General features: G+C 48.2%; 2 protein-coding genes and 2 pseudogenes across 8 annotated transcripts; 3 read left to right on the top strand and 1 right to left on the bottom strand.

Annotated features, from left to right (window-relative positions):
- Positions 1–18,517: 18,517 nt before the first annotated feature.
- LOC129460199 (cytochrome P450 4F3-like) lies at positions 18,518–34,975 on the bottom strand (annotated as a pseudogene).
- Positions 34,976–36,031: 1,056 nt separating this feature from the next.
- Positions 36,032–44,827, top strand: LOC129460117 (uncharacterized). 6 transcript variants are annotated; one of them, XR_008650169.2, is made up of 9 exons: positions 36,032–37,043; positions 37,802–37,896; positions 38,289–38,477; positions 40,475–40,514; positions 40,982–41,061; positions 41,811–42,019; positions 42,188–42,962; positions 43,546–43,575; positions 44,145–44,827. XR_008650169.2 is itself a non-coding variant. In XM_063615019.1 (5 exons), exon 4 carries the CDS (start codon positions 39,228–39,230, stop codon positions 40,269–40,271), a length of 1,044 nt encoding a protein of 347 aa, XP_063471089.1. In that variant the 5' UTR covers positions 36,032–37,043; positions 37,776–37,896; positions 38,289–38,477; positions 38,607–39,227; the 3' UTR covers positions 40,272–40,304; positions 40,475–40,503. The 6 variants fall into 6 exon arrangements, 3 of the variants coding, with proteins under 3 accessions (XP_063471089.1, XP_063471088.1, XP_055093711.2); XR_008650167.2 differs by having other exon boundaries at positions 42,188–43,575; XR_008650168.2 differs by having other exon boundaries at positions 43,546–44,827.
- A 571-nt stretch (positions 44,828–45,398) lies between these two features.
- On the top strand, positions 45,399–48,926 carry LOC129460118 (uncharacterized). 2 transcript variants are annotated; one of them, XM_055237738.1, is made up of 3 exons: positions 45,399–45,662; positions 46,582–46,806; positions 47,252–48,926. In XM_055237738.1, the coding sequence occupies exons 1-3, from the start codon at positions 45,602–45,604 to the stop codon at positions 47,431–47,433; spliced, it is 468 nt and encodes a 155-aa protein (XP_055093713.1). In that variant the 5' UTR covers positions 45,399–45,601; the 3' UTR covers positions 47,434–48,926. The 2 variants fall into 2 exon arrangements, with proteins under 2 accessions (XP_055093713.1, XP_055093712.1); XM_055237737.1 differs by lacking the exon at positions 45,399–45,662 and having other exon boundaries at positions 46,461–46,806.
- On the top strand, positions 47,598–48,926 carry LOC129460200 (uncharacterized; annotated as a pseudogene).
- Positions 48,927–52,806: the final 3,880 nt, after the last annotated feature.

Below are 52,806 nucleotides of genomic sequence, written 5' to 3' on the forward strand. Positions count from 1 at the left end.
TTCCTCAATTTCTGGAAATTCTCCTCCCCTCCCTTTATCCTCTCTAGCTACTCTCTCGACCCCCTCCCCAAGCCCACACTGCATCCTACACACACCTGGTGCCCTTTCTCTTAGAAGTGATAATGTGCCAGTTGTGCTAATAACATCCTTTTGCCAGCTCAGTAATTGCTTACAGCAGCCTCTGAGGTAGATTCATGGTGAAAAGGATGATACTGGGGCTGGAAGTGGCTCTCACCCCAGGATGTACATCTTGGAAGATGCAGAACTAGGACTTGAATCAGCTCTGCCTGACCCCAGAGCCTGAGTTCTTACCACCACGTCACCCTGCCTCTAGCAGACCCTGGTGTTCTTGTCTTGTTCACCACTGGCTGTTTGTAAGGGGTCAAGGGGTCACTCGCCATTGAGTCTTGCTCCAAGTTCACCTGATGAAACACACGAGGTGACTCCAAGGCTGGGGACAAAATGGAGGACACAGCCCCCTCTGCATCCCCTGCCATCCCCACAGCAGTCAAGCTACTCCAAGCCCCTGGCTATCCCTTCTTTTTCATCTCTGCCCTGACTCTGTGGGGTCCTTCATTTGCGAGATGGGAACTGGGGATCTTGGGTCACTCCAATCACCCCAGACCACACCAGGCCGGCCCCCGCTCTTTTATGAGTACAATGCCAAGGAAAGTGACCACTACAAACAGAGTCAGGGTCACCATCAGGCGCTGAACTCCAGGGATTTAATGTTTGATCCCATCATTCTGGGGAGAAATTAATTCAAAGGAGGTCTGGGAGCAGAGAAGGACCCACCAACAGACACGCCCTGACCTCGGGGGTTTTCTGGTTCACTCTCTGGCCCGCTGGGGCTGAACTTTCTGATGCTAAGTCCTGTCCTGATAAGGGAGAAAATATCTATATGTTGACCTCTCCTCTCCCTGCCTGGACTCTGGATTCTAGGTTAAAGTATTATTTATGCTGAGGATTTACAATGTCTGATATATCTAGCTGAGCCTTCTGCACAGAGATACATTGGGAGTGGAGGCTAATCATGTCAAAGGAGAAGCACCATAAGCCCACACTCCAGCCTATCAGAGTGGATTAAAGGTCTACCCTGCCCAACTCTTACCTCACCTGCTCCCATGGCCTGGGTGGAGGGTTGGGCCCCAGAATTATGAGGTTGTGTGAAGGCTTCCAGCCCCATACCCGCCCTCAGACCTGTCTTCAGCTCACTCTGCTCTGGGCTGCCCAGATTTATTTATTTATTTATTTATTTATTTATTTATTTATTGGAGCTGGAGTCTCACTCTGTCGCCCAGGCTGGCACGATCTTGGCTCACTGCAACCTCTGCCTCCCGGGTTCAAGCAATTCTCCTGCCTCAGCCTTCCGAGTAGCTGGGACTACAGGCGCCCACCACCATGCCCAGCTAATTGTTTTGTATTTTTAGTAGAGATGGGGTTTCACCGTGTTGCTCAGGCTGGTTTCAAACTCCTGAGCTCACGCAACCTGCCCGCCTCGGCCTCCCAAAGTGCTGGGATTACAGGCATGAGCCACCGCGCCCAGCCTGGGCTGCCCAGATTTACACAAGTACTCTCCACTTTACACAACTTTACACAAATATTCTCCACTAGTTCTTAAAAGAAAACAGCCTCCACCAAATCTCACACATTTCCTTCCTGGCTCAGTCCAGGGAGAACGTTGTCTGGATAGCTTGTCATCAAATAAAATGGTGGGGGAGAGAACTCAGGCAGAGGGACACAAAACGGATTGAGCAGCAAGCTTCCTCTCCAACCATGATTTTCTGTCCATGGTCATGGACACTCCCTGGACTGCTGCCAGCACATGTGGTTCATGCTAGGTTTCTGGTCAATTTAGCATCCAAAATCTCACATCTTCTTTCTAGATGGAGCTGTGGCTATTTCAACTTAGGCAGTTGTGCTTGAGAATCTTCTCCTTTAGCACTACAGGGTAAGGTAGTTCCCCAATGCTTTTATTTACTTTCATTTACATTTAGAAATTAGGAATTTAATTCAACAAGAAGAGAGGAGAGAATCGCTATTATTGAGTGGTTTCTACTTCCGAGCCCTGTAATCAGAATTTTTTCTGTAATTATTACAGTGCTAGGACCCTCAGAGCTTTAAAACCCTTTTTCGAGATTCGAAAGCTGGTAAGTGGTTCTGCTGGCATTTGAAATATAATGTCACTGGGTTTATAATTACTTTTCTTGGGCTGAAGGTTGTAGTTCACGTCTGTAATCCAGCACCTTGGGAGGTCAAGGTAGGAGGATAGCTTGAGCCTAGGAGTTCCAGAATGGCCTGAGCAACATAGTGGGACTTTGACGCTACAAAAAATTAAAGAATTAGCCGAGGCTAGGCGCACTGGCTCACGTCTGTAACCCCAGCACTTTGGGAGGCTGAGGGGGGCAGATCACCTGAGCACAGGAGTTCGAGGCCATCCTGGGCAACATGGTGAAACCCCATCTCTACTAAAATACAAAAAATTAGCCAGGCGTGATGGTGCATGCCTGTAGTCCCAGCTACTCCGGAGGCTGAGGCAAGACAAACGCTTGAGCCCAGGAGGCAGAGGTGGCAGTGAGCTGAGATCAAGCCACTGCACTCCAGCCTCGGCTACAGAGTGAGACTCCATCTCAAAAAAAAAAACAAGAATTAAGAATTAGCCGGGTGTGGTGGTGCATGCCTGTAGTCCCAGCTACTCGGGAGGCTGAGGTTGGGGGCTCACTTGAGCCCAGGAGTTTGAGGCCCTGATTGTGCCACAGAACTCCAGCCTGGAGTTCAGTAACAGAGTGAGGCCCTGTCTCAAAAAATAATAACAACAAGAAAATAAAATTAGTTTTCTTTCCTGTATGCCACTCTGCCTGACTAACCTTAAAAAAGTAATCTTTTTAAACACCTGTGCAACTTACCTAACTATATTTTTCATAATGTCCTTTGACCTTTATACTTATTACATAAATATTTTACATGCTTATCATTTAAATATGTAAACAACTGATATAGATCTTATGTTTCTCGTAATTTTATCAGCTACATAATGTTGGATCATATTTATACACTATCATTCACCTTTGAGCTATCCAAAATATTTGAGGAAGGAGAAAGAAAAGAATAAAGAAATAAAGTGTGATACACCATCTAAATGGGCCTACAATTGCTGAACATTGATCTGTTTCCGTGTCATAAAAATATTCTTGCCGGGCGTGGTGGCTCACGCTTGTAATCCCAGCACTTTGGGAGGCTGAGGCGGGCGGATCACCAGGTCAGGAGATCGAGACCACGGTGAAACCCCGTCTCTACTAAAAATACAAAAAAAATTAGCCGGGCTTGGTGGTGGGCGCCTGTAGTCCCAGCTACTCGGAGAGGCTGAGGCAGGAGAATGGCGTGAACCCAGGAGGCGGAGCTTGCAGTGAGTCGAGATTGCGCCACTGCACTCCAGCCTGGGCGACAGAGCGAGACTCCGTCTCAAAAATAAATAAATAAAGTAAAAAAATAAAAATATTTCTTAAAAAAAAAATATTCTTAGGTTTGGTGCAGTGGCTTATGCCTGTAATCCCAGCACTTTGGGGGGCCTAGGCAGGTGGATCACATGAGGTCGGGAGTTCAAGACCAGCCTAGCCAACATGATGAAACCCCGTCTCTACTGAAAATACAAAAATTAGCCAGGTGCGGTGGTGTGCGCCTTTAATCCCAGGTACTCAGGAGGCTGAGGCAGGGGAATCACTTGAACCCAGGAGGTGCAGGTTGCAGTGAGCCGAGACTGTGCCACTGCACTCCCGCCTAGGGGAAAGCGCGAGACCCTGTCTCAAAAAAAAAAAAAAAAGAAAGAAAAGAAAAAACATGTGATAGACAATCTGAATAGGCCTACAATTATTGAAAATTGATCTGTTTCCATGTCACAAAAACATTTCTCTCTAGTATTTTGTTCTGACAGCTCAAATATAATAGGCGAATACTAATTTAAAAAAGAGAAATGAATCAATAATTAATTAATAACCTTCCAGAACAGAAAGCCTCGAGCCCAGATTGATTTCACTGATAAATTCCATGAAACATACAAGAAAGAAAGTATGCTAATTTTCTACTATCTCTTTTGGAAGATGAAAGCAGAGAAAATGTTTCTCAACTGTTTCTATGAGACCAGCACTACACTAACTACAAAAGCAGGCAAAAACATTACCAGAAAATAAAGAAAAAAAGGAAAGGAGGAAGAAAGGAGGTAAGGGAGCAATGGAGGGAGGGAAGAGGGAAGGAAGGGAAGGAGGGAGGGAGGGGAGGAGGGAGGAAGAAAGGAAGGAAATAAAAGGAAACGATATTGACCAATATTTCTCATGAACGTAGATATCTCAATAAAATATTAGCAAATTGAATCCAACAGTGTATAAAAATAACTGCACACCACAACCAAATGGCATTTATCCCAGGGGCATAAGATTGTTTGAATATTTATAATCAATTAATGTAAACCATCATATCAACAGTCTAAAGAAAAAATTATCTAATCATAACAATAGATGCAGAAAAAGCATTTGATAAAATAAATTAAACACCAATTCGTGGCTTTCTTAATGCTCAGTAAAATAGGATTGGAAGGGAGCTTCCTCAACTTGATAAGGAATATGCAAAAGTACCCTACAGCTAACATCATACTTAATGGTGAGAAACTAGAAGATTTTCCACCAAGATCAGCAATAAGGCAAAGATGTCCTCTCTTACCATTGCTGTTCAACATTGTACTGGAAGTCATAGTTAATGCAATAAGATAATAGGAGAAAATTAAAAGTACTCAGATTGTGGCTGGGGGTGGTGGCTCATGCCTGTTATCCCAGCGCTTTGGGAGGCTGAGGCAGGCAGATCATCTGAGGTCGGGAGTTCGAGACCAGCCTGTCCAACATGATGAAACCCAGCCTCAACTAAAAATACAAAAATTAGCCGGGCATGGTGGCATGCACCTGTAATCCCAGCTACTCGGGAGGCTGAGGCAAAAGAATCACTTGAACCCGGGAGGCGGAGGTTGCGGTGAGCCAAGATCACACCATTGCACTCCAGCCTGGGCAACAAGAGCAAAACTCCAACTCAAAAAATAATAATAATAAAGTACGCGGATTGTAAAGGAAGAGACAAAACTGTCTTTGTTTGCAGAAGCCATGACTGTCTATGCAGAAAAGTCAAAAGAATCAACAACAACAACAAAAAAAATCCTGGAATTTATAAGTCTTTATAGAAAGTTTGCAGGATATAAGGTTAATACATAAAATAGTCAATCACTTTTCTATATAGCAATGAACAAGTGGAATTTGAAATCAAAACCATAATACCATTGACACTGGTACCCTGAAAATTGAATTACAGAGGTATGAATCTAACAAAATATGTACAGTATCTATAGGAGAAAGAGGACAAAACTGATGAAAAAAATCAAAGAACTAAATGAATAGAGAGATATTCCACATTCATGATTAGGAAAACTCAATGTTTTCAAGAAGTCAGTTCTTCCCAACTTGATCTATAGATTCAAAGCAATCTCAGTAAAAATCCCAGACAGGTTTGTGAAATGGGGAAAGGATTCCTTATTTAATAAATGGTGCTGGGAAAACTGGCTAGCCATATGTAGAAAGCTGAAACTGGATCCCTTCCTTACACCTTATACAAAAATTAATTCAAGATGGATTAAAGACATAAATGTTAGACCTAAAGCCATAAAAACCCTAGAAGAAAACCTAGGCAATTCCATTCAGGACATAGGCATGGGCAAGGACTTCATGTCTAAAACACCAAAAGCAATGGCAACAAAAGCCAAAATTGACAAATGGGATCTAATGAAACTAAAGAGCTTCTGCACAGCAAAAGAAACTACCATCAGAGTGAACAGGCAACCTACAGAATGAGAGAAAATTTTTACAATCTGCCCATCTGACAAAGGGCTAATATCCATAATCTGCAAAGAACTTAAACAAATTTAGAAGAAAAAATCAACCCCATCAACAAGTAGGTGAAGGATATGAACAGACACTTCTCAAAAGAAGACATTTATGCAGCCAACAGACACATGAAAAAATGCTCATCACCACTGGCCATCAGAGAAATGCAAATCAAAACCACAATGAGATACCATCTCACACTGGTTAGAATGGCGATCATTAAAAAGTCAGGAAACAACAGCTGCTGGAGAGGATGTGGAGAAACAGGAACACTTTTACACTGTTGGTGGGACTGTAAACTAGTTCAACCATTGTGGAAGTCAGTGTGGCGATTCCTCAGGGATCTAGAACTAGAAATACCATTTGACCCTGCAATCCCATTACTGGGTATATACCCAAAGGATTATAAATCATGCTGCTATAAAGACACATCCACACGTATGTTTATTGTGGCACTATTCACAATAGCAAAGACTTGGAACCAAGTCAAATGTCCAACAATGATAGACTGGATTAAGAAAATGTGGCACATATACACCATGGAATACTATGCAGCCATAAAAAAACGATGAGTTCATGTCCTTTGTAGGTACATGGATGAAGCTGGAAACCATCATTCTCGGCAAACTATAGCAAGGACAAAAAACCAAACACCGCATGTTCTCACTCATAGGTGGGAACTGAACAATGAGAACACATGGACACAGGAAGGGGAACATCACACGTCGGGGCCTGTTGTGGGGTGGCGGGAGGGGAGAGGAGAGGGGATAGCATTAGGAGATACACCTAATGTTAAATGACGAGTTAATGGGTGCAGCACACCAACATGGCACATGTATACATATATAACTAACCTGCACGTTGTGCACATGTACCCTAAAACTTAAAGTATAATAAAAAAAAAATCCTAGATGGTTATTTTGTGAATATTAACAACTTGATCCTACAGTTTATGTGCAGGGGCAAAAGACTCAGAAGAGCCAACACAATATTGAAAGATTAAAACAAAGTTGGAGGGCTGACACTATCCAACCTCGAGACTTACCATAAAGCTACAGTAATCAAGAAAATGTCATATCAGTGAAAGAAAAGAAACAGGCCCATAGAACAGAATAGAGGGCCCAGAAATAGATCAACATAAATACAGTCAACTGATGTTTGGCAAAGGTGAGAAGGCAACATGATGGAGAAAAATAGCCTTTTCAAAAAAAAAAGAAATGGTGCTAGAACAACTGGACATCCACATACAAAAGAAAATCTAGACAGAGATCTTACACCCTTCACAAATGTTTATTCAAAATGGACCATAGGGCTGGGCAAGGTGGCTCAAGCCTGAAATCCTATCACTCTGGGAGGCCAAGGCGTGCGGATCACTTGAGCCCAGGAGTTTGAGACCAGCCTGGGCAACCTGGCGAAACCCCGTCTCTACTAAAAATATGAAAAATTAGCCAGTCATGGTGGTGATTGCCTATAGTCCCTGCTACTCAGGAGGCTCACCTGAGCTCAGGAAGTTGAGCCTGTGGTGAGCCAAGATCGTGCCACCGCACTCCAGCCTGGGAGACATGAGTGAGACCATCTCTCAAAAATAAATAAATAAATAAATGAAAATAAAAAATAAATAAATATATAAATATATAAAATAATTTACAAATTTAAATGGATCATAGATCTAAATGTAAAACATAAGATTATCAAACTCTTAGGAAATAACAGAGAATCTAGATGATCTTGGGTTTGGCAATAAGTTTTTAGATATGACACCAAAGGCATAATTTATAAAAGAAAAAATGATAAGCTAGACTTCATCAACGTCAAAAATTTCTGCTCTGAAGGCTGGGTGTGGTGGCTCATGCCTGTAATCCCAGGACTTTGGGAGGCTGAGGAAGGCAGATCACCTGAGGTCAGGAGTTAAAGACTAGCCTGCCCAACATGGTGAAACCCCATCTCTACCAAAGATACAAAAAAATTATCCAGGTATGGTGGTGCACACCTGTAATCCCAGCTACTTGGGAGGCTGAGGTAGGAGAATCACTTGAACCCGGGAGGTGGAGGTTGCAGCGAGCAGAGATTGCATCACTGCACTCCAGCCTGGGCGACAGAGTGAGACCCTGCCACAAAAAAAAAAAAAAAAACAACTAAAACAAAACAAAACAAAAATTCTGCTCTGCAAAAGACACTGGTAAGAGAATAAAAAGAGAAGCCACAGACGGTGAAAAAAATATTTGCAAAAGACATGTCTAATAAAGTACTGTTACCCAAAACATACGAAGAACACTTAAAGCTCAACAATAAGAAAATGGGCAACCCAATTCAAAAATAGGCAATAGGTCTGAACAGACACCTCATCAAAGAAGGTATGTGGATGTCAGGTGAGCTTAGGAGAAGATGCTCCACATCCTATATCATCAGGGAAATGCAAATTAAAACAACAATGAAATATCACCACACACATATTAAAGTGGTCAAAATTCAGAAAACTTACAGCACCAAATGCTGGTGAGAAGGTGGAACAGCAGCAACTTTGATCATTGCTGCCGAGAATGCAAAATGGCACAGTCACTTTGGAAGACAGTTTGGCAGTTTCTTACACAACTAAACATACTCTTGCCATACAATTCAGGATATGTGCCCCTTACTGTTTACCCAAAGGAGTTGAAAACATATGCCCACACACTGTTTATAGCAGCATACTGATGTTCACAGCAGCTTTATTTATAATTGACCAAACTTGGAGGCAATCAAGATGTCCTTCAGTAGCTGAATGGGTAATTAAACTGTGATATGTGCAAACAATGGAATATTATTCGGCATGAATAGAAATGAACCACGAAGTCATGAAAAGACATGAAGGAGCTTAAATGCATATTACAAAGTGAAAGAAGCCAATCTGAAAAGGCTACATTTGTGTTATTCCATCCATACGATATTCTCGAAAGGGACCAGCCTGGGCAACACGGTGAGAACTGTCTCTACAAAAAAAAAAATATACAAAAATTAGCCAGGCATGGCGGTACATGCCTGTAGTCCCAGCTACTCAGGAGGCTGAGGTGGAAGGATTGCCTGAGCCCAGGAGGCAGAGGTTACAGTGAGCCATGATCGTGCCACTGCACTCCAGCCTGGGTGACAGAGGGAGACCGAAGAAAGAAGGAAAGAAAGAAGAAAGAAAGAAAAAGAAAGAAAGAAAGAAAGAAAGAAAGAAAGAAAGAGAGAGAGAGAGAGAGAGAGAGAGAGAGAGAGGGAGGGAGGGAGGGAGGGAGGGAGGGAGGGAGGGAGGGAGGAAGGAAGGAAGGAAGGAAGGAAGGAAGGAAGGAAGGAAGGAGAAAGAAAGAAAAGAGAAAGAAAGAAAGGAAGGAAGGAAGGAAGGAAGGAAGGAAGGAAGGAAGGAAGGGAAAGAAAGAAAAAGAAAGAAAGGAAGGAAAGAAAGGAAGGAAAGGAAAGAAAGGAAAGGAAAAAGGAAAGGAAAGGAAAGCCCTATGGAGACAGTAAAAAATATCAGTGGTTTCCAGGAGATAGAGGGAAGGGAAGGATGAGTAGGTGGAGATTATAGAAGATTTATGGCAGTGAAGCTATTTTGTATGATACTATAATGGTAGACACATGTCATTATACATCTGTCCAAAGCCATAGAATGTACAACACCAAGAATGGACTCTAATGTGAACTATGTGCAGTGAGTGATAATAATGTGTCAATGCGGGTTCATTCATTTTAACAAATGTGCCACTCTGGTAAGGGATGTTGATACTCAAGAGGCTTGTGTGTATTAGGAGGGCGGAGTAAGGGTATACAGGAACTCTGTGTTCCCTGCTCAATTTTGCTGTGACCCTAAAACGGCTCTAAAATGTGAAGTCTACTGTCCAGGCACAGTGGTTCACGCCTGCCATCCCAACACTTTGGGAGGCTTAGGTGGGAGAATCGCTTGAGCCCAGGAACTCAAGACCATCCTGGGCAACATAGCGAAACCCTGCCTCTAAAGGAAATTAAAAACATTATCCAAGCGTGGTGCCGCACCTGTGGTCCCAGCTACTGGGGAGTCTGAGGCAAGACAATCGCCTGAGCCCCAGAGTTCGAGGCTGCAGTGAACCGTGATCACACCACCACACTCCAGCCTGGGTAACAGAGCAAGACTCTATCTCCAAAAAACGTCTATTTTGAAGAAGTTTTAATACATGCAGTGGAAACACACAAAAAATAAGTCAGATGCTACAAAATCATCTGTGAAAACTGAATTTCCCTTCCACCTGCAAAACTTAGTCTCCTAAGACCCACTAAATTTAATTGCCAGTTCATAGATGTATCTCTTCCAGATACACGTCAGAATCTTCTTGTTGAGTTCCACAAATATCCAGCTGGCATTTCATTTGAACTGCAATGATTTTTTTAATTAAATTTTATTTTATTTTAAGTTCCAAGATACATGTGCAGGATGTGCAGGTTTGTTACACACGTAAATATGTGCCATGCTGGTTTGCTGCACTTATCAACCCATCACCTAGGTATTAAGCCCCACATGCATTAGCTATTTATCCTAATGCTCTCCCTCCCCCTGACCCTCCCAACAGATCCCATTGTGTGTTTTTCCCATTGTTCAGCTCCCACTTCTAAGGGAAAACATGCTGCGTTTGGTTTTCTGTTCCTGTGTTAGTTTACTGAGGATGATGGCTTCCAGCTCCATTCATGTCCCTGCAAAAGGCATAATCTTGTTCCTTTTATGGCTGCATAGTATTCCACGGTGTATATGTGCCACATTTTCCTTATCCAGTCTATCACTGATGGGCATTTTTTTGATTCCATGTATTTGCTATTGTGAATAGTGCTACTGCAAAGAATTTATAGGTTCGTTCAGGTATCTTCCCATTTAATTTTGTGTTTGTGCTTGAAATTTATGAGAACTGTTTCATGATCCCTCATTTTAATAGCACCATTTTCTTCTCTGGGTGCACTGTCATGTGAAGAAGTCTCTGGAGAGAATAGTGAGGAGTCCAGCTCCTAGTTAAAAACCTATGTGAGGGCAGACACAGTGGCTCACACCTGTAATCCCGGCACTTTAGGGGGCCAAAGTGGGTGGATCACTTGAGGTCAGGAGTTTGAGACCAGCCTGGCCAACATGGTGAAACCCCATCTCTACTAAAAATACAAAAATTAGCCGGGTGTGGTGGCAAGCGCCTGTAATCCCAGTTACTCAGGAGGCCAAGACAGGAGAATCACTTGAACCCAGGAGGTGGAGGTTGCAGTGAGCCAAGATCGTACCACTGCACTCCAGCCTGGGTGACAGAGCCAGACTCTGTCTCAGACAGCAACAACAAAATCACCTCCATGTGATCTTTCAAGCCTGACCCTAGGCAATTATAGAATTACAGAGGCTTTAGCTGGCAGGGCGCATGGGGGAAATTGCCCTCCCCACACCAGACTCAGTGCATAATCAATGCATCACAGTCTCCTAGGAGAGTTGCAGTCAAGGACTCAAGTCCCCTTGACCAGCCATGGTCTTATATGTATCTCCTTTCAAAGGCACCTTTATTAGTTACCTTCAGCAGAGGGCTTCCTTGGGCACCTCTGCCAAGACATCCTTGTCATAGAAAAACAGGGGAAACATGAAGACACACTTTTGCCCACTATGACTCAGTACCCAGTACTTTTCCACACCTAGCCCTTCCTCCTCTTCCTCCCATTAGCCTCCATTCCATAAAACTGCAGAAGCCTTTTGTTGTAGTATTGTGCAGCAGTGAGATGACCCCCTACGTCTGTGGAATCTACCTTACCCTCAAATCACTATTTGGTGATGTGAGTGGGAAAAAATGGAATGAGAGAAGCTGGGGCTTTCTCTGATGGAGCCTCATTCCTGTGCTATCACAGTAAGTGATGAAAGTCTTGACTGTTGCTTTAGTGTGGGTGATATGTTTTGGATGTGTCCCCACCCAAATCTCATCTTGAATTGTAGTTCCTAAAATTCTCACATGCCATGGGAGGGATCCAGTGGGAGGTAATTGAATCATGGGGGTGGTTACTCCCATGCTGCTGTTCTCATGATAGTGAATAAGTTCTCATGAGGTCTGATGGTTTTATAAGGGGCTTTTCCTACTTTTTCTCAGCACTTCTCGCTGCCACCATATGAAGAAGGACATGTCTGCTTCCCCTTCCACAACTGTAAGTTTCCTGAGGCTTCCCCAGCCATGCTGAACTGTGAGTCAATCAAACCTCTTCCTTCCATAAATTACCCAGTCTCAGTTATGTCCTCATTAGTGGTGTGAGAACGGACTAATACAGTGGGCTTGCTATCTTCACTGGGTCCTTCAACACTGGGCAGCTCAGCTCTCTCTCCTGCTTAGCTGAGCCCATGACAAATAGAAATGAGCAAATTATTGGGCTGTCTTTTCTTCCTTCTGTTGGGTCTGTTACTTGGAGATCAGTTCTGTTTCATCTGGTTCTTCTTCTTTTGAGGCAAGAGAATAGCAGAGGGAATTGGAGAATTGGAGGCTAGATAAAGGGTGGAATGAGTAGGAGCAGAAGCAGGATAAAGAGGCGGGTGAGCAAGAAGCAAGATAAGAAGCAGAAGTTGAGCAGCAAAAATAAAGGTGAGATGAAATAAGTGAGTAAAGAGACCCCATGGCCAGCAAGATCTGGACGAAACCTGTCAGGGGCAGCTCCTCAGAGATGGGCATGTGCATTTGAGGAAAAGGTATCCTTAAAATGACCCCACATGATCATCAGCTACTTAAGGTTCATGCATATTGACTGCATATCATGCATGTACTTAAAATTATGGTATTGAGGCAACGTGCAAGTGCACAAGGGTCAAAGTAACTAAGTAACCCACTTATCAGTCAAAAGGCAGACACTGGCTAGAGATTAGGCAGCCTTGAGAAAAGAAGAGAAAAAAACATATCAAAGAACCCCAAATACACCAAACTGGTGCTGACCTCATTTTTCAAAGGTCAGTCCACTCTCCCCTTTCCAAGAGTGTAATACTGTGCTTAATAAACTTTTGATGCTTTGCTATCTGTGTGCGTCTCACACAATTCTTTGTTCAGGACATGAAGAGCCTGGAACATGGAGGTCCCATCCAGTAACATTTTAATGCCCTTAGGTAAATGCTGGGTAAACATGGATTGCCCTGCTGATGAGTGAGGGACCATGTTGATTACTATTGCTTTTGTTCTCTTTGGCTTTAGAGTTACTTCCATATCAGGCCATTTGGTAAGTGGGTAGGTCACGACCCTATCAACAGGCATGGGTTGGGGGCTTACAGGCAGCCTCAAGACTCCTTCCCCATAGCTAAATTTAGGAAGACTTGACTTGGGAAGACTGAGGCTTTCCTGAATTTCTTTTAGTGTTCTATTCTTTGTTGCATTTTTTTCTCTGTTCACTGTGGAGATCTGGAGCAAGTGCTCATTGGATGTACTTCTCCCCCAGACTCCAAAACCCATTGAGATGCACCACTCCCAAGCCTATAAAGAGAGGAAGAGAGGGAGAGGAGGAGGAGAGAGAGGCAGCATCTGTCCTTTCTGAGAGTGTGAACTGAGACACCAAAACAGATGCCCCTGTATCAACTAAGACAGGCTATAACATTACGGAGAGTGAAGCAGCGTCGTTGTCTGGGGTAAATGCTCAAAGTTCATGGTCTCATGCCAGGGAAATTGAGAATGCAGACACACAAGAAGTGAGTTTAAGAGTGGAAGTTTAATAGGTGGAAGAAAGAGAAAAGAGAATAGCTCTCTCTTCTGCAGAGAGAGAGGGGCTCCCAACTGGGACTTCCAGTCCAGCAAAGTGCATGGAGTTTTATAGACTAGCTTGGTGAGGCATTGTCTGATTTACATAGGGCCCAAAGACTGGTTGGACCAGGTGTACCATTTACATAGTGCAAGAAGAAGCTGGCCACCCCACCCTAATATTTTATTATGCAAATAGGTTATCTACCTGACCGGTGCCATGTTGCCTGTTTCTTTACTGTACATGTGGTTGACAAAGAAAAGGAAAGATGGAGCAGCCATGTTGAACATGTCTAGCGCCCAGGCAGCCTTTTCATGTTGGCACAGCTGCCATGCAAGCTTCCATCTTGCTTATCTATGTCTGCCGTTTGATTTTACAGGCTGCTGTTTATTAGAAAATAAATGATTTGGGGGCTACTTTTCATTAAAAGGAAAACCTGACCGAGGTTTTCTTTAAAAAGAAAAATAATTTCTTTTTAACTCGTATATCAAAATGAAGTTACCTATGAGTGGAAGAATCAGGGTATGGCTGGCATGAGAAATTTCTAAATTCCTGCAGCAACATTCTCTAACAACAGGAGCTATCAGCTCAGACCACTACAACCCTGATTGGACAGAGGACCTACAAACATTCTTTTCTGATGAACTATTACAGAGCTTAGGCCAGTTTCAGCAGCTAATTGAGGCTGCACAGAAACTGTCTTTACATCTATAGTTCACCTTTGGATGTAAAGAGCCAAATTCCACCTGATTTTCATGCTAAATCCCTGCCCCAAAGTGAATGTAGGATGTATGCTACATACGCATTTACCCAATCCACACGCACTCAACTCCCCTCACAAATATGTATAGCTTTTCCCCTACATCTGCTGAACATGTATGATACTAACCCTGTGAGACATAAAAACCAAACTGCCCTTCCCCTCTTTGAAGAGAGAGCACCTTGGTCCAAACTGGAGACTTTGTTTTCCCTTCTTGCAAACAGATAGCTCCAATAAAGCACTCCTTTCTCCTATGTATTCATCCTCATGCTCTTTTGGATGACAAGGGGAATTGCTGGGCTTATCCCAGACACAGATTCTGTAGATGTGTTTTTAGGGGCTGGGGCCACCTACTCCAGATGTTCTGAAGAAGGTCTTCTATTAATCTCCTGATGGGTACCACACTGCATCTTCCTCTTCCTCCCATTAGTTGACTTTAAGCTTGCAATTTCTGCGGGGCTCTGTTTAGAATCATGACTCCTGATTCAGTAGCAAGCCTCCCCTTCATTCAAATCTCTCTCCCCTCATGGGCTGGAAGACCTGGGCCTCGATTTCTGTATCATCATTGTATGGCTGATGCATGGTAGGCACTTAGTAAATATTGACCATCTTGCTTTAGCAACCCTAGATTTAACATAGTCCATACTTGGACCTTGTTTTGAAATTGTCAGCCACATCAGAATTTCAAATGCACTGAGAAGTCCTGGGAGAAATAAATGTACTTCCCTGTACCAAATTCAAGGGTTGCAAATATTTGTGACCATAGCTTCGTGATTTTTTTTTTCCCAAAACAGCTTTCAGTGTGAAGTTTTATATAACACTGCAGGAAGATTCTACTCCCAGAGACTTGTGAAATTTCTCTCTTGCACTATTTACTAATTTACTTATTTATTTATTTATTTTTGCAGACAGGGTCTTGCTCTGTCACCCAGGCTGGAGTGCAGTGGCGTGATCTCAGCTCACTGCAACCTCCTCCACCTTCCGGGTTCAAGCAATTCTCCAGCCTCAGTCTCCTGAGTAGCTGGGATTACAGGCGCATGCCACCACGCCCGGCTAATTTTTGTATTTTTGTAAAGATAGCATTTCACCATGTTGGCCAGGCTAGTCTCGAACTCCTGACCTCAGGTGGTCCACCCGCCTCGGCCTCCCAAAGTGCTGGGATTACAGGCATGAGCCACCACGCCCAGCCGCACTAACTCTTAATGAAAGTCAAAAGGATCTTTGAACCAAATTATCCAGTTCTATGCTTTGGGCCAGCTGAGCACCAAAGGTCCTTGCAGCTTCTCACAAATGTCACTCTGGATATTTTAACGTTACTAAATATTTCACATGAGCAACAAATAAACAGGATCATTTCCAACAACGGTAAGACCTCTAAGAACTTCAATGGAGGAATACTGAAGTGGTGTTGTTTGGGGTAATAGCCAAGGTTCGTTGCCTCATGCCAAGGAAATCAAGGACATGGACACACATAGAGTGAGGCTAAGCATGAAGGATGAATAGGCAACAGAAAGAGAAAAGAGAATAGTTCTCTCTCCTGCAGAGAGAGAGGGGCGCCCAAGTGGGTCTTCCAGTCCCGTGGCGAAGTGCACAGGGTTTTGTAGACTGGCTTGAGGAGGCGGTGTCTGATTTACGTAGGGCCCAAAGATTGGTTGGACCAGGAGTGACGGTTACATAGTGCCGCAAAGAAGCTAGCCACCCACCCTAATCTTTCATTATGCAAATGGATTTTCTACCTGGCCGGCAGCATGTTGTCTGCTCCTTACTATATGTGTGATTGGCAAACCACGTTGAACATGCCTGGCTCTCAGACAGCCTTTTCGTATTGGCACAGCTGCCAGCATTCACCCTTGCAAGCTTCCAGCTTGCTTATCTATGTCTGCAGCTCAATTTTACAGGCTGCTTTTGTTAGAAAAGAAATGATTTGGGGGCTGCTTTTCATTAAAAGGGAAACTTTACCGAGGACTCTCTTACCCTCACTATCTGCCTAAATAATTTCTTTTTAATACCTATGTCATTTAGGATAGAAATTCCCAGGATCCATGGTGCTTCCATAGCAAAGAAAGAAACTCTCCAGGGAGGTGACTTTACAGTCGAGCCCTGGATGATGAGATTCGATCACGAAAGAATTGGAGAAGAGCATCCTGAGTGCAGGGACCGGCAAGTGAAAAGGTCCCAAGACAAGAAAAGATCACCCATGAGGAGGCCAAGGCCAGGGTGGCCACGAAGAAGGGAGAAGAGCGGGAGAGGAGACGTGAAGAGTTAGCAGGGCTCAGTGGTGCACAGTCTCTTAGGCTATGAAAGGAGATCAGCATCTGTAGCTGAATTTTATTGTGAGACATTGACTGAAGCTCTTCTATTCTCCTACCCCTTACCCTTCCAGGTGCTCCCACTGACAGAGGAGGACCATCACCATCTTGAACAAACACCACCATTTTAAAGTTCGCCTAGATCAAAACTGCCTAAATCCAAAGGGCATCAGCCTAATGGCTAAGGTCAGCATGACCATAAACCACAAATGACATCTCTGACCAGAAACATTCCAACCCTAAGATAAACCCTCCCCAACCAGAGACATGCCAGCCCTGAGATAACCTCCCCTCCGGCCGGAGAGATGTCTGCACCAAGACAACCTCCCCTCTGAACACAGACATTCCAACCCCGCCATAAACTTTTCCCCCACACAGAAACATTCCAAGCCTGTAATAAGCTCTCTCACCCTAAAACCAATAAATACCCTTAGTCTGTAAGAGAGAGTGCTCCTGATCAAAATCAGCCAGAAGCCCCTATCAGGTCTATTCTCCAAAATAAGCCTGTCTTTGACTGTTGAGCTGCTTTTTGTGTTTCTTTCGTCTTTCTTTAACTCTTACACTACCAATCTTGGAAAACATTGCCTCCTATATGCACAGCCCTCTAGGGGTAAAACTGATGCAATGAGCACAAATATTAGAATTTTTGCTTTGGATCTCCAAGACACTGTCCTAAAAGTCATGGTGGAACCAGCTGTCTTGAAAGACAACATGCTTTAATAGCGAGGCTTTCTGAGACAGGAAGTAATAATGGGCAGATTTGTTGAGCATTTACTGTGACCTGGCACTGCCCTGAGTCCTTTACACTTAGTCCTCTGGACAACCCTGAGATAGGTAGTGTTGTCACCATTATATGGTTAGGACACTGAAGCTCAGAGAGGGAAATTAACTTGCCCAAGTCACACAGCAGAACTAAGATTTGAGCCCAAGCAGTCCAGTTCCAGATCCCATGCCTTTGGGTGATGTCTGCTTCCAATTGTCTGGCTTTGAATCTCAGGGGTCAAAAGGGATGGCTCTGACTCCAACCCCACCCCAAGATGGGCCAGGGAGACCTGTGCTGGGAATGGAGGAGGAACCTAGAGATGAAAGGGTGGGGACCCGTCCTCCCACTGACGCTCTTATGAGAGTGCCTGGCACACAGTGGGGGAGGGAATGGTGAGAGGGGGCTCTGGTAGCACCTGTTGACCAGGCTGCCTGGGCAGCATCAGGGAGCCCAGAAGAGAAAGGAAGGGGGCTCCCTGAAGGTAGGCAATGGGGGCTACAGAGGAAAGCAACTAGAAGGGCAGACACAGCAGTGGGACATTGGCAAGTAAAGGAACTAAAAATTCTGAAGCGCCAGCCAGGGCAGAAGATGCACCCCTCTTTCTCTGTGTTCTGGGCTGGCCAAGGACCTCTGTCCTGGGGGCACCAGCAGCCCAGATGAATGGATCTACCTGTACAGATTCTTCTTCCTTACTCAGAGCCTCAGTCTTTCTCTTAAATGCCTTTTTAACCCTGGTCCTTCTCTTGCTCAAATACCTCCCATAGCTCCCTATTACCCACTTGATAAACTCCATAGTCCGCCTGCAAGAGAACCTGCTACCAGAGTGTAGGTCTCGTGATCAGCCAGGGAGGCAGTCAGGGTGTTGCTCTCAGAGATGCCCACCTGATCCCCTGCCTCCCACTGACCCAGCCCACCTCTGAATCCTCACAGTACCCAAGCACCCTGTGATGGCTCTGGGTGAGACTCAGGTAGAGGGAAAAGCACAGTTGTATTCATGGGAATCTGCAAAGGTGTGGGTGGGTGGGTCAGGTGGGGTCCAAGGCCAAGCCACTGTGGGTCACTGTGGGTCCACGCTCAGGGGCTCCACCCACAGCCAAAGTCCGCCCTCTGCATATATGATGACCTCCGGCTTCCTGTGGGGCTCCATGTGGTCCGGACAGACACGGAAGCGCAGCAGCGCGAGCGCCAGGACCACCTTCATCTCAGCCATTGCAAACGCCTGACCAATGCAGTTCCTGGTGACGGGGAAGGGAATCTGACTGCACCCATGACCCGCATCCTGGCCCCATCCCAGGCCCCAGACCCCGAATCAGGCACACACAGCTCTGAGTTTTCACACTTAGTCCTCTGGACAAGCCTGAGGTAGGTAGTGTTGTCACCATTATATGGTTGGGAAACTGAAGCTCAGAGAGGGGAATTAACTTGCCCAAGTCAAACAACAGAACTGAGGCTTGAGCCCAAGCAATCTGATCCAGGTCCCATGCCTTCGGGGTGGTGTTTGCATCCAGTGGTCTGGCTTTGAATCTCAAGGGTCAAAAGGGATGGTCCTGACCCCAACCCCACCCCAAGATGGGCCAGGGTGGGCTGTGCTGGGAATGGAGGAGGAATCTGTAGGTGAAAGGGTGAGGATTTGCCCTCCCTGTGACACTCTTGGGAGAGCGCCTGGCACACAGTTGGGGAGGGAGGGGGTGGTCTCAGGAAGCATCTGTTGGCCAGGCTGCCTGGGTAGCATCAGGCGACCCAGAATAAAAAGGGAGTGGGCTCCCTGAAGGCAGGGGAAGTGGGTCACAGAGAACGCCAACCGGGAGGGGCAGACAGAGCAGTGGGACGTTTGCAAGGAAGGGAACTAAGAATTCCAAAAAGGCAGCCAGGGAGGGGCAGAGAAGGGAGCTAACTGTGCCTGGGACCCCCATATGGGCTTGCATATCCCCGGAGCCTGGCCCAGACTCCAGCCCCGACTGAGACCAGCAGATGGGAGTGGGGGTTCTGAGCATATCACAGACCATTCTTGGAACTACCCAAACCTGTTCTATGGACCTTTGCCCATAAACTCCAGAGGAGGAAAGGAAAGGAAATCTGGAACTAGGACCATCTGCAACGTCCCCGGTTTTCAACTGCCACACCCATCACCCCATCTCTGCCTCAGACACAGGCCACCCTTATTTGGACCCTGCTGAGAAGGGAATAAAAGCCAGAGGTGACCTCTCCTTGCTATTCTCTGGGTCGAAGCGGAAGGGGTCATAGACCTGGAGGTGAGACCAAGAAGGGTTGCTGGGTGGGGTCTCCCAGGTATGCCAGCCTTGGAGAGACAGACAGTTGTGTGTGTCTTGGAGGGAGGTGATGTCAGATTCTCTTGGTCAAAACCCTGCCCCCTCCTCTAGGACCCCTAAAGTGGACCTTAAAAAGGGGGGGTATCGGGGAGGCAGCACCTCAGGGTCCAGCCACACAGTTGGGTTGTGGTGAGTCTCAAAATTACTGATGAGACAGACAATGCCTGTAGGAGAGAACGGAGCAGTCAGGACAAGGCCCCCCTGCCTGAGAGCCCCCTCTTCCTACCCAGGAGGCTCCTCCCCATGAGGCTATGGGCACCTTTGGGGATGACTCAGCCGCCTGGGAGCACAATGTCCTGGGTGTAGCATCGGGAGATGACCAGGACTGGAGGATGCAGCTGCAGGCTGTCCTTAATGCACATGGTCAGGAAGGGCAGCTAGGCCAGGTCATCCCTAAAGAAACACCCAGACCCAATCATTATCAAGGTAGCAAAGACACAACTCTCCTGTTCTCTGTTTGCAAGTGAGACCTTTTCTCCCTGTAATGAACTCCACATGGAACAAATATTTGAGGATTAGAAAACCAGAAAAAAAATAGAAAAGTTCCAAAGAAAATTTAATCAGGTAGTTTAAAAAGACATATTTTTTAAAAAATCAAAATGCCAACTGTAAAATAAAAAAAAAGAAAATGAATTTGCATAAAAATAAGTATTCTTTGTGGCAAGAGAGCAAACTCATAACCCAAATGAATAAGAAACAAAATATACATTCAATGTTTTGCTCATATTCATCACTGCACTAGAGATACTAGCAAATGCAATTAGACAAGGAAAAAAGAGAATATGTAATTTGAAATGTGGGGTAAATGTATCATTTTAGCAGACAGTGATTCTGAGTTCTTTAATAGGTTTAAAATTTGCTTAGATATCTTAGGCATATTTTGTTAAATCCACTCCTAGATACTTTTGTTGCCATGGAAAAATGTGTCACCTTTTATCTGGGTTCAGGGAAATTTATGAATTCATTTGGAATATAGAGATTTCATGTTTCTTGTTAAATTTAATCCAGGTATTTTATACTATTATTATTGGCATCTTTTCTTTCATGCTGTTTTCCAGCTGGTTGTTATTTCTACCAAGAAAGACTAATGAATGCATGTAAATTGTGTGCCCAATGAACACAGTACATGCTAAAAATGGTGTCTCATATCAATAGCAAAATTATTGATCATTTAATAAAAGCTCTTGGGATAAGTGGGGAACAGCATGGAAAAAAAATAAACTTAACCTGGTTCTCATGTCTTATAACAAGATAAAATCCAGATGAATCAAGTATTTAAAAAAAATTTTTTTTAAAGAATCTTAAAAGCTGTAGGAGAAACCATGGGAATATTATTTTATACTTCCAGATTAAGAAAACCTTATTTTCACACAGGTCCCAGGAGATATACAAGAAGAGAGCAATATGCACTTAAATGAGAAAAGGGCCAGGCATGGTGGCTCAAGCCTGTAATGCCAGCACTTTGGGAGGCCAAGGCCAGTGGATCACAAGGTCAGGAGTTTGAGACCAGGCTGGCCAATATGGTGAAACCCCATCTCTACTAAAAATGCAAAAATTAGCTGGGCGTGGTGGCCTGCACCTGTAGTCCCAGCTGCTCAGGAGACTGAGGCAGGAGAATCGCTTAAACCTGGGAGGTGGAGGTTGCAGTGAGCCAAGCTCATGCCACTGCACTTCAGCCTGGGCAACAGAGTAAGATTCTGTCTCAAAAAAAAAAGAGAAAAGATACAGAGCAGTCCATGAAGTGTATAGTACGTTACTATTGAATTTTTTAAAGATGCTAAAAGTAGCTCTGGAAAAATACATAAAAATATAATAACTTAGACGATCTGTGTGCATGTGAAAATTGGGTGGTTTTGGCCATTGGGGTGAGTAAACTTTATAGATTTTGAACCAGTTAAGTGTATTGGTATTAAAAATTTAAATAACCACACAAAAGGAAGAAATGTCAAGAAAAAGAATTCAGCTCCCTTACTGGGTCATCAGTGTTTATAAAAGTTTTCTAGTGGATTCTCTTGTTTCTTTTAAGTATAGAATCAGAATCACCATCTGCCAAAATGATACATTTACCCCCACATTTCGAATTACATACTCTCTTTTTTCCTTGTCTAATTGCGTTTGCTAGTATCTCTAGTGCAATGATGAATACAAGCAAAACATTGAATGTGTATTTTGTTTCTTATTCATTTGGATTATGAGTTTGCTCTCTCACCACAAAGAATACTTACTTTTATGCAAATTCATTTTCTTTTTTTTTTTACAGTTGGCATTTTGATTTTTTTAAATATGTCTTTTTAAACTACCTGGTTAAATTTTCTTTGGAACCTTTCTATTTTTTTTCTGGTTTTCTAATCCTCAAACATTTGTTCCACATGGAGTTTGTTACAGGTAGACTAGATGGATATCCATTCCACACACTAGGGCAGAATGTGTCACTGCTATGTGAAGTAACCCATTTTCCACATATCAACATATATCCAAGTCAACCAATAAAATATATTCAAATCAAGTTTAAAAATCTACCTGATTTTTTGAGGAAGTTGATAAACATACTCTAATTTTTTTCTGAAAAATAAATGTCACGAAGAGCTAGGTCAATCTGAAAATAAAATTTAAAGACAGGGAAGTCATTCCACCCAATATTACAAACTACTAGAGGCTGGGCACTGTGGCTCATGCTTGTAATCATAGCATCTTGGGAGGTCAAGGCAGAAGAACCACTTGAGACCAGGAGTTTAATACAAGCTTGGGAAACAAAGTGAGACCCCAACTTGACAAAATAATTTTTTAAAAATTAGCCAGATGTGGTGGTGCAGGCCTATAGTCTGAGCTACTCAGGAGGCTGAGATGGACTGCTTAAGCCCAGGTATTCAAGGCTGCAGTGAGCTATGATTGCACCACTGCACTCTAGCCTGGGCAGCAGTGGGAGACTCTGTCTCCAAAAAAGAAAAAATAATGTTAAAAGAACAATTACAAAGTCACATGAATACAAATAGTGTGGCACCATTGCAAAAATAAGAAAATAGACTCATGAAACAGAATGGAAAACTCAGAGACAGAAACATGAATAAGCGAAAATGTGACATCTGGTAAAGGGAGTCCCCTAAAACTCTTGGAGAAATGGACAGATTTTCTGGCTGTAGAAGAAAAAAAGTGGAGGAATTTAACTTCATAGAAATTCATCAAAAGTATCCTCCAAAAGTTAAAAAGCAATATTTTGTAACAAAACAGAGAAAACAAGATTAATTTTAACACACATTTGCAAAAGTAAATATTTTTACAGAATCCAAAGAAAAAGAGCAAAAAATAAGAAAACCACTTCCATAAAAAGAAAACAAGTAACTTATCAACATGTGCAAGAGATGTTCAATCTCACTCTTAATTAGGAAAATGTTCATTAAAAGTAGAAATGTAGCCGGGCACAGTGGCTCAAGCCTGTAATCCCAGCACTTTGGGAGGCCAAGGTGGGCGGATCACGAGGTCAGGAGATCGAGACCATCCTGGCTAACACAGTGAAACCCCGTCTCTACTAAAAATACAAAAAATTAGCTGGGCGTGTTGGCAGGCGCCTGTAGTCCCAGCTACTTGGGAGGCTGAGGCAGGAGAATGGCGTGAACCCAGGAGGCAGAGCTGAAACCCCATCTCTACTAAAAATACAAAAAATTAGCCGGGTGTGGTGGTGGGCGCCTGTAGTCCCAGCTACTTGGGAGGCTGAGGCAGGAGAATGGCGTGAACCCAGGAGGCGGAGCTTGCAGTGAGCCGAGATCGCGCCACTGCACTCCAGCCTGGGGGACAGAGAAAGACTCCGTCTCAAAAAAAAATAAATAAATAAAGTAGAAATTTAAAGATTGACAAAGATTTAAAATTCAATAGTACAACACTACTTTTGGTAAAGTTACTGGAAAGCCTGTGCCATCAAAACAGCTAATAGAAATGGACTTTCTATCATAATTGAAATTGTACAGTGCAAATGGTCTTTGATTCTTCAATTCCACTTCACAGAATTTGTCCTGCAGAGATGTCTACACTTGTAAGCAAAGGTCAGTGTACACACATGCCGACTGCCTATGGAAACCTTTACATAAGTGTCCAATATAGGAATGTGCTGAATAAAATATGAAATACTCAGAAAAAAATAGCTGTAAGACACACTGTTGAGTGACAAAAACAAGTTATAAAATGTATAGATATGTATGTGCAAAAGGGAAAAAGTATACAGATGCTTATGAATATTGATGATTCATAGATAATTAATAGATAGAAGATACATCATAGATGATGATGATTGATATATGAAATAGAGGAGAGAGAGAGATAAACAGACAATTCTATGGCTCTAGAGACCCATTTGAAGAAAGGGAGGGGATTAAGTGGGGTGGAAGGATTGTCAAGGATAACCCTTGTCTTATCTGTAATAGCTCATTTGGTGCAAGAAGAACTTGTTCTCATCATTGTTTTTGTAAATTAATACCCATTTTCCATGTGGTATATATACACAATGGAATATCATTCAGCCTTAGAAACACACAAAAAATATGATTTTCCACAACATAGAAGAACCTGGAGGACCTTATGCTAAGTGAAGTAAAACAGGCACAGAAAGACAAACACGCATGATCTTACTTATCTGAAATAAGTAAAACTTGATCTAAAATAGTCAAGCTCATAGAAGCAGAGAGTAGAACAGTGGTTACTGGAGGCCAGGGCTGAGGGGAAGGGAGAGGAAATGGTGAGATGTTGGTTAAAGGGTACAAGTTTCAGTTAAAGAGGAATAAGTTCAGATCTATTGGACACAGCATGGTAACTTTAGTTAACAATGTATTGTATTACCTAAAAATGGTAAAAAAAAAAAAAAAAAAAAAAATTCAAATGTTCTTACCACAAATATGATAAGTAAATGAGGTGGTGGGTGAGTTCAGTACCTTGATTTAATTACTATAGATTGTATATATATATATATACATCTCATAATATCACACTCTATAAATATATATAAATAAAATTTCTCAAAAGTAAAAAACAAATTTAAAAACAAACTCATTTCCCAAAACTTGTTAATTGAGAAAATTTTTTTAAATCTCACATATATATATAGGTTGTTTTTGTTTCTTTTTTCTTTTTTTTTTTTTTTTTTTTTGAGACAGAGTCTCGTTCTGTTACCCAGGCTGGAATGCAGTGGTGTGATCTCAACTCACTGAAATCTCTGCCTCCTGAGTTCAAGCGATTCTCATGCCTCAACCTCCCGAATACCTGGGACTACAGTCATGTGCCAACACGCCTGGCCAATTTTTTCTATTTTTATTAGAGACGTGGTTTCACCATGTTGGCCAGGCTGGTCTCAAACTCCTGGCCTAAAGTGATCTGCCCACCTCAGCCTCCCAAAGTGCTGAGATTACAAGCAGGAGCCAACTATGCCTGGCCTCAGAGATATATTGTTAATGCGCAGACCTGTGTGTATTTTATATACTTTTATTTATACAGAAAAGGGGAATGTGTGTTTATATAAATGTGGGCATCAGGATAGCCATTTTCTAGAAGAATACACAGAAAACTATTGACCACAGTCAACGCTAGGGTGGAGCTTAATAAGGAAGTTCATTTTTACCATAAACTCTTTTGGACACTTTTTTTTAACCATGTGCATAATTTTGCTTAAAATCTTGGTTTGATACTCCAGAATATTGATCTGGGCAAAGATTTTCTGTGTAACATCTCAAAAATACAGGCAAAAAAAAAAGCAAAAATAGACAAATGGGATTATATCAAACTAAAAAGCTTCTGTACAGTAAAGGAAACAATTAACAAAGTGAAGGAACAAGCTATAGAATGGCAGAAATTATTTCCAAACTATCCATCTAACAAGAGATTAATAACTAGAATATATAAGGAGTTCAAGCAACTCAATAGTAAAGAAAAAAAACAACAACAAATCATATAATTTAAAAATGGGCAAAAGATCTGAGTAGACATTTCTCAAAAGATGACATACAAATGGCCAACAGGTAGATGGAAAAAATGCTCGTGTCACTAATCGTCATAAGACATGCAAATTAAAACCACAAGGAGATATCATCTAAACCCAGTTAAAATGTCTTTTGTCAAAAAGACAGGCAATAATAGATGCTGGTGAGGATATGGAGAAAGGGGAACTCTCACACACTGTTGGTGGGAATATAAATTAGTGCAGCCACTGCAGAGAACAGCATGGAGGTTCCTCAAAAAAACTAAAACTACAGCTACCATATAAACCAGAAATTTCACTACTGCCTATATATCCAAAAGAAAGAAAGTCAATATACTGAAAATATGCCTGCACTCCCATGTTAATTGCAACACTATTCACGATAGCCAAAACATGGAATCAAGCTAAGTGCCCATCAGTGAATGAATGGGTAAAGAAAATGTGGCATAGCTACACAATGGAATAATATTCAGCTATTAAAAAGGCTGAAATTTTGTTCTTTGCAGCAACATGGATGGAACTGAAGGTCATTGTGGTAAGAAAAATAAGCCAAGCATGGCTGGGCGTGGTGGCTCACGCTTGTAATCCCAGCACTTTGGGAGGCCGAGGCGGGTGGATCACGAGGTCAGGAGATCGAGACCATCCTGGCTAACATGATGAAACCTCGTCTCTACTAAAAATACAAAATTTAGCCAGGCGTGGTTTGGGTGGCTGAGGCACGAGAATCGTTTAAACCTGGGAGGCAGAGGTTGCAGTGAGCCAAGATTGCACCACTGCACTCCAGCCTGGGGGACAGAGCAAGAATCTGTCTCAAAAAAAAAAAAAAAAAAAAAAGCACTATTTTCCTAACAGCCAGTTGCTAGTCCTTTCCTGTGTGCTGTCTTACCAATTGCCTTGCTCAAGTCCCTCTTGGTCAAAGGAATTGGGAATTCCCAGGCCCCTGGCTGACAGACAGCCACCTACAGCAATAGACAAGTGGCCACATGAATTTTTTTTTTTTTTTGGTATCTTCACTACTAGGTAAGTTCTCTGGCAAGTCAAGGACCATAAGGTCTCCCTTTGTGCAACGCTGTTTACCCTTCCCTTCCTCGCTTACACAGTCACTATTTGGTTGGCCCCCCTCTCTGGGTAATGCTAGTTCTCTGTGGAATTTAGGCTTAACATCCAACTGCCAATTTGAAGCTCATAATCCACTTTTGTAACATTTTGCGATCTATATAAAGTGGGAAATTAAATGGGATAAGTGGGCTGGGTATGGTGGCTCACACCTGTAATCCCAACACTCGGGGAGGCCAAGGCGGGTGGATCACTTGAGCCCAGGAGTTCGAGACCAGCCTGGGCAACATAGTGAGACCCCGTCTCTACAAAAAATACAAAAATTAGCCCGGTACGGTGGCATACACCGGTATTCACAGCTACTTGGGAGGCTGAGGCAGGAGAATTGCTTGAGCCTGGGAGGCAGAGGTTGCAGTGAGCTGAGATCATGCCACTGCACTCCAGCCTGGGGGACAGAGTGAAACCCTGTCTCAAAAAAAAAAGGAAAGAAGTAAAAGGGAAAAGGGAAAAAGCATTTGCTAAACTTAGGCTAACTGAAACCCCTTGTAGTGATCTTTACCAAACATAAGGACACCACCAAGCATCCCAAGGAACTTGCCACTAGGATGTCTTTCAGGCAATTGGAATAAGTTCAAATTATTGGGCAAGTTGAAAAAGAAAAAATTCATTTACTATTGCAATATGTTTGCGTTCAATTCAAGTTAGCAAACCAACAGATTTGGCCTAGGCATGGTTCTTCACATTATAATGGTTGTATGATTAGATTTGCTGTTTTGCTTTTTTTGTTTTCAAGATGGAGTCTCGCTCTGTCGCCCAGGCTGGAGTGCAGGGGCGCGATCTCAGCTCACTGCAGCCTCTGCCTCCCAGGTTCAAGTGATTGTCCCGCCTCGGTCTCCCAAGTAGCTGGGATTACAGGCATGCACCACCACACCCAGCTTAGTTTTGTATTTTTATTAGAGATGGGATTTCACCATGTTGGCCAGGCTGGTCTCCAACTCCTGACCTCAAGTGATACGCCTGCTTCAGCCTCCCAAAATGCTGGGATTACAGGCATGAGCCACCGTGCTGGGCTAAATTCCCCTTTCTATATACATCTATCCTATTAGTTCTGTCCCTCTAGAGAACCCTGATAATACACCAGGCCATGCCATTTATCATGTGGGAGGGGATGTGGTTCCAGATCTAGACCCCAGTGGGATTATCAGAGAAAATCTCAAGATCTCAAACACAGAAACCATATGCTAATTTGTTTAATACATGGTAGGAAAAAGTGTGTGGTTAAGCCAGATTTTTATGATAAAATGGGAGAAATAACTCAGGAGAAAGTTGAAAATCCCATTCTATTTCAGGGCTGTTTCGTTGAGGCACTCAGGAAATACACTACAAGATCTACTTCTGTTTGGATCTGTTATGTCTATATGTTAATATGTGTCATGTGGAGATACGATTTCACTATCAGTCATATAAAAGAACTCTCATTAGTTGGTTTAAAGAAAGGTTGTTTCAAGCCGGGTGCAGTGGCTCATGCCTGTAATCCCAGCACTTGGGAGGCCGAGGTGGATGGATCACGAGGTCAAGAGATCGAGAACATCCTGGCCAACAGGGTGAAACTCTGTCTCTGTAAAAATACAAAAATTAGCTGGGCATGGTGGTGTGTGCCTGTAATCCCAGCTACTCGGGAGGCTGAGGAAGGAGAGTCACTTGACCCCGGGAGGCAGAGGTTGCAGTGAGCCAAGAAAGCACCGCTGCACTCCAGCCTGGGTGACAGAGTGAGACTCCATCTCAAAAAAAATAAAAATAAAATAAAATAAGTTGGTTATTTGAGCAAGGCTGGGTTAAGAATAAATAAATAATAAAAATTTTAAAGTAAACAAGAAAAAAAAAGTTGGCTGCACTTGGTGGCTCCTGTTCATAATCCCAGCACTTTGAGAGGCTGAGGCAGAAGGATCGCTTGAGCCCAGGAGTTTAAGATGAGCCTGGGCAACATGGCAAGACTCTGTCTCTACAAAAAAAAAGAAAAGAAAAGAAAAGTTGGCTGAGCATGGTGGCTCATACTTGTAATCTCATCATTTTGGGAGGCCAAAAGTGGGAAGATGGCTTGAACTCAGATGGTCAAGGCTGCAGTAAGCCATGATCACATTGCCCTCCAGCTTAGGTGACAGAGTGAGACCCTGTCTCAAAAAAAAAAAAAGAATAGAAAAGTAAGTGTTTATCAGACTAGTAAAAGCTGGCTCAGACGCTTTCCAGTTCACAAGACTTTAGTAATCTTTGGTAAGATTAACTTGGTAAATTTAGTCTCAAAATTATTTTCTGGAATTTAAAATCTTAAAATCATGTTATGTTAAGCAATCCTAGGGTTTTCACTGGGAATTAGGGTTACTAAGAGTTAGAATGGTAGGAGAGTAAGATGTGTTTTTGGTGAACTTCATAAAAAACATGAGGATTCTTTTTTGCTTAAGAAAATACAATTTTTTCTAGTTTAAAGGAACTTTCTACTGGCATTGAGATTAAAACCACTGTATCTAACCATTTGTGTGTGTGTGTGTGTGTGCACGTGTGTGTGAAGTGGTAAGTTTCTATTTGATATTAATGGCTAGAGTTCTGAAGTAAAAGCTGTAAGATCTTTTTTTGTTGTTGTGGTTTTTTTGTTTTGTTTTGTTTTGTTTTGAGAAAAGAGTCTTACTCTTTCGCCCAGGCTGGAGTGCAATGGTGCGACCTCGGCTCACTGCAACCTCCACCTCCCACGTTCCAGCGATTCCCTTGCCTCAGCCTCCTGAGTAGGTGGGATTAGAGGCGCCCACCGCCATGCCCAGCTAATTTTTTTTTTTTTTTTTGTATTTTTAGTAGAGATGGGGTTTCACCATGTTGGCCAGGCTCATCACAAACTCCTGACCTCAGGTGATCCGCCTCCCTCAGCCTCCCAAAGTGCTGGAATTACAGGCATGAGCCACTGCACCCAGTCTATAATATCTTTATTTGTGGGTCTGTGTGTGTGTGTGCATGCACATGCACTCATGTTTGGATGTGTTTATGTGTATTTACATGTGTTTTGTTATTGTGGCCACAAGATACCAAATTGGCTTTAAAATAAAAGAATACCTATAAATTAAGTAAATAAACCCAAATACTTTTCCAGTTCATGTGACTTAAGTAAATCTTTAATAAATAAGCTGGATTTAAAATTATTAGTAAAACAAAATTAGAAATGTCTTCAGAATTGTCAACATAAGTTATTGTTTAGATTTATTGGTCAAGCAGTTTTATATTTATCTCTGCTAAATATCATAAGATGTCAAGATTTGGCATGAGGGTTATCAAGCTATAAATGCAGCCCAGAAGAGAATTATCTTGGCCAGGCGCAGTGGCTCACGCCACTAATCCCAACACTTTGGGAGGCCAAGGCAGGCGGATCATCTGAGGTCAGGAGTTTGAGACCAGCCTGGCTAACATGGCAAAACCCACCTCTACTAAAAAAAAAAAATTAGCCGGGCATGGTGGTGGGCACCTGTAATCCTAGCTACTCGGGAGGCTGAAGCCAGAGAATCACTTGAACCTGGGAGACGGAAGTTTCAGTGAGCCAAGATCATACCCCTGTACTCTAGCCTGAGGAACAAAGACCCTTTCTCAAAAAAAAAAAAAAAAAAAAAAAAAAACCCTAAAGAATGGTTAGAACAAGAAAATTTTCTTGCAGTACTGATTTACTCTTAATAAAATTATAAAAAGTTTTAATTTTTAACCCAAAAGTTCAACTTTTATTGCATCTCTCACTGTTTTCAGCTTTCTCTCCTTTTCAAGAAGTTCTGAGATAGTAACCGTCTCTTTCAGCTTTTCATCAGCCCCTGTAACTGTTTTTCATCACGTTCTAACTGATGTGGCCTGATACCAGAAATATTTTATCTTAAAGTCTAAAGGAAATGTTTTCATCTAATATAACATTCTTGTGCTCTTGGCTTTAAATTCGTCTATGAAATTAAAAACTCACTTATGACTCAGGACACAGTCTGTGTCTAAATCATTACCATTTTCATTAGATTTGACTTGCAGCTTATTTTAATGGACTCCCCATAGAGAAAAGCAATCACATTGCAGAAGGTCTTTTTTTTTTTTGAGACAGAGTCTCGCTCTGTCACCCAGGCTGGAGTGCAGTGGTGAGATCTCAGCTCACTGCAAGCTCTGCCTCCAGGGTTCACGTCATTCTCCTGCCTCAGCCTCTTGAGTAGCTGGGACTACAGGCGCCCGCCATCTCGCCCAGCTAATTTTTTGTATTTTTAGTAGAGATGGGGTTTCACCATGTCAGCCAGGATAGTCTCGATCTCCTGACCTAGTGATCTGCCTGCCTCAGCCTCCCAAAGTGTTGGGATTACAGGTGTGAGCCACCACGCCTGGCCAGAAAGTCTTTTTTTTTTTTTTTTTTTTTTGCCTTTTGGTAACTGGTGTAACAAGCAAATATTTCATCTTATCAAAATGATTTCCATTTTATTGTTATTATTGAAATGCCTAAGAAAACTGAGATTGTAAAAAATTAAGATTATTACATTAATGTAACTTTCTTCATTGCTTTTAAAGTCCTTGTGCTCTTAAGTTACGGGACTTTGACTCCTGGGTCCAAAACGGACACCAAGACCTGCTAAATTTTAAATACCGACAGCAGTTAAAGCCTCATCTTTGGACCCTAGAGAAGATTACAGTCAAAATAAACTGTGTTCGTGAGACACAAGGCCAGAAATTAAAACTATTATTACCGAACCCCTCTAGACCCTGGGACTATCATGGAAAAGGTGAGCATGCAAGACTGTAAGGGCCAATTTTGAGAGGAAATTAGTTCGGAGTTTCTCTATAAATTTAACATTAATGTTAAAGGCACACTGAAGCAAGACCAGCATCTGGCTTATATAAATTATATCTTATGGTCAAGATGATTGAAACTTGTTTATAAGATTTGAGAAACTAGCCCCATACCTTGTCCTTTATTAGGGCTTATTATTTGGGAAAGTAAGTCTCCTCTCTCAAAAATAAAAAATAAAGGTCTTTGCCTTTTTTTGAAGTGTTTGAGTTACTACTTTGGCTAAATGAATGACTTTAGACAATCACCTATGATCCTATTTTGTAATATTAAGTGTCTTAGACTTTTGATATTTGACTAACTTTCCAAAATCAACTTCTAAATTCAGTCTCTGTGACCTCATTTTTTTTATGTTAGATCACATGAAGTCCATGAGAGACATATTTGACTTATTTAGTACAATAAAATCATACTACATGAAGTATCCCTGTCAGTTTGGGAGTGAACGAAAGGGGACGAATGCAGAAATAAAGACAAAGACAAAAAAGATCTGTTCGAAAGAAGGGGTCGGGGGCTCCTCGCTTCTGGTGAGCAAGGGCCCTGAGCTTCTACAGCCCTTCATATTTATTAGGTGGAAAGAGCAGGAAGGGAGAGGTAATGGTTGGACAGCTGCTTGATTTATCACAGGAACACATATATCTATAACAGCCACAGGTGCTTCTGTGACCCACATTTTCCCTGGTGGGTCCTCACACAGGCTCAATAAACTTGGATGATTTGAGACTTTGCCTTGGTCATTCACTTCGGTGGTCCATGGGGCCTGGTCATCAAAAGCCCAGTCAATGGGACATGGTCATTGTGGGCCTTGTCTGTGGTGACGTGGTCAGCCAGAGTCTTGTCAGTGAGGGGGAAGCCCGCTCAGCAGGACCTAAGTCAGTGGGGTTTTGCTCAGTAAGGAATTGGTCATTGGGGTCTATTCAGTATGGGCCTTATCTGTAAAAATCTAGTCAGTGGACCAGGCATGGTGGCTCATGGCTGTAATCCCAGCACTTTGGGAGGCGGAGGTGGGTAGATCACCCGAGGTCAGGAGTTTGACACCAGTCTGGCCAACATGGTGAAACCCCGTCTGTACTAAAAATACAAAAATTAGCCAGGCGTGGTGGCACGCACCTGTAGTCCCAGCTACTCAGGAGGCTGAGGCAGGAGAATCGCTTGAACCTAATCGGGAAGCAGAGGTTGCAGTGAGCCAAGATCGCACCACTCTACTCCAACCTGGGTGACAGAGCCAGCCTCCATCTCAAAAACAAACAAACAACAAAAAACCTAGTCAGTGGGGGCGTAGGGAGTGGTATTTTGTTCCGTAGGGGCCTGGTCACTGGGGGTCTGGTCGGCGGGATCTGAAAAGTAGAGCCTCGTTAGTAGGGGTTGGGCGGTTAGCACCTGGTCAGTGGAAACCTCGTAATTGTGGTTTAGTCAGCTGAGGCCTGGCAGTGTGGTCCTGCTCAGTCAGTGAAGGTCTCGCCACTGGAAGCATGTCAGTGTGGCCTGGTTGGCAGATCCCGGTCCATGGGATTTGGTTATTTGGGACCTAGTCAAAGGGAACATGTTCTGTGGGGACTACGTCAGCAGAGGCCTGGTTGTCAGGGGTGTGGTCAGTTAATGCGGTGCCACTGAAGGACTCCCCATTGGGGCTACTCAGTGGGGCCCTGGTCAGTGGAGGCCTGGTTATAAGGAGCACTGTTGGCAGTGACCTTGTCATTGAGCTCTTGGCCAGTTGGGACCAGTGAGTGGGTTTGGGTCAGTGGGGCCTGGTCAGTGGAGCTGTGGTACTGCAGGCCTGGTCTGTGGGGCCGTGTCATGTGGTCTGATCAGTGGGGCCCTGGCAGTGTAGGCCTGGTCATCAGAAGCCTAGTCGGTGGGGGCCTACTCACAGGGGTGTTGGTCAGTGAGGGCATAGTCACTGTGGTCGGCTTAATGGGATCCATTCAATGAGGGTCAGGTCATGGAAAATCTGGTCAGTGGGGTTTGATCAGCAGGGGACTGCTCAGTGGGGATCGGACCAGTGGGGCCTGTTCAGCAGGGGGCCGGCAGTTCCTGGGGCCTGGTCAGTGGGGTCCAGCAGTTGGGACCTGGTTGATTGGAGGGTCCAGCCCTACGGGGCTTAGCAGGTGTTCTCCCCATGTGCGGGGACGAGAGATCGTAAGAAATAAAGACACAAGACAAAGAGATAAAGAGAAAACAGCTGGGCCCGGGGGACCACTACCATCAAGACACGGAGACCAGTAGTGGCCCTGAATGGCTGGGTGCGCTGATATTTATTGCATACAAGACAAGAGGGGTAGGGTTAAGAGGGTGAATCTTCTAAATGATCGACAAGGTGAAGCAAGTCACGTGATCACAGGACGGGGGCCCTTCCCTCTTAGGTAGCCGAAGCAGAGCGAGAGAAGGCAGCATACATCAGCGTTTTCTTCTATGCACTTATAAGAAACATCAAAGACTGTAAGACTTTCACTATTCCTTCTACCGCTATCTACCACAAACTTCAAAGAGGAACCAGGAGTACGGGAGGAGCATGAAAGTGGACAAGGAGCGCGACCATTGGAGCACAGCACCACAGGGAGGGGTTTAGGCCTCCGGATGACTGCGGGCAGGCCTGGATAATATCCAGCCTTCCACAAGAAGCTGGTGGAGCAGAGTGTTCCCTGACTCCTCCGAGGAAAGGAGACTCCCTTTCGTGGTCTGCTAAGTAACGGGTGCCTTCCCAGACACTGGCATTACCGCTTGACCAAGGAGCCCTCAATCGGCCCTTATGCAGGCGTGACAGAGGGCTCACCTCTTGCCTTCTAGGTCACTTCTCACAATGTTCCTTCAGCACCTGACCCTCTACCTGCTGGTTATTCCTAGGTTATGTTAGTAATGCAACAAAGAATAATATTAAAAGCTAATGATTTACAATGTTTATAATAATGATTGATAATTGTCCATGATTAGCTCTATATCTAATTTGTATTATGACTATTCTTATTCTATTTTCTTTATTATACTGAAACAGTTTGTGTCTTCAGTCTCTTGCCTTGGCACCTGGGTAATCCTCCCCCCACAGGCACCTGGGTAATCCTCTGCCCACAGGCACCTGGGTAGTCCTCCCCCCACAGTCGATAGGGGTCTGCAGCTGGGGCAAGGTCAGCGGGGACCTGATCAGTGAGACCTAGTCAGGTCCCAGTGGTTGGGGCCTGGCCAGAAAGGGTCCAGTAGTTGGGGCCTGTTTGGCGGGGGTCTGGCAGTTGGGACCTCGTTGGCGGGGGTCTCATAGTTGGGGTCTGGCCAGCAGGGGTCCCACAGTTGGGGCCTGGTGAGCAGAGATCTGGCAGCTGCAGCCTCGTCCATGGGGGTCTGGCAGTTGGGGCCTGGTCAGTGGGGTTTCTTAGATGGGGCCTGGTTGGAGGGGGTCCAGCAGTTGGGGCCTGGTCAGAGGGGATACGGCAGCTGGGGGCTATTTGGCAGGGATGCAGCAGCTGGGGCCTGGTCGGTGGGGCCTGGCGGTTGGGGCCTGGTCAGTGAGGATCAGATCAGTGCGGTCTAGGCAGTGAGGTCTGGACGCTGGGCCTTCATCAGCGTGGGTTTCGCAGTTGGGGCCTGGTCAGCAGGGGTCTGCCAGGTGGGGCCTGGTTGGCGGAATCCGGCAGTTGGGACCTGGTTGTCGGGGGTCCAACAGTTGGGGCCTGGTCAAAGGGGATCCAGCAGTTGGAACCTGGTCAGCAGGGCTCTGGCAGTTGGGGCCTGGTCATTGGGGTCTGGCAGTTGGGGCCTGGTCAACAGGGGTCCAGGAGCTGGGGCCTGGTTGGTGGGCATCCAGCAGTTGACGCCTGGTCATCTGGGCCCGGCATTTGGGGCCTGATCGGCAGGGGTCAGATCAGTGAGGCCTAGTCAGTGAGGTGTGGATGTGGGGGCCTGGTAAGTGGGGGCCCAGCAGTTGGGACCTAGACAGCGGGGATCCAGCAGTGGGGGTCTGGTCAGCAGGGGTCTCATAAGAAGAGGCCTGGTTGGCAAGGGTCTGGCAGTTGAGGCTCAGTCAGGAGGAGTCCAGGAGTTGGGGCCCAGTCAGTGGGGTCTGGCAGTTTGGGCTTGGTCAGTGCAGTCCAGCAGTTGTTAGGGCCGGGTCAGTGGGGGTCCAGTGGTTGGGACCTGGTCGGTGGGGTCCAGCATTCGGGGCCTGGTTGGCAGGGGTCTGGCAGTTGGGTCCTGGTTGGTGGGGATCCCATAGTTGGGGCCTGGTCAGCAGGGGTCCAGCATTTGGGGCCCAGTCAGTGGGGTTCAGCTTTTGGGGCCTGGTCAGTGGGGTTCAGCTTTTGGGGCCTGGTCAGTGGGGTTCAGCATTTGGGGCCTGGTCAGCAGGGGTCCAGCACTTGTTAGGGCCTGGTCAGTGGGGGTCTGATAGTTGGGGCCTGTTCAGCTGGGATCTGATTAGTGAGATCTATTTGGTGGGGTCCATCAGTTGGGGCCTAGTCAGTGAGGGCCGTGAGGGCCTTGTCAGCTGCAGCCTTGTCATTGTGACCTTTGTCAGTGGTGTCTGGTGATCCAGGGCCTGGTCTGTGGGGCCCAGTCAGCAGGACCTGGTCAGTCCACATCTGATCAGTGGGACCTGGTCATTGTGGGGGTGGTCAGCTAGGACCTGTTCAGTGGGAGCTTAACCGTTGAAGGCCTGGTCAGTGGGCCCTGGTCAGTGGGATCCTGGGTGATCTCAGGCCACAGGTTTGTCCTTGAAGCCTCCTTGATTGCCTCCGTCCGTGGGGTGGGGGGTGAGTCACAGCACCCCAGTGGGCTTCTGGGAGGAGGAGGTGAGAAGGTGCCTTGAATCCAGCCCTGCCACAGAGACCTGGCACTTTATACACTACCCAAGTCACCCCAACGGGGGAGCCTGGCCTCTGCCCTCTGCCCTCTGCCGTCTGCCCTATGCCCCTGCCCCATCTGCATCCCCAGGACCACCCAGCATGGAAAGGGCAGAGGCTGGGGAGCACCTATGGGTGCTCTGATGCTGGCCACAGGCCCGGGGGTGACAGTGACAGGGATCCAGGTGCACACGTGAGTGGAGCAGCCAGGCCCAGCTGGAGGAGAGATGTGTTCACCCACACACATGCATCCTCACATACACAGACAAACTGCACGCATACATGTTGACCATTCAGGGGGCGGAGGATGCTGACCCTGGGCCCTGCTGAGCCAGGTAGGGCCCCGTCGTGATAGGAGCTGTGAACCCATGCTGTCGCTGTGCCAAGTGCCGCCAGCCTGCCTCCGTGTCATGAAGCAGTTGGAGACACAGTGGTGCTGTAAGTGGTTGTGCAGATAGGACCCTTTTCTGGGTGAGAAGCACATCTCAGCACCGCTGCCTGATCAGGCTCAAGAAAGCGTGACCTGCTCTCTTCCCCCCTGCTGACTTGGGGACAGTCACAACCAGGTGGGTGGCAGCTACCCGAGGAGGGTCGTCCCTGAGCACTCACTGGGTGCCCGTTCTGTGCTGACCGTGTAGACAGTCGTCTCCTTCATCCTCATGGCAACTCCACGGCGGGGTGGCGGGGTGCTATCCTCAAATGTACCCACTGAACAGGTGAGGCACCTGAGGTCAGAGGGGCAGTAACTGGCCCAGAGACCCAGACGTGGCCCTGGGCCATGCTCTCAGAACTCAAGCCTTGACCTCTGTGACCTCCCTGTTCTGGACTGCACATCTGCCTGGGGTTTCTGACCCCAGTGGGGCTGAGCCTCGCCCTAGAAGAGCCCCCAGGACGGAGCCCCTGTGGGTGGGGTGGAGGGTGCTCCTCCGTCCAAGTCTGTGCTCTAAGGTGGGTCCCCGCAGGGGGAGATCTCATCAACCCAGACTTTGGGTGCAGTCAGTGGGGGTCACTGTGGAACCCACTGGACATATGGGGTCCCTTGTCTGAGAGTGGGGTGGGGAGCCCTCTATCCTTGGGCAGTTGTGGAAAATGAAGGAGGCCCAGAGGGCTGGCCAGAGGGTAATGATCATCCCTCTTGTTCGCCGGGCCTGGGGCTCTTCCCCACGTGGCTCTTTCTCTGCCTGGTCCCCTAGAGGCCTCGCCCTTTCTTTGCCCTGACTGTTCACTGGAGGCGTTCCTCTGGGGTTCCCAGAACCAAGTCCCCAGAGTTCTCTCATTCTTTCTTGGTGATCCGGAAGCATGAGGCCCCTTCCTGTATTGACAGCTCAGAATTGTGGAATCCACCATCCGTCCACCTGAGACATCTCCACGAGCGCAGACGCTGCTTTGGCCCAAACAAAGCACCCTCCCGTTTGGCTGGTATTATTCTTGACATGGCTTCTCTGGCCAGAGGGAGTGGAGATGGGGGTGAAATTGAGCAGTCACGAGGTGTCTTGTTCCCTGTAGGAAAGTGGGCCTCTTGGTGGTCCCTGAGTGATCTGGGAGGCTGAGCATATGGAGGTGTCTGGTCCCTGACCCCAGTCTGCCTCCAGGTGCCCAGGATAGCGCATCAGGGGCCCCTCACCCTTGGCAGGTGGATGCAGTTCATCCTGTGTATGCCTGTCTCCGGGCGTTTGGGGACAACAGGCCTCTGTGTCCAGTTCCCCCTGTTCTCAAGTCCTTAGGAAGGAGCCCACCTCTGATCAGGGGCAGAGACTCCAGAGACCCCAGCAGGCGTGGGGCCACTGGGTCTGGACCCTTTTTTCACCCAGAGCCGTGGTAGCATGGGGCTTACCCGGCCAGCAGCATCTCAGAGCCCCCAGGAGTGGTTCAGGTGTTCTCTGAAGTGGTCAGGAGCAGCGTAGCCTTTGGGCGATGTTGTCTCACAGGACGGACGTGGAGGAATTCGCAGCTACTCTACTTGCACAGGAGCAGGGGGCATCATTGCCCAGTGTGAGCAGGTACAGGTCGGGCTGCTCCCTCAAGGGAGGCAGGGGCTTGCCTCTCCCACTGTGCCCTGGTGGGATGGTCCTGGGCTCCCTTGGGAAGCAGGGCGGGAGCGGGTTGCCCATGCCTTTGCACCCCCACAGCCCTTCACCTCAGCCCCCTCACTCTGGACCCCTCTGGGTCCCAGGGACACTGATGGGGCCCAAGGATGTGGACAGCTTACAAAGCTACCAATCGCCTCGGGATTCTGCAGTGAGTGCTCTGTCCCTGCTGCCTGCCCACCACCAAACCCACCTCAGGGGATGAGTTTTGTTTTTAGAAAAGCGTCTCTGAGGCAGGACATGTCTTCCCAGCTTGGGCCAACCTCCTTTCCAGCACAGGAACTCCAGCTGGCTGCCCTACAGGTGGTTGGCGGCAGGCCAGAGCTGCAAGGCTCATCTAGGGATCTTGGGGGAGCAGGTGGGGATGGAGAGGCTCTCAGCAGAGCAGTCTCAAAGACAGCATGAGAGTAGGGGGCAGCCTGAGGGTCTGGCTCTGTCACCCTGGGCCCTGCCCCAGTGAGACCCACATGTTGTGGCCACAGGGCAAGGGGGTGCCTGGCCCGGCTTGTGGGCAGTTGTTCAGCAGGTCTCTGAGGACTCAGGGGGCCCAGCTGAGCCACCCTACAGAGAGGGGTGTGGGGGGCTGTGAGGGCTGTGGCCCTGGGAGGGCAGAAGGGAAGATGGGCAGGGTGTCAGCCAGGGCATGTCAGGGTGAAGCCAGGGATGCAGCAGAGCTTGCGGCTGAAGGCAACCTGCCTTGGTGCTGAGAGGGGGCCTGGGTCCTGGGAAGGAGAGCTCAGCCTGGAGCCTGCCCCTCAGGGGTCACAAATGGAGAGAGGGAGGAACCTGGGGGAGGTTGGGTGGGGACGATCCCACGGGAGGTGCCACTTCTGGGACACACCTGAATGGAGCCAGCCTAGAGTGGAGGTGATGGCGTGGGGTGAGCACATACGGTGGGGCCCGGGGCAGCGGCTCACCTGGGACACCTTAGCAGAGGGGCCTCGGTCAGTCCCCAGGGCTCTGCAAAGGCTTCTGGAGACCATGGCTCCCCGCTGGATCCGTCAGCACAAAGGCAGAGGGAGGTGCAGGAAGGCCGAGTCGGGGCAGGCAGGATGGTGGGGGAACAACCAGGGACCCATTGCATGGCTGCCACAGTGGCTCAGAGGAGGGCAGGGACCGATGGATGGACGACAGCCCCAAGAGCCAGCTGAGGCTGGAGACGGGGCTGTGGGGCCATCCCGGCTGCCTGCGGGGCCCTCACTCACCCTCATCGCCTCTAGCACCTCCCCAGCATCACTTAGCAGCCCAGTGAGAGAGCCGTCAAGGCGGGCGTGTGGGTGGATCCAGGGCCCTCCCTCAAGGGTTCTGACAGATGAGGGTCAAAGAAGGGGCAGGCTGTCCAGTCTCTGGGCCGGGCAGGTTGGGCAAAGTCAAGGAACAGGCAGGGTCGGCAGCCAGGGTGCAGGGAGAGGCAGGTGTACGCTGGAAGGTCAGGCCCCGCGAGGGCCCTTGGGGGCATCAAGTGGGACAGGGCCCCGGCGCACCCTCCGTGCCCTGGGCAGGCCTCGGGCCAGTGATGTGGTCACTCCCTCGGGAAATGCTGTTGGGGCCAGACAACCCACCCTGAGCCACACCCGTCCCACCTCAGGGCTGGACGTTCTGACCTCCCGCAGAGGATGCTGCCTAGCCCAGGAGGGGCACCCTCATTGTGCACCCCAAGCCTCGCCCTCCACAAGCCCCAGGCAGCCCCTGTTGGGTGGGCCCTAGTTCCCTCTTCTCCCAGGCCCCAGCCTCTCACAGGTGCCAGTTGGCAGGGAAGCACCTGTCCTCCCTTCCCTGTGCGTCCCTGGACTGAGACCTGGGGCGGGGGTGGGGGACAAGGCTGGTTCTTCCCTGGGGCCCACTAGGGGAGGAGGAGGACAGTTCCTGGCCCAGCACAGGTCTTCAGCTCTGCCTGGGTTGCCTTACAGTGAGACGCAGCTGCCACCCATCAGTGCCCTGGAAGTAAAGGTAAGAGCCTGACCCTGCTGCATGAGAGGCTGGTCCAGGGACAGGGGGACTCAGTGGGTGGTCAGCAGCCTGTGGGCCCAGGCAGTGATGAGTGGGAGCAACAGGCTGTCCCTGGGAGGGGTGGCAGTTCCTGCGGGACCTGACCTCAAGACTCTGTTCCCGTGGTGGCTTGATCAAACCCCAAAGTGAGAACCACAGTCGTGGCTCAGTAGTCACTGCCCACTTGTGCCAAGACCCCACCTGAATGTTGGGACCCCACCAACACCCGTGGTGCCTGTGGCCTGAGAACAGCATGTCCCAAGACATGAGGCCAGGACACCTGTGCTCATTCAGTCAGAGGGTCTCTGTTCCCCGGGGCCGGCCCTTTCCTGGCTCCTTCCAGTTTGATCCTGTCAGGGCCCTGGAGCCCAGGACCCACCATCCAGGGGGCATCCTGGCAGCTCCACTAACTTCATCTTATTTGACAGAGAAGACGTCAGGGGATGAGAGACACAGAAAAATGGCTCCGGGTGCTTCTCGACTGGCGGTGATATAGGAGCTCAAGGAGGTGACATGGGGAGGGAAGGGTCCCATGACCACTTTTTACAGAGTCAGGGTGACGGGCTCCCTCGGCTGTGTCCTGGCACCCCCAGCCTCTCAGAGGGTGGACACCACACTGGGACACCAGCTTTCCTGTTTTTCCCTGCAAACCTCATCTTGCCAGGAGAGAGTCTGATGCCAGGGCCTGGGCCAGCCCTAGCTCAGGGGTAGGGACACCCCCTGGTGACCCGAAGGAAGGAATAGGTCAAGATCAGAGTTCATGACCAGGCGCGGTGGCTCACGCCTGTAATCCCAGCACTTTGGGAGGCCAAGACCGGTGGATCACCTGAAATCAGGAGTTTGAGACCAGCCTGGCCAACATGGTGAAACCCCGTTTCTACTAAAAATACAAAAATGAACTGGGTGTGGTAGCAGGCTCCTGTAATCCCAGCTACTCAGGAGGCTGAGGCAGGAGAATCGCTTAAACTCAGGAGGCGGAGGTTGCAGTGAGCCGAGATCGTGCCACTGCACTCCATCCTGGTGACAGAGTGAGACTCAGTCTCAAAATAAATAAATAAAGAAAAATAAAAAGATCAGAGTTCATGACCCTGAGTGCTCCTTCATTCTTTGAATCATGGGAGGGGAGACCCAGTCCTAGGTAGATCCCACGTCTCCCAAGGAACTGAGGGGCCAAAGGCTGGAGATTTCCAGAATCCTCAGGCTCCTATCCTCCCCAGGGTCACCCCATGTCTCACTGGAGCGTCCCTCTGTCCGTAGCTGTCTGCTGGGCTCTACAAGGGAATCCCTCTGCAGATGTGGGGCCAGGTGTGGTCACACTTGCTGAATGCTGAGAAAGTGAAGGCTGAGAACTTGGGAAAATACCAGGTACCACACTTCTACACTCAGCCAGAGCCGGACAAACAGGCCAGGCCGTGTTGGGAGCCCAGGCCTCTAGATGGAAGATCAGATGCACATCTTGGGCACAGGTGAGCTGAGCTCCAGCGACCCTCCTGGTGACCCTTTGGCTTGTTGGAAAACAGGCCAAAGAAGGAGCTTTCTGCAGAAGGAAGCCTGCCTGCCTGCCTGCCTGCCTGCCTGCCTGCCTTCCTTCCTTCCTTCCTTCCTTCCTTCCTTCCTTCCTTCCTTCCTTCCAGAAGCGTGGACTGTGGATGACGGCCATGTGGGGCAACGAGTCTTCTGTTTGGAGGCTGCTTCGTCCTCTTGGCCTACAGGTCATGAAGAAGAAGGGCAAGAGGTCCCCTGGGAACTTCCACCAGATATGGGGATTGGAAGGTCCCTGGGAAGATGGGGTGATCCAGAGGGATGGGGGCTTCCCCAGAGCAGAGGCAGGGGTCACCCTGGAGGAGTGACAGAGTGGCCAAGGGCTCTCCTGGCCCAGGGGGCATGCAGCCCCATGGACTCAGTGCCTCTTGGGCTCCAAGCCCTGCGCCTGGCTGGGACACGTGGGGCCAGAATCCAGACAGCTCCCAAGGAGATGAACAGCAGCAAACAAAATCATGCGGTATGGTGGAAAGTACTCCCTGTGACTCTGGGGACCAGGGTAGGGACCCACAAGAGGGCGGCAGGATGAGGGGGCTCAGGAGCCTTCCCAAGCAACACTGGCAACACCAAATGCCGGGAGGATGTGGGGCCCTGGGGACCCTCACCCCTGCCGGGTGGGACAGGGCACAGCCACTTTGGAAGCCTGTTGGGCAGCTGCCCATGAGGCTCCGTGGACTCACGCCACACATCCCAGAAGAGTCTCAGAGACTGACCCCAGTGATTTGAAAACTGACGTCCACGTAAAACCTGCGTGCCACGTTCACAGCTTGATTCATCCTCGCTCACAGCCGGAGGCCACCAAGAGAACCTGCGACATGGGAATAGGGGAGGAAGGGGGCATCCACCCTTCGAACAAAAGACCACTCGGTGAGAAAAGGGAGCGAACCCCTGACCCCCGTAGGAATGTGAGTGAATCTTAGATGCATTTCACTGAGGGAAAGAAGCCATGCCTAACAGTCGACCACTGTAGGATTCCAACTCGTGGGCCATTCTGGAAAAGGCCAAACCAAAGGGATGGATAACAGATCAGGATGGCCAGGGGCTGATGGAGTGGGAGAGATCAGCTGCAGAGGGGACACCTTGGGGACTTGGAGGACGAAGGAGCTGCTCTGGGAGGTGCTAGAGTCGTGGGTGGGAGACTCCGCGCACTGGTTCAGAAACGTGGAACTGCGTATCCCAAAGACTGAGCTTTCACCTTGTGCCAAAAAGGGGAGAAAAATAATCAACCAGAGTGATTGCACACCTGAGATATTTGCATTTCACTGAAAGTGGATTTTACCCAGAAATTTCCCAAAATAATCAGATGCCCTGAAAAGGTCACTGCTTAATCGACGGATCATCTCAACCTTGAGTTGGATTTGTCATAGGGGCTTGTAGACAAAATGAAACAGCATCTGCCTGAAGCAAAACGATCTTTTCTCTCTTTCCTAAGCAGCGGGATTTCTTTCAGGTCCTGGTGGCATATTCTGCATCTAACCCCGTGAGTATTCCCAGGCAGTGATATTCCCAGGCCACATTCCCATATTCACAGGCATAGGTGTCTCGGGTGGGGGGTGTCATTGCTTCTTTAAAATTCAGCATTTGCGGCCGGATGCAGTGGCTAATGCCTGTAATCCCAGCACTTTGAGAGGCTGAGGTGGGCGGATTACCTGAGGTCAGGAGTTCGAGGCCAGCCTGGCCAACATGGTGAAACCCCATCTGTACTAAAAATACAAAAATTAGCCGGGCATGGTGGCATGCAGCTGTAATCCCAGCTACTCGGGAGGCTGAGGCAGGAGAATCGCTTGAACCCAGGAGGCGGAGGTTGCAGTGAGCTGAGATCATGCTACTGCACTCCAGCCTGGGTGACAGACCAAGACTCTGTCTTAAAAAAAAAAAAAAAAATTTCAGCATTTGCGACCCACCAAGACGCAGTAGTTAGGACTCAAGCTCGCTACTGACTTGGGCATGCAAGCAGGAGGAGAAGGGTCTCAAAGGTGTCAAAGTAGGATGGAAAGAGGTCAAGGCCCAGACTCCTGGTCTGACCTGAGCTTGACCACCATTTCACAGAGCAAGTAATGACGCCTTCCTCCCAGACTTGCCCCAAAGCCTCCCGGAGCTTGGTGGTGTCCCAGGACGGTCCTCCCAGGAAACATTTTGAACAAGTTGCTGAAGTGCCTGATGGACGTGGCTCTTGTCACGAAATGAGTTTGGATCCGAGAAGCCCTCCTCTTCATCAGAAATGGGCAGGGGTCCAATTTCCCCTCCACCTGAACCCTGTCAGAGCCTTTCCAGCTGACGGCTCCACATGTTGGGAGGGGATCTCATTTCGAGATGGGTCAGGGGCTTCTCAGGATTCTTTAGCCCAAATTGTGCCAGCCCACGAGGAGCACCTGTTATGAACGTCATTCCCAAAGATCCTGCGGCACTTGGTGAATGGACAGTCCCCTCGGCTCCTTCCCAGAGGCCTGGGTCCCATGGGCCAGGGGTAAAGGGGCGGCTCGAGCCCCTGGTGGGGCTGGCCAGAGGCTGAGTCCCAGCCAGGGCCATGTAGTTCTCCATAGCTTCAGAGCTGAGTTTCCTTTTCCTGCCCTGGAGCAGGCAGAGGCACTCAACCCAGGCCGAGCTTGGGCTGAGCAGGGCAAAGGGAAGTGTGTCCCGGGGGTCCATGCAGGGGGCAGGTGTCAGGGGTGCCCCAGCCACCACCTGGTGTTCTGTCCCTCAGGGAAGGGTCTGCAGAGGGGCCTGGAATGGGGAGGTTTGGGGGCAGGCCTGGGGGCCCCAAGGACCTCTGCTGCTCCCATTAGGACGAAGATGAGCTGCGTGCCCATAATTCCACGTTTACGCTGACTCCTCCAGTGCCTCATCAATGAAGTAAGCAGGAAGCCCCCAGCCCAGGGACCCTCCTGCCCCACACTCCCTGGATCCCCCAGCCCAGAGATCTGGCTCCCCAGGAGGACCTGGCTCACCCCCACCTGGCAGGAGGCACAGGCGTGTCCCTGCAGGGCACATAAGCCAGGCAATGCCCCAGAGGGTTCATCCCACAGCAGAGGCCAGGGCTCAGCCCAGCCTCATGGGCAGACAGGGCCAAGACTCAACCTGGGAGAGCCCAGGGAAGCCCCAAGCCCTTGGGGAGCCTCTCCTTCCAGGAGCCACATCCCCACTGAAATGAGTCTCCCCCATGAGGAACTACAGGACCTCCTCTGGTCCAGCCTCACAGGGGAGTGGGGTGGGGGATCTCATCCCATGGGGAGGGGTCCCTGGTGCTACAGGGCACTGAAACCCCAATGAGCCCTGCTCAAGCCACCAGCCCCCAGCTAAGAAGGGCCAGGTCCTCCCATGCCTGTTGTCCCCAAAGGCTCTCTTTGGGCTTGCCAAGCAGCTACGTTCTGGAGGGCTAGCATGTACCAAAGGCACACAACCTCCAGAGTTGACAGAGTCAAGTCCTGGCATGCCCGAGGCTAGCACAGACAGCACCCTCAGACTGTCCCCATGACCCTCTGCTCCAGTCTGAGGGGCAGGACACCATGAGGCCTCTCAGACACAGAGTCCACCCTCGACATGACCCGGATGAAAGGCAGGAATGTGGTGGGCCACTCCCTACCCAGGCCTGCCCCTGGCCGTGACCTCCTGTGCACAGCTGGACCCCAGGGGTGGCCCAAAAAGGACCCAGCACTGCCCAGTGGGAGGGGGCCATGGTGGAAACGGGGTGTGGACACCAACCTCTCCCAGGGACTCCTCCTAGCCTGATGCCCGTCCTGCTTCTAGAGCGTCTCATGAAGCTGGCCCAGTCCAGCCTGAGGGAGCTCATCCAGGACCAGTTCTTCCGGGCCTGGGCCCTGGAGGACGCCATGGGGCTCAGGCACCTTCACGTCTCCATGGGGTTACCGATGAGGAAGCGCTGGGTCCTGCTACCTCCCGGTGGGCCCCAGTACCAGGTCCCCTCCCAAGTCACCCTCTGCAGCAGTCAGCCTGGGCCCCTACAGCCGCACTACCTGGGCCTTCCTCCTGCACCTTTTTTCCCCCTCTAAGAAGCTTCTGGAGGCCGGGCGCAGTGGTTCACGCCTGTAATCCCAACACTTTGGGAGGCCAAGGTGGGTGGATCATTTGAGGTCAGGAGTTCGAGACCAGCCTGGCCAATATGGTGAAACCCCGTCTCTACTAAAAATACAAAAAAAATTAGCCGGGCGTGGTGGTGGGCGCCTGTTATCCCAGCTACTTGGGAGGCTGAGGCAGGAGAATCACTTGAACCCGGGAGGTGGAGGTTGCAGTGAGCCGAGATCACACCATTGCACCTCAGCCTGGGCAACAAGAGTGAAACTCCATCTCAAAAAACAAAAAAAAAAAAAAAAAAGAAGCTTCTGGAAATAAGCCCGTGGGTCCTCAGGGCAAGGGCTGAGCACATGTGTGCTGGACATGCTGCAGATCAGGCAGGGGGACCAGGGGAAAGACTCTTCCAAGCCCCACCACTGCCACCTTCCACAGTGTCCTGCTTTTGCCCTTGAAGCTCCCCGAAGGGGACCCGTCTCTGCAAGCCCACAGCCCTACCTGTGGCATCCACAGCCTCAGAGAGCAGTGGGGCCCCTTACCCCTGAACCCCCTCCAAGAGCATCAGGACAACAAGCCTTGAGCTGTGGAGACAAGAGAATCAGTATCCCTGGCCCAGGGAGGATTTCAGGAGAGGACACGGGCAGGAGCCCTGGCCCAGAGCCAGAACCAAGAGTCCAGCCAGGTATGGAAATGGTCCAGTCCTGGCATGGAGTGGATGGCCTGGGGCCATCCATCTCACCCACTGTGGAGACAGGCCCCCAAGTGAGGTGGCAAGGGGGCCGGGTGACAGCAAAGTCCTCTCTCCCATCTGAATCTTGAATCACGGTCTGCATCCCAGCTGGCACAGCCCTGGGGTGAGAGAGAGAGGCAGGAAGCCTTGAGCCAGCCCAAACCCTCAGGGCCGTCCTAGGAGCAACCTGAGGTGCCCCGACAGCTCCCCTGCCCAAGCCCACACAAAACTATCACTCCAGGATCAGCTACCTGCAGGAGTGTCCACAGCCTCAGACTCAGGGAGCCACACAGGGACCCCAGGGACTCCAAAGACCCAGGTCTGGGGGGCCCAGCCCTGTGAGGACCTAATGGGCTTGGGGGGAGAAGAGGACCCCACACGTCTGCTTTCCTTTCAGCGAAACTGGAGCTAGGGTCCCCGGCACCCAGGCCTCTGCGAGCATCCCCCAATAGCAAGCCCCTCTGCAAGGGAGACGCGCTGGCCCACCCCAGGCTGTCCAGCTCCAGCAGCCTTGCAGGCAGCCCCTCCAGAAAAAGAGCCCGGTCCTCCCCCACCCTGCTCCCCACAGGCTGTCCCTGAGCCCGAGGCCCAGAGGCACAAGAGGACTTCTGTAGAGCCCAGGGGAGCAGGCTGTTCTCTTGGGGCCCCGGGGGGCTCAAGGGGTGGCCAGGCTGTCCCCAACTCAGGACAGACCATGGGCTGTCCCGGGAACCTCCTCTGGAACTCCCTGCCCAAGCTCCGCCATGGACCTGGACGTCAGGGGCCTGTGGTTTAACTTTGAATAGGGATTCTGGACCTTGCATGTGTGCCCTGGACGGCCCCAGAACCATGGGGTGGGGACCGACCCAGCAAGCCCACCGGGGGCCCTGAAACCTGGCCCTGCCGGGCACTGTGATAATAACCAAGAGGCAAGTCCAGAGACATCCACTTTGCCCAATGGCACCTGCATCCGACTCTCAGCAGGCAGTGACTGGCATGGTGTGGGGGCAGCCGGGGCAGCACCTGGCCAGCACCTGGCCAGCTGCCCCATAGCCGCCGATGGCTCCAGTGCCTCTGGACCTCATTTTCTACTTTCTACGGGGAAACCTGCTCCCTCAGAGGCCACCAGAGGGAAGAGTGAGCAAGGCACTCCTGCGGCCCCAACCAGCCAGCGGCATGTCCTGTGGCCTCTGACTCAACCTATGAGACAGAGCTCTGATCCCAGGGCACACTTCCCAGGAAACGGGGCCCAGCCTCAACCAGAGCCCTGTGAAGGGAGGGGCACCAGGATGACCACATGAGGGACCGTGGCGCTGCACATTTCCTTTCAGCGAAACTGGAGCTAGGGTCCAGTTTCTCATTGGAGAATCCAGGCAAGATCTTGAAGCAGGTGCAAGAGATCCTGAGCCTGTGCAGCAAACAGCACTCATCTGGGGCTGGCACGAAGGGGTCTACAGAGCCACGGCCACTGCAGCCTCCTCCCGGCCCCATCTGTGCAGTGCAAGTGATCCACGCCTGCTCCTAAGCCCAGCCCAGCAAGCAGCTGCCATCAATTGCCACAGCCAAGTGGATGATAGGATGGATGCTGGCGTATGCGGAGGAGGCAGATGCAACGCTCATCTCTGATAATGATGTCTGTTCCCTTAGAGGCGGCTAGAGCATCGCCTCTTCACGCAAGTGTCTTGAAACTCAGCTTCAAGATTTCAGCAAACGTGTCTTACAGCGAGGAGAAGAGGGAGTCAGTCCATCGGGATTAAAAATATAGAGGCAGTGACAACACACACTCGGCTTCAGTTCTTAGGAGAGTTTTGGTTTTGATTTTTTTTTTTTTTTTGGAGAAGATTTTTTTTTTTTAATGGATCTACACTGTTAACTGAGACTCTATTGGGATTCACTGGTTTACTTAAAGACTTCTCAGGGATGTCTGTAAATTTCAGTGTTACATGTCATGAAAACTGGTGTGGGCGGATCTGTTGGTTGAAATAATTTCTACTGTTTCAAATACTGAAGGCAGGAATAATTGGTTTATACTGTGTTTTAAATAAAAGTATTACTGGTAAGTCCCCCAGTAATAAGGGGGATTTTTAAGGACATACCTTAAAAATCATTTTTAATCTATTATTATTGTAAGAGAAATACAAATGGCTGGAAAATGCCGCAGAGATTCAAAAGCTGCTTAATTGAAAGAGCAGGAAGGGATTCTGGCTTGCAATGCCAAACTTTCAATGTTTTTGTAGTTACTGAGATAAATCATATGGTAATTGACAGTTTCTAAATCTGTCACTGAAAGGTTAAATCATCTACTGTTTCTGTGAAGTCAAACTTAATGCTGCCTCAGAAATCCCTGGGTACCGCGATGGTCATACAGAAGTAAGGAAGTCAGTTTGAAATGTCAGGGAGTCAAAATGATTAAAGAGGCCAGGCGTGGTGGCTCACACTTGTAATCCCAGCACTTTGGAAGGCTGAGGCAGCGGATTGCTTGAGTCCAGGAGTTTGAGATCAACCTGTGTGACATAGCAAAACCCTGTCTCTACAAAAAATACAAAACAAATTTATCCAGACCTAGTGGTGCATGCTGTATAGTTCCAGCTAGGGGGCTGAGGTCGGGGAATGGCCTGAGCCTGGGAAGTCAGGGCTGCAGTGAGCCAAGATGGCAACACTGCACGGTGGCCTGGGCAACACAGCCAGACCCTGCCTCAAAAAAAAAAAAAAGATTTTAAAAAGGTCTGTCTATTTAAAAAGAAAAGTGAAATAATGCCCAACAGCACATTTACTCTCTTAAAAGTAATTTCAGGCTGGGTGCAGTGGCTTACGCCTGTAATCCCAGCATTTTGGGAGGCCAAGGCAGGCAGATCACCTGAGGTCAGGAGTTCGAGACCAGCCTGGTCAACATGGCAAAACCCTGTCTCTACTAAAAATACAAAAATTAGCCAGGCGTGGTGGCGCAAGCCTATAATCCCAGCTACTTGGGAGGCTGAACCAAGAGAATCACTTGAACCCAGGAGGTGGAGGTTGCAGTGAGCTGAGATCGTGCCACTGCACTCCACCTGGGCAACAGAGTGAGACTCTGTCTCAAAAAAAAAAATAATAATTTCATATGGGTTAAATTGTAAGGTCAGATGATCACAATTTTGATATTTTGTCTAATTTTGTACCTTAGGTGACTTAGAGCTTGATTTAACGTGGCTTTGTCTTGACTACAGATAGGTGGAACTGTAGCCAAATATATTGTTCTATTTTTAAAAAACAAAAAAAAAACCACCTGCTTCAGTTACCAGGACTGAAGAAAACTGGGCAAAGGGGGGCCCAGGAGGCTAGGTCCCTACGTCTGCCATCCTGGGCAGCTACATTTCATGGTTAGAAAAACTCAGGAAATAGCCGGGCGTGGTGGCTCACGCCTGTAATCCCAGCACTTTGAGAGGCCAAGGCGGGCGGATCACCTGAGGTCAGGAGTTCGAGACCAGCCTGGCCAACATGGGGAAACCCTGTCTCTACTAAAAATGCAAAAATTAGCCAGACGTGCTGGTGGGCGCCTGTAATCCCAGCTACTTGGGAGGTTGAGGGAGGAGAATCGCTTGAACCCAGGAGGCGGAGTTTTGCAGTGAGCCGAGATCATGCCACTGCACTCCAGCCTGGGTGACAGAGCAAGACTCCCTCTCAAAAAAAAAAAGAAGGAGGGAGAAGGAAGAAGGAAGAAGAAGAAGGGGGAGGGAGGGGGAGGGGAGGGGAGAGGGAGGGGGAGGAGGAAGAAAAACTCAGGAAAGGAGGTCTCACACACTGCAGGGAGGCTCCAAGCTCCAAAGTGGGGGGTGGTAGGGGGACCAGGGCTGCCAGTACCAATGCCTTCATCCCTTTGAAGGCCTCCCTCTCAGAAGCAAGGACCCCCTCCTTGGCCTCAAGTCCCCGCCCTCGTTGGTTAAAACACAATCACTTCTCTGTTGTTATGACCTGCCTGTTTTTGACTGAAATGGTCATACAGAAGGAAGTCAGTTTGAAATATTGGTGAGTCAAAATGATTAAATAGGCCGAGCGCAGTGGCTCACACTTGTAATCCCAGCACTTTGGGAGGCTAAGGCGGGTGGATCACTTAAGCCTAGAGCTCTCTGCAGGAAGCCCCGGACACCCTGGGGCAGGTGGGAGGAGAGGGCAGCACAACCCAGGCTCCACCCGGCCTCTCTCAGCTTCCAACTCCCAAAGGCCACAGAGGAGCCTGGGACAGGAGCAGAGGGCGGGGGTTCCGGTGACGTCTGGAGCATTCATGATGGTCCATTGCAAAGCATTCCTGGGAGGGTCCATGGTCACCTCTGTCCCTGGGTGCCTGGGCTCCAGCAGCCCTTCCTTCCTTCTGTCCATTCTTCCTTCTGCCTGCACCTCCTCCCAGCATGTGGCACCCCCACTTACTAAGCCTGTGTCACTTTCTTTCCATGGATTCTTTGACCATCTTCCTCTTCTCACTGACTTGGCATCTAGGGGCTTCTTGGTGGAGGAAGGTAACTGGTAAGAAATGACATACTGAGGCCAGGCGTGGTGGCGCACGCCTGTAATCCCAGCACTTTGGGAGATCAAGGCAGGTGGATCGCTTGAGTCCAGGAGTGCAAGACCAGCCTGGGCAACACAGTGAGGGACAAAAAAAAAAAAAAAAGGAAGGAAAGAAGGCAAGAAGGAAGGAAGGAAGGAAGGAAGGAAGGAAGGAAGGAAGGAAAGAAGGAAGGGAGGGACTGAGAAACTAGCAGAGTCTTCTGGCTGTCTGGGTGTAGGGTCCAGCCCTATGGGGCTTAGAGGGTGTTCTCCCCATGTGCGGAGACGAGAGATCGTAAGAAATAAAGACACAAGACAAAGAGATGAAGAGAAAACAGCTGGGCCCAAGGGACCACTACCAACAAGACGCGGAGATCGGTAATGGTCCCAAATGGCTGGGGGTGCTGATATTTATTGCATACAAGACAAGGAGGGCAGGGAAGGAGGGTGAATCTTCCAAGTGATTGACAAGGTCAAGCAAGTCACATGATCATAGGACAGGGCGGGGGGCCCTTCCCTTTTAGGTAGCCGAAGCAGAGCGAGAGAAGGCAGCATACATCAGCGTTTTCTTCTATGCACTTATAAGAAAGTTCAAAGACTTTAAGACTTTCACTATTCCTTCTACTGCTATCTACCACGAACTTCAAAGAGGAACCAGGAGTACGGGAGGAGCATGAAAGTGGACAAGGAGCGCGACCATTGGAGCACAGCACCACAGGCAGGGGTTCAGGCCTCCGGATAACTGCGGGCAGGCCTGGATAATATCCCGCCTTCCACAAGAAGCTGGTGGAGCAGTGTTCCCTGACTCCTCCGAGGAAAGGAGACTCCCTTTCGTGGTCTGCTAAGTAACGGGTGCCTTCCCAGACACTGGCATTACCGCTTGACCAAGGAGCTCTCAAGCGGCCCTTATGCAGGCGTGACAGAGGGCTCACCTCTTACCTTCTCGGTGACTTCTCACATTGTCCCTTCAGCACCTGACCCTCTACCCGCCGGTTATTCCTAGGTTATATTAGTAATGCAACAAAGATTAATATTAAAAGCTAATGATTAATAATGTTTATAATAGTGATTGATAATTGTCCATGGTCATCTCTATATCTAATTTGTATTATGACTATTCCTGTTCTAACTATTTTCTTTATTACACTGAAACAGTTTGTGCCTTCAGTCTCTTGCCTCAGCACCCAGGTAATCCTTCGCCCACATCTGGGGACAGTCCTCATGTGTTCCTCAGCTCAGCCTCGAGGGTCCTGGGCTGGTCACCTCACCGCATCTGCGCTGTGTCTCTAGATCCAGACTCCACGGGAAGGGCTTGGGAGGCCTGCCTGGCACAAAGGGTGCCTGGTGTGACAAACATCCCTCCATTCCCTGGACTGCAGCTCAGCAAAAGGTCCAGGTGGTGCCAATTTACTGTCCCCTTTGAGATGAGCCCACAGGGCCTTGTGCGGGTCAAGT

Source organism: Symphalangus syndactylus, chromosome 13 (genome assembly GCF_028878055.3).
Source record: "Symphalangus syndactylus isolate Jambi chromosome 13, NHGRI_mSymSyn1-v2.1_pri, whole genome shotgun sequence".
Lineage (NCBI taxonomy): Eukaryota > Metazoa > Chordata > Mammalia > Primates > Hylobatidae > Symphalangus > Symphalangus syndactylus.

Bases quoted from the DNA above. Each gene is read 5' to 3' on its own strand.
- LOC129460117 (XM_063615019.1), top strand. From the start codon at position 39,228: ATGCAGCAGAGCTTGCGGCTGAAGGCAACCTGCCTTGGTGCTGAGAGG.
- LOC129460118 (XM_055237737.1), top strand. From the start codon at position 46,491: ATGCTGCAGATCAGGCAGGGGGACCAGGGGAAAGACTCTTCCAAGCCC. The intron at 46,807-47,251 runs GTATGGAAATGG...CTTTCCTTTCAG, and splicing joins AGAACCAAGAGTCCAGCCAG to CGAAACTGGAGCTAGGGTCC.